This window comes from Euwallacea fornicatus, chromosome 39 (genome assembly GCF_040115645.1).
Source record: "Euwallacea fornicatus isolate EFF26 chromosome 39, ASM4011564v1, whole genome shotgun sequence".
Lineage (NCBI taxonomy): Eukaryota > Metazoa > Arthropoda > Insecta > Coleoptera > Curculionidae > Euwallacea > Euwallacea fornicatus.
The window spans coordinates 119,669-185,387 of NC_089579.1; the positions used below are offsets into that span (position 1 = coordinate 119,669).

General features: G+C 38.4%; 1 protein-coding gene across 1 annotated transcript; it reads right to left on the reverse strand.

Annotated features, from left to right (window-relative positions):
• Nucleotides 1–23,572: 23,572 nt before the first annotated feature.
• Nucleotides 23,573–24,436, reverse strand: LOC136349634 (uncharacterized). Its single transcript, XM_066301313.1, has one exon. It carries the CDS (start codon nt 24,434–24,436, stop codon nt 23,573–23,575), a length of 864 nt encoding a protein of 287 aa, XP_066157410.1.
• Nucleotides 24,437–65,719: the final 41,283 nt, after the last annotated feature.

Genomic DNA, 65,719 nt, shown 5'->3' on the forward strand with positions numbered 1-65,719 from the left:
TAGATGTTCGAAATGACCACCATTGACTTGCATACAAAGATTAATCCGACGCAAGAAATTAAAATGTACTCTATTCATCAATTCTTCGTCGTTCTTTAAAATGTTTACTGCACTTTGAATTCGTCCCCATAGTTCCTCTTCACTATTTATGGCCGTGAAGTATACCATGGACTTTCGAGTCCCCCATAAATAATAATCCATCGGAGTTAAATCCGGTGAGCGCGGTGGCCATGGTACCGGAGCATCATTTCCTCTACCTATCCACCTTCGTGGGTACTGTTGATTTAAATAGTTGCGCACATTTATAGTAAAATGTGGCGGAGCACCGTCGTGCATAAACCACATATCTTGCCGAAGTTGTAAAGGAAGATCTTCCAATAATTCTGGAATTGTATTTTGAATATGTTCCAAATAACTTCCACCACTTAATCGGGGCGTCAAAATGACAGGACCAATAATAAAATTGTCAATTATTCCTGCCCACACATTAATCTTAAATTCATGTTGATAATGTACCACCAACTGTAAGAATAGATATGTAGTACATTAAAATTATTGTTCAAGACATGCAGCGAACTTTAGGCTTTAAATATCTCAAGGAGGAAGCCCCGTAGAGATTTTTAAAAAGAGACCTTTTTTCCTTAAAATATGTAGGAAAACATAAGTTTAGTCATAAATAAATTTTATACTGGGTGATGAAAAAGTTATGCCCTTTTAAAGAGGGTTCATCGAGCGCTGACAGCGCCCTCTATATTGTGCATCGAAAATGTAAACGGATTCTGATTTCTTATCCCCAAAAACCGCCCGACACGACATTTTGTGTAGATAGCAGCATTACCAACCAAGAAATTAATTTTTTTGCTTTTTTTTGTTTTCACTTAGACGCCCTGTATTTCGAAAACCGTCCACTTTTGGACTAAGGTAAATTGGGTTAAATCGTCATGTTTTGACCTCAGAAATCTGTGGTAGAATTTTGTACAGACCTTTTAGAGATATCCTGTATAATAGTATGGGGCTCAATATCTGCGGCTGGTGTGGGAAATTTGGTTTTGATTGAAGGTGTAATGGATCATCGGAAGTATCTCCAAATTTCGCGTGATAATTCATTGCCTTTAGTTGAACGTTTGGGATTAGGAAACCAATGGATGTTCCAACAAGACAACGATCCCAAACATACCGCCCTGGTTGTCAAAGAATGGCTCCTTCACAACGTGCCCAGGCAACTTCATTCTCCTCCGCAGTCGCCAGACCTGAGCCCTATAGAACGCCTATGGGACGAATTAGAGCGAAGGGTGCGAAATTACGAAATTTCAGGGGAACAATCACTAAACAGAGCATTAACTTCGGCTTGGGGTGAAATTACCTCAGATGTCACGAGAAATTTGGTTTCATCCATGCCCAGAAGATTGCAAGCAGTTGTAGATGCAGAAGGTGGACCAACAAAATATTAATTTTTTGTCTTCTTTAAGTATAATCAAATTTATCTGCTGTATGGTCAGTTGCATGTAGCCTATCGACTCCGGAGTTATACTGCATATCCCCGAAGAGGTCATCTGCATTGAAAGAAAGTTGCAGCTTCGGGGGACGAGGGCGCTAAGGCCGATCATACCAAAAACAAGAACATGTTTCGATTATTCCTGATGATGTTAAAGGCCTGGCAGCATAAATCCACGAACTGATGGAACTTTTCGGTCGGTCTATCTCCACCGTTGATGACATAAGCCATGTCCGAAGTTAGGACGAAAGGAGCTCGATCCCTTGGAAAATTCAAGATCTAACTCTAGAATTCCTCTTGATCAGCATTGTACAAATGCCTCTTAAAATTTCCGAACATCTGGGCATCACCCAGAAACTTTCCAAAATCGATGTGAAACATATGACCTGAGGTTTTTAACATAATATTGTTGGAAATTGGATTGGAAATTTTGATTTTGATTTTTTTTCTTCCAACCTATTGATCGAAATTTTCAATTACCAATAATGATCATTTATGAGAGGATTTCAATATATTTAAAAATATTTTTTGGATCATGATTCTAACTATGAAATAATACGAATTTGCCAGGTGTACGTAGACTTATGTGACCGACTGTAAATTACAAAGTGATCGAGCGATCGATGTTATATCTGATAAAATGTATTGATCGATTGAGCGTATTAATGTGAGGCCTCATATCGATCTCGAAGTACGCAGCATTGATTCGTATCGAATCGAGGATCTACACAACTCGCATTTCGCTCTTTCCTTTGCCGACCGCCAGCGTGGTACAAGGGTTGAAATGGGTTCATGGCAGATCGTGTTGAAGACGCTTTGTGAGAGATTACAAGGTAATTATTACGGTAACTACTTAGAAACTGCTAACAAAATGCTATTCGTGCTAAATGTAGTAGGAATAAGCTCCTAATCCTAGGGTTAAGTAAGATTAAAAATGGTACATGTTTTCTATCCAAGCACCACTTGGACAGTACGTTTTTCACACTTTGAGGGTTAAATCATCCACCATGACCATCGCACTTTTACAACTTGACTTTGGAGGCATTACACGAAGTAGAAATTAATAATGTATTAATGGTTGGGATATGGGATATGGTTTCAAGTCTCATTACTTCCGTAGAAGTAATGAGACCATTGAAAACTTCGTTTTTTTGCTCGTCTCTTGCGATTTCGATATGTCTCTAGATTTTTCCGAACTTTTTTTGATTTTTAGAAAATTCGGGAAAGTCCAGCCGCAAAGCGCATTAAAAATCGTGTCTTCGACCGAAATAAAAATATCAGCATTAATGCTCTATTTGAGAGAGTCCATTATTGTTCAACTAAAATTACTGGTTTTTTGCTTTAAACAATTGTATTCTGCAGTGAATTACAAAAGAATTGGTGCACTCTATATCTTCTCTGAATTTTCTCTATCCCGTGTGGTCCAAAAATGTCAAATTTGCTTCCGTCCGTGGACAGCATTTCTTCCAATATCCCTCACGGTTATTTGGATAATTTTTTTTTTAATTTTCGTTTTTTATGCAAAATATATGGTTTACGGCGTGGAGTTTTGACGTTGTACCCACCAGAACGTAAAACTTTCCTGATGTTTTCAGGATGAGCATTTTTCCGAGCGGCTAACGCAACTTGAAGGGCCGTTCCGCGTTCTTGGGACGTTCTTCACTTGATTGATTACGCTTTTGGTTTTGCGCAGATTTAGTATTTTTGGACGGTCAATTTTGCCTCAAAAATTGCCCGTTTTTTTAAAATTTTTCCTTTAATAATTGATTGAGCAGTCGAACGACATTTTTTCAACCATGTGTGCAACTTTACTACAATTTTTCCGTTCCTTGTGAAATTTTATTCTTACCTGCTTTAAATAAAGCGAAAGGTCTTTACTTTTCCGTCTCTTTCTAACAACCGCGCTATGAATTTAAATCAGTTCAATGGTAAATATCGGAATAAACATTGTTGTTAAAAGTATGATAAGGAAAAAGCCTGAAATGTTGTTTTTTGTTTTTTTTTGCCAAAATGTATTTTAAACGAAGGCGTATGAATATTTCTGTGAGGAACATCTTAGGCATTTTAGTTTATAAAAGATAAATAAAATCTTTGTTATACACCCTAAACACTAAGACTACTTGCAATAAAATTACTGAGCGTTATTCTATCAGGGTCGACTTTTTATAAGGTCTATAAACACTTTTGTGATTCACTGTACATACATTTGATGGGGACTAGACCCTCTCTTCTGTTAAGCTACCTCGTATTTGTTAATTCAATAACTGGAATCAGGTACTTGTGTATTGATACAAGTCAAATCTAAAAATACAGTTAAAAGGGCAATTCGACAAAAACAAAATGATTAAAATACGAAATTTTAAAGTACATTCAGTGACTCGCATTAATATTCGGACATTATGGTATTTTTGGAAGTATTCGGTTTTCATCTAACTAACATTATTTATTGCGCAATCTTTGGTTGCAACAATGTTTCTGGTATACAGGGTGGCCCATCGAAAACAGTCCAGCAAAATTTACTGCTTTATATGTGAAAATTTGGAAAAAGCCTCGGACCCGTAACTTTTGTATTCGGGGGGACAAATTTCCACATTAATTCTATCGCTGTAACTGCAACCCCCTAGCGGGGGCGGCATTCGCCCTTATTTCTTCAAATGGAAAGGGGTATGTTGTGATACATCATTTGAATGGGCATTTAATTGTCTTTCAAATGGCGTTTCGTTTTTTACATTTGAGCTGCGCGTCGCCGAGAAATGTAATTTTCAACATTTTACTGGACTTCTAATTTTCAAATAGGTTTGTGAGTAACAATTTTTTGTAAACTAACAAATACCGGTGGAAAATTCGATTTTACCTTCAGTAAAGTAGTTGATGTGGGTAGTTCGTTATTGCTGTGCAATTCTTTTCTTTCGGTTCGATAAAAATGGCTTATTCTGTTGCGGAGAAAGTGGAAATTATTGAATTGTGTTTTATGAACAATCAATGCGCAAAAGTAACGGCAACTTTGTTTAATGGGAGGCATGCAGACAGACACATACATCATGGTTACATCCTACAATTAGTAGCAAAATTCCGGCAAACTGGTTCGGTGACAAATAAAAAACGGAATATTAAAAATCCGATGAGAAATGAGGCAGTACCAGTAGCTGTTCTGGGCCAAGTTAGTACGGACCCTACATTAAGTACCAGAAAACTTTCTGATGTAACAGGAGTTTCGAGGACCACTGTACAAAGAATTCTGAAACATAATAAATGGCACCCACATAAAATTCAACTTCTACAAGAATTCAATGAAGATGATGATGATGATGACCGCCGTTTACAATTTTGTGAAATAATGTCCGAAAAAATGATAAATAATCCCAACTACCTTTTTAACGTTTGCTTCTCAGACGAATGTACATTTTTTCTCAATGGCACAGTCAATCGACATAATTGTCGTTACTGGTCCGACACGAATCCAAGGATCTACCATGAGGTCCATACTCAACATCCCCAAAAATTAAACGTTTGGACTGGTATTTTTGGTGATCACATAATTGGACCATTTTTCTTACCGGGAAATTTAACCGGAGATACTTACTTAGACTTGTTGGAGAATGCCGTCAACCCAGCGCTGATCGAAATTATGGAAAACGACCAACGTTACCATGAAGAAAATCCGATATTTCAACAAGACGGAGCTCCTCCCCATTATGCAATACCTGTACGGCAGTTTCTGGATGAAACATTTCCTGATAGATTGATTGGGAGGAGGGGCGCTATCGAATGGCCCGCGAGATGACCCGATTTATCTCCTCTTGATTTCTTTTTGTGGGGACATTTGAAATCGAAAATTTATGCCACCCAGCCTGAATCCTTAGAAGATTTACGGAACCGCATCACTAATGAATGTCAATAGATTAAATCAGATATTCTTCAAAATGTCCGGGAACACTTTGAACAGTTGCTGTACTATTGTATGGAGGTGAACGGGGGACATTTTCAACACTTAAAAAGATAACATGTACCAGGTCTGTAAATATGAAACCGGAATTTACCTCGAAATATCCCTAGTGGTCAATATACGTAATATTATCGTGTTATTAGGGTACTATATCTCTTATTTACATCTGAGAATGATTTTCAAATCATAACAATACAGGTTCAATACTGCAGTACAGTTTACAATAGCTTTGAGTATGTCGAATTTTGTGCCTCCAAATTACGATTTGCAGACAGCATTGATCTTCTGTTAGCACTTGAAAAAAACGGCTGCAGATTCACATCGCATGCTTGTTGAAGCTTACGGTGAACATGCTCTTGGAACATCACAGTGCTATGAGTGGTTTAAAAAATTCAAAAGTGGCAATTTTGACGTCAAAAACGAAGAGCGTGGAAAACCATCGAAAAAGTTTGAAGACGGCGAGTTGCGAGCTTTGTTAGATGAGGACGATGCTCAAACGCAACAACAATTAACGAACCAATTAAATGCGACACGAGAAGCCATTTCTATTCATTTAAAATCTATGGGAAAGATTCAGAAGATAGGAAAATGGGTTCCACATGAACTCAACGAAAGGCAGCAAGAAAATCGAAAAACCACTTACCAATTGTTGCTTACCAGGTATAACAGAAAGTCATTTCTTCATCGAATTGTGACTGGTGACGAAAAATGGATCTATTTTGAGAATCCCAAACGTAAAAAATCATGGGTAACTCCTGGCGAGCCATCAGCATCGTCAGCAAGACCAAATCGGTATGGACGGAAAACAACGCTCTGTGTTTGGTGGGATCAAAAAGGAGCGATTTATTATGAGCTGCTAAAACCTGGAGAAACAGTTAATACTGAACGTTACCGACAACAAATGATGGACTTGAATCAAGCTCAGAAAGCGTCAAGAGTATCAAGAACGGCAATACAAGGTGATATTGCTTCATGATAATGCAACATCACACACTGTAAAACTGGTGAAGGAAACGATTGGGACGTTCCATTGGGAAGTACCATCGCATGCGGCTTATTCACCCGACTTAGCACCATCCGATTATCACTTATTTGCATCGATGGGACACGCTCTTGCAGAACAGCACTTCACCTCTTACGAAACAGTTCAAAAATGGCTCGATGGATGGTTTGCATCAAAAGAACGACAGTTCTTTTGGCGTGGCATCCACAAATTGCCGGAGAGATGGGAAAAATGTATATGGAACGATGGGAAATATTTCGAATAAAATATTTTTTATAATTTTTGCGCAGCTAAGTTATACTTTTTATTAAATGATTCCGGTTTCATACTTACAGACCTGGTACAACAAACGCCCTATATCGAGACATTTATACCCTGACGCTCACTTCATACCGGTATACCTGATACATGCCTCTTACTATAGCTGCAAGTACAATAAAAATTCACAGAGTATTTACAGGGTAGTGTGTAGCCACCATGTAAAAATTTGAGTGAATGTTACTAATTTTTTTTGTGATAATAAAAAAATAAATAAATACTCGATTTTTTTTTTTTTTTAAAGCTTTGAATTGTCAAAAAATAGTGATTTGATTTTAGTTGTTTGGATTTTTAGAAATAACCGAGGACGAATAAAATATCAAAAATATAGAACAAACAGTTAGAGCCATCTGGAGATGAGGCACTGTCGAATGAGATTACTACTACTGCCGCTATTAGGTGGCCTCGTACAGGAGAATTTCCTCTTGGACCGGGATATCTTCTGGGAGCTCAGAAGGAACGGCTAAAGCAGATACAGAGTCAGTCGAGGTATGGAAAGGCGCAGGTACGGTAAATTAATCGTAAATTCGACCCTTTCTATATTTTTATATGTACAGGGTCGTTCAAACTCGACGCCCCACCCATTTTATGCGAAAACAGTTGGGCTTAGCAAAATAATTTTTTCACCAGATTAAATAAAAGGACGTAAGCTACAATAAATGCTAAAAACGATGAAATGTGGAAAGCGACGATCGGCGTCGCGACGCCGACTACATGTTTTTTTTCAGAAACATACCCTTTTTTTTTCAAAAATGTGAACATTCATACATTCTAAACAAGTTTTGTATAAAAAGTTTTTTGAAATTTTTAATCATTTAACAGCTACAGGAGAAACAAATATTGACATATTAGGTAGTCTTAGGGATATACTTCGCTACTATACTTCTACAATGTAAACCGTTGCCTAGCAACACAAACGTGTACTTTTACGTGATCATTTTGACTGAATGTTCATTCTCATATTTGATAGTTAACAGTAGAAAGATACTTTTTTAATTTAATATTAGAATAATGGTTAGTCATCAAGAAAAAGTCGATATGTTATTAATTTATGGCGAGACTCAACGTAATTCAAGAGCAGCAGTTAGACTATATCGAGAAAGGTATCAAGATCGAGTGATTCCTGATCATAAAATGTTTCCTCGTTTAGAAACAAATTTAAGGAACAATTCAAATGTATTTTCATGCAGGAAATCAATGCCAATAGCAAAATCTGTTTCTAATGATTTTGTCCTAGCTCAGATCTTCCAATTTTTTGAAGGCAATCCTAGAGCGTCAATTAATACTGCAAGTCGACAATTAAATTTAAGTTATTCTACAATTCAACGCACTCTAAAGAAGAATCATTATATTCCCTATGAACTGAACAACCTGCAGCTTTTAAATGAAGAAAACCGTGCTAGAAGAATTGACTTTTTAAGTAACATGGTCATTATGGAAAACGATAACCATAGGATTTATAATCATATTTTATGGAGCCACAAGAGCAGATTTGTGAGCAATGGGCATCCAAACAGGCATAACGCAAGATACTGGGCCACTGAAAATCCTCATATAGTTAATCAAATTGAGAACCAAGGGCACTTTGGAATTAATGTCTGGTGTGGCATAATTGGTCAACGTTTAGTATGTCCGTATTTTTACGACTATAACTGTAATGGGCAAAATTTTCGAAACTTTCTGGAATTTGATCTGCAAGTATTATTAGAAGATAAATCTTTATTGCTCAGACAAAATATGTGGTTTCAAATGGATGGTGCACCATGCCATAATGCTGCAATAGTTACCCAATACCTAAATCAGATATTTCCTGATAGATGGATCGGTAGATCTGGCGCAGTTCCTTGGCCTGCGAAATCGCCGGATCTAAGTTGTTTAGATTTCTTCTTGTGGGGAACATTAAAAAACATTGTTTACAGTACTCCTACAAATAATGTAGAACATCTGAAACAAAAAATTCGAGATGCCTGTAATTCGATAGATCGCGGAACTCTTGAAAAAGTTACGTGTCAAGAAGTCAGAAAGCGTTTTGGATATTGTTTGCTAGTAGACGGCGGCAATTTTGAGCACATAAAGTACTATTTTTCTTGGAAATTCAACAAGATGCAATCATGATGTGTTGTGACATCTTCAAAATCTTGTCGAGCTACTTAATTTGACACTTTGTTTAACAAATTTGGTCCACTTTTGCCGAAGTTATCGAGCTTCAAAGTTTGAAAAGTCACAATAATTGTGTGTTTGAGAACATTTTATAGTTTATTTTTTTAACTTGTCACTTGTTTTATATCTTAAGATTTTGTGTTATTTTTTTCCTTTATTGATTTTGATAATTTTAACTGATAGTATTTTAAATAAATAAAAAATTCTTGACAATTTAAATGTTTGTGTTGCTAGGCAACGGTTTACATTGTAGAAGTATAGTAGCGAAGTATATCCCCAAGACTACCTAATATGTCAATATTTGTTTCTCCTGTAGCTTTTAAATGATTAGAAATTTCAAAAAACTTTTTATACAAAACTTGTTTAGAATGTATCAATGTTCACATTTTTGAAAAAAAAAGGGTATGTTTCTGAAAAAAAAACATGAAGTCGGCGTCGCGACGCCGAGCGTCGCTTTCCACATTTCAACGTTTTTACCATTTATTGTAGCTTACGTCCTTTTATTTAATCTGTTGAAAAAATTATTTTGCTAAGCCCAACTGTTTTCGCATAAAATGGGTGGGGCGTCGAGTTTGAATGACCCTGTACATTAATATTTCTCAATGATGGAAAATATTCATAATATTATTCCGACATATGCATGTGTCGGAAAAACACGAGGGTTGTTCAGCTTTTCCATTATTCTTAATATTAATATTTAGACACTAAACTAGCACAAGACACTAAGCACTAGACTATAATTAATTATATGATACCGACGAATTCACAGACCACTCTTGTCCTCTTGGTGGTTTACTCGTGACTCCGTCTGCAATGGAAGAGTTATCCCGATTGCGGTATCTTCACCCCTTTTTATATAAACAAATGGCCCTAAAGACTAAACATAAACATAGACACAGACATAAACACTATTATTCACAGACATATGCGTAGACCCTCCTGGATATTCACTAGTACACGTACTCACTCTAAGACGCATATCATTTTGCAAAAGATCTTAAATTTTTACAATTTCGTATGGGACGATCCATTTCTTATAGATTCATTTAGGATCATTTTTAAGGCAGCAGGATTCATGCTTAAAAAAACTTATTTTACATTCTGCGTAGACTTAAGATATTCCTTACACATTACTTACATAATTACGGTATTTTTTGTGGCAAACTTAATCGAAATAATATTAATTATCACCATCTCCGTAGTGTTCCCCGCCATGGTGAGTCTTCTCTCCTTGAACTTATTGATCACCAGTTCCACCACCTCCCTAGTATGTGACTCCAAAGTAGCTCCATCTATTGCGCAGATATCACCACCTTCTACTCGTCAACTTACCGTGCCATGCTTACGTCTACCATAGTCAAATCAATATTAGACTGACCCTGTTTGCTTCTAAATCTGCTTGGATTGGAGTGAGATCAACAGCGTTCATAAAAACTTCTAGCACTCTTCCGTTACCATTTTATACTTTTGCTGTAAATATTTTGTTTTTTGCAGTGAAATCTTCACCTATTAGTGTTTTGTTGATTGATTTTATGAATATATTCACTCTGTCGATCATCTCTTCCAGCTCCTAAAATTTCTCGTTTGGGGAAAAGTACGCCGAAGTCAATGTCATGCACCTCAGCTCCAACACATCGCCTCTTCCTGTGTAGGTTCTTTATGTCTATTCCACTATCCATCCAAATAAATGCAACCTCATTCGTGTTGATCACCAGCCCTCTCATGTTTTAAATGTGGTTATTTGGTTCTTGCCCTAGCACGACGTCTATCCTCCTCTCCTGATCATGTGGAAGAGTAGGTCCGCCGCGTTCTTTTTCTTATTGATATTGATCTGTAGAGTTGAGATCAACTTCCTGTTTAACTCTATCGTCGACACCCGTAATATTGTACTAATAACCTCCTCCCTAGTCGTTATCCCATCAATTCTTTTTATGTGTACTGTTTTGTTTTTCCCATGTTTTCCTGTCTTCATTCTTTCGTTTCTTAGTCCTACTCTCAGTATATTCTCCGTCCCCAGTTTTGTTCGGTAGGGTGAGCAGGACATCTCCGTTCCTAGTCCCCCCTCCCTATAATCGCACTGGATTTACTCAGCTCGATGATTTATCTACCTTTCTCCAAAATGTCGCTGTATGAAGCCTCCTCGCTCCTCTTAACAATGACTACCTCATCCTCAGTTTTCCGTCTCGATTTTTATTTTCTGTCTCTCTTCGATGCCTTTTTGGTGGACTTGGCTCTTTCAGATAAAAATATGTTAATGTTTATTTCTCTTTCCCTTACAGCAAGTTCAGCCAGCTTCCGCAGTGGCCACAGCTCCACTTCTGACAGTAATGGAATGATTTCCCTGGTTCTGTCTTCTGGTTGTACTGCTAAGTATTCCATTGCCTTCAATCTATTGTGCGTATCTGAAACTTCAATAATCGTGTAAAATAGATATTTCGTTCTTGTAATGCTCTTTCCATCCTTTTTCAGATTTCAAGTGTAAGTGAGAAGGGAGATTTTTCCGTCATTTCGCTCCATGTTAGTCTCCATTATTTTCCTTTTAATCTGTAACGTGCTGCGCGAGAGTTCTATTGAGAAGGCTCAGGGAAACTCATCATCTCCTCGTCTCTACCACTCTGATCAGATCGTTGTCTGACTGTTGTGCTAGTTCTGCGCTTGGGCCCTCATCTTCTTGCCTTTTGCTCAGTTATTCCATTCCTGGATGAGTTCGTGTAGTCGTACATCTTTTTCGATTACTTTGCTGCTTTCCTGTGACTTCATTATCATTTTCCCGTCTCCCTTCTTCGGGAAGCTACTCCTTTGGCTCTCCATTCCTTCTTCTAGATTTCGCTACTTAGCCGTACACTTTGCTCTCTTTCCATTAGTTAGAACAGGAGAACTGGCTTGGGTTCCTGTCAAAGTTTCTTGTTTTGTTGCAGGCGCTGCTTTGCAATGGACGGCGAGACCTCCTCCATCACCTCCCCCGCCGTGTCATGAGGCTTCGAGTGTTCCTGAGAAGGTAGGTTTTTCGTATTAATATTGCATATGTTGTCATGTTTGTTTTTTTCGTTTCGTGTCTCGTTTAGTGAGTTATCTCTCACTCCGCCCTTTCGGCAAGGTTACATCTCCCAACAGCTATGCCGCCGTCGGCATGGCTTTCGAGGTCTTTGGAAACCCTCGGCCCTCTGACTGCTACAAAGTGGAGATACCTCAGTAGAGTGGTTATTTGCTCCCAACTCTGAAAAACTTTCACGTGATGTATTCATAGCCTAGGTAATGTCACTTAAACTGCCCAAAGTCGAGTTTAAAGAGTTATCTTCAGAATTTTCGTCTATTACAAGTTTGCTAAATACCACTGGTATAGATCATTTCCATACCTGTCGATTTTGTCTTACACATATTTGGAGTTATGCATATATGCAGCTTTTTAGCATTGTGGGCAATCGGTAATAAATAATAAAAATAAGTCTTTCCAGAAATTATTCCTATTTAATGGAAATATAATGGTTTTTGAAACCCTGGATAAAACATTTGTGGAAAGAATCTATGTATAAAAGCTTTCTTCACATATTGGGGACTATGGTATGAACTATGTAACTAACGTGTGTAGTAGCATAAGAGGGCCGTTGGTCGTTTAAGGTCACCCTATAATACTCTCTAAAAGGTACCACCCAACATCGAAGGGTTAGAGCTTGTGAGAAGAGTGGGAAGCATAGGTGATCATGTTAGCATTAATGTTATTTTTCATCGTGAATATTTCCTATTGACATGTCAGTATCGTGGTTGTTGAGTAGTAGTAAAACAGGAGCTTTTGTGATAGATAGCTGGGTAAATTAAAAAAACATACAGCTATTTTACAAAGATTTCTGTCATCCAACCCGTCTTATGATCTAATTCTCAACCTTGCACATAAGTATCATCAGTTAAGTAACATTGCACATTGGATTGCGGGAACAAGAAACTGGACTTCCGTAACAGCACAGTGTAACTGAAGAAGCACTTTCTGAACATGTTGTCTGATCAACCTGTTTGCTCTCTCTTTTGACAATAATGATTGGGGGGGTTTCTGCACAATGTGCATACAGTATCATCTTATCTCAAAATCTCGTTTGATGGCAACCGTAATGTTTTCTAATCGTTCCGTAGATTTTCATAGAATTACTTTACGTTTGTTTTACTAACTACACGTGTAAGACTAGTTGCTCCTGAGGACATTATAGATAATCCAAGATGTACATATACAGGGTGTTTCCTAACTACGTGTAAAAAATTTAAAGGCGTAATCCTCCACTGATTTCGAGTCATAAATGTCTAATAAACATATGTCCGCAAATGCCTCGTTTCCAAGATACAGGGTGTTGACTGAAAAACGTTGAAAGAGGTTTTTAAAGGTTTGGTGGTTGGGAGCTTGGTGGTTTGGAAACCTTTCCATGTAAATTCCAAACACTTACCATCAGCAAGGCCGTAAACAAAAACCGTATTGGCCATTTCTTGATTAGTGTAATTGAGCATTTGAAAAATTTTCAAAACTGAGGTGTAACCTGATTTTTGGGACACAGAACTAAATTCTTTCACTTTAGAGAGTGAAACACCAAAATAACACTGACTATCTTGTTTATAGTAGTGGAAGTAGCAAAAAACACTAACAATAAACAAGTTAGTAAATACCACCAAACCTTTAGAAACCCTTAAAACCTTTTTCAACGTCTTTCAGTCAACACCCTGTATCTTGGAAACGAGGCATTTGCGGACATACGTTTATTAGACTTTTTTGACACAAAATCAGTGGAGGATTACGCCTTTAACTTTTTTACACGTAGTTAGGAAACACCCTGTATACATACATCTATTAAACCATATAACAAATTTAAACCAGTCTGATAATTAGTATTCCAATTTTCGGAAATTTAAATTACGCGCTTGCGCGTTGGCGAATATGTACATAGGTAAATTTTCTTCTTTCCATAATTGTTTACACATTTTCTTAACGGAAGTTTTTAGTTTCTATTCTCTGTTGACTTGGAAATATTTTCTTTGGGATTTGCCGAACGGAAACATTAATTTCATCTGTAGCCTGGACCTCGTTATTTCACATATGGAAACGTCATCTAATACAAGAACAACTACGGTTTTCTTTTATACTTCGTCAAGCGCTAACTCTGTCAGTTATTCGTTGTTTGTGGGGAGACCTTTCTAACACTCGTTAAATCTTAATGCTAAAATACTTTGAATTTCTTTTCGAACTATTGAAAGTTTTGAGCTTTGAGAATATTCGGACAAGTGAAAGTAGCCAATGCGCATGTCCAGTTAGTCCCTAAGTAGCACCTAACTATAAAATTACAAATAAATGTTTATAACGAATACAGTTCTAGTCTATTCCATTTTATAGTGTACGATTCACTTCTTCACCTGCAGACCTTTATAATAGATATTTAAATGGTACCTCAAAACTAAACAACGATATGTTTTGGGCCTTATTTTAAAAATGCATTAAAAACAATTAAATTGCAACATGGTTGAAATATGTTTGTTAAAAAATTTTAGTGGAAACGCAATAAGGAGAGGTATTTGCCAACGAAGTCGTAAGCTTTCCATGCGTTGTAAAGGTCTCTACATATGCACGTTCTCCCATTAGACCCTTGTCCAAATATTACAAAATTCTCATGGAGCATTTTACAATGTAAAATATGGCTATAAGTTCATATGAATATAGCTTCACAAACGGGACGGTTTCGAGGTATCAATATAATTAAATTTTACATTTCCATTATAAGCTATACATACACTTAATGAGAAACGGTTATAGATGGGTATAGGACATGTTGGTATTACTTGAAAGGGTATTAAATAGTGATGCAAATGAATACATAAAAAGGTATACATTCCATTTCAAATAAGCAAGATATTCTAAATCGCAAGTGAGTAATCAATATTTTTGCTCACCCTGTATATAAAATTTCAAGAGAACTATTTTCAACTTGAAGAAGTATCTGTTGTTAAGACGTACCGGTCAAAACCGGTTAAAAAAACGATAATTAATTAATTCATTTCACGTAGAAAAATGTTTTTTCCTGACCCTTGCATTTTTCCATTTCTCTAATTTGCTCAAAAATGATCTGTTTTAGACTTATTGAGTGTTATACAAACTTCTACTATTTTTTTCTTCTAATTTCAAATATTTAAAAAAATACAAGGTGTTAGATTAAAAAAAAACGTAAGTTTGCATTAAATCTTTTTTTTGCGCACCCCGTATAAATGACAATATTTTCAAAATGTGCCTTATAAGGTCATACATATACAGTAGTGGAAATAATTATAGCAACTTTTAACAATTAATTTATTTGCGAACTCAAATACATAACTTTATGAATAAAAATGAATTTTTTTTTAGTAACCTTTGTTTTTTATAATTTCATGGCATCTATTGGGCATAGATTTAACTAAATTTAAAATTACAGTGTTGCCAATATCTTTCCAAGCTTTTTCTATTTCGTTGTACAAAGCTTTTAGATTAGAATGATTTTTAGATCTAACTTTTCTATCTACAATCTCCCATAGGTTTTCTATAAGATTTATGTCCGGGCTTTGGGATGGCCAATCCAATAGGAAAATTTTTTCTTCACGAAACCAAGCTGTTTAATAACGCGATTTACAGTCGCTCAAAAAAGTATTCGTACAGCGGGAAAGAAATTCTGTGACCCATAATTTTCGACTGATTTTGTTCAAAATTTGTTTAATGAAAAATCAATCCTGAACTCAGTTTAGGTGTTCGAGCAAGTTTTGAAAATTAAATTTTTAGAATGCTTTTCATGGTCTTAAAAAAAACTCCATTTCGAAAACTTCTTGTGCGGTGGAAATTTTTCAGTAGGATTTTAATGATCCTGTAGAGGGGATTTTTCTACGTACAGTTAGGTGCAGAACTGAGTCAATACTTAGAAAATTCGTATTAATGGTGGCATAAACAAAATATCTAAAAAGTATTCAAAGGAAGGCTTTTATTTTCAAAAAGTACATTAACATTAAAATTAAAACCATACAAAACATTTGCCGAAAATAAATCATCAAATAATCCTAAATAACATTGGTTCAGTTTTTCTCCACTAATATTAACATTGAACACTTTGGTCGACATTGACACTAATATTTGGTCCAGAGACCTTTAGCTTTTTTAGCAGCTAGTAGACGTCTTGGCATGCTTTTTGTTAGTGTTTCACAGAAATCAGGTGGAATTTGGTCCCATACTTCTTCTATTCTCTCCCATAAAACTTTAAGTGAAGATGGTGGCGAATCGTAGTCGTTGACCAGATGATGTTTCACGTAAGCCCATAGATTATCAATGGGATTTAGGTCGGGAGTTTGTGCCGGCCACTGCAAAACCTGAAATTTTTGGGTACCCAACCATTCCTTCACAGATTTTGCGGTATGCTTGGGGTCGTTGTCTTGTTGGAAAATTACTTTGCTAGTGGGATAAGGCATATTATTAACAGTATCTATTAGGTGATCATTTAAAATGGCTTTATAGATGTGCTGGTTCATTATCCCATCTATTTTCTTCAATGGTCCAACCCCATATCCCGACATACAGCCCCAAGCTTTAGTATTTCCTCCCCCATGTTTCACCGTCAGAATGAAATCTTTTAGTTTCATGGATTCTCCCTCTCGTTTCCAGCTCCAATGTCGACCATCTGTTAACTTTAGTTTCATCAGACCAAATAACCTTCATCCAATCCTTCTCGGTCCATACCTCATATCTTTTTACAAAATCTAGTCGTGTCCTAATATTCTTCTTAGAAAGTAGGAGTTTCTTCTTCTTCTCCACAGCAACAAATTTGGACTGATGTAAAGCTCGTTGGACTGTCCATTTGCTCACCGATTTCCCAGTATCCCCTCGCAGCAACACGGCTGCTTTGGAGGGCGAAGAGGCTTCACCACTGACCAAATATCTAATTACTCTTCTAGTATCTTGCGCAGACATCTTTTTTGGTTGGCCACCTTTATTTATTTTTAAGGAAATTTTGCACTTATTTTTTACCTTTTGTACTGTGGATTGACTTATATTTCATTGAAATGCGATTTCCCGTGTGGATCTTCCATCAATCAGTGATTTTTCAATTAATTTTCTTTGAAACTTTTAAATCGGCTTCATTGTTTAAAGATTTTGAATTATGATGTTTATTAACGGAGGATATGCGATTAAATGGTTCGTACTCGTCTATATTAGCTGCACACTGCATTTTATTCATCTCTGGACCAAATATTAGTGTCAATGTCGACCAAAGTGTTCAATGTTAATATTAGTGGAGCAAAACTGAACCAATGTTATTTAGGATTATTTGATGTACCCCATTTATTTTCGGCAAATGTTTTGTATGGTTTTAATGTTAATTTTAATGTACTTTTTGAAAATAAAAGCCTTCCTTTGAATACTTTTTAGATATTTTGTTTATGCCACCATTAATACGAATTTTCTAAGTATTGACTCAGTTCTGCACCTAACTGTATGTCCCAAGGTGCAAACTAATTTTGAACCTTTTTAAAAAAAGTTGCTAAAATTTTTTCCACTACTGTAAGTGTAAAAACAATTTTTCATCAAAACCATTAATAAAGCTGTACTCGTCCGTGGCGCTCTTATTAGGCCACCCTGTATAGCTTAAAATGGAATGTGCGAAAAAGCTTTTTGTTTTCATCGTCATTTAGCGTTATTTTTATGTTTACAGAGATGATCCGGCCCTTGATTCACGAACGACAGCTTAGTGACTGATGTGAGAGACCCGAAGGATTTCCTGAAGATTGTAGATGTTGGTACTCAATTCGATGAGTCCCATACTTATATTGCAACGATAAATTACCAATAAAGGAAAATTATTTGCTGGTAGTTTTATTGATTAATATCTTATTTTTAAAGGAGAGAAAACTTCTTTTCACAAGTGTTCTGGGGAAGTGTATTTTATTTGAAGTAAACTTGCAAGTGCCGAAAAGACGATCAGTATGACCACAATGTATTCGATTCAAGGATTGGAAAGTTGAAAAACAGCAGACAGTTGAAACTAGCGAAGACTACATGGTTGGTGTCATTCCAGAAGTGTTAATGGAATGCGAGGTGAACTGAGTAGCTTTGCAGAAGTTGACACTTGGAGTGAACGAAGAAATATCTCAATCCCGAAGTTGGCTTGGTTGGAAGAAATGTGGATAGCTGAAGAAAACTAAGGAGCAGCAGAAAATCAGTTATATTTTAAACATTTGACGTATCGATGAAGAAGCCTATTTTGAACTACATCGCAGCCCTTTTAATCCGAATACCACATTGCCAAGCCCGATTCGAGCCCTCGAAGGATTCGGATTCACGAACGCAGAATAAAAATGCATATTGTTGAGGCATGCGTTGATCCGATCTTAACAATATATACATAAAGTTTAAAACTAGCACTCCTAAAAGTGAAATATCAAGTACGTGTGTATGTACGTACTTACATATACCCAAATAAATATCTAAGTAACATTTACTTTTTGTCTGACGTGCTAGTAAGAGAGCTTGTTGTTTGGGCCTTGATTTTATGTTTAAATGCGGCTTCTTGCTCTTGGACCAGCAATTCCTGCAGAAAAATGATTCGATGTTAAGAATTTGTGTTGCCCAAGCAATATCAGTGTTGAACGCTGACACTCCATCAGTATCTTTCATTAAAAGCAAAATTTTCAAAACATCGTCAGTGTCACTATCAGAACAGAAATCATCGTCAGTTTCTTGAATGATATCAATCTCAGTCAGTTCATCGCTCAGTGCTTTGTCATATACCACCCATCATTTCTTCCCTTCTTATCGCTTCTCGTTAGGTTTTGCTTAATCTTTTTTCCTAAATTCGTAACCTCTTCCAGTTCGATGTCTATTTCTGTGGGATTGATCTCGGTGTTTTGTCTGGCTAATGGAATTTCATCTTCCTCGTCATCGTCACAAGCATTTGCTTCACGTGGTAATATCTTACTCCATGATTTTTGTATCAACTTAACACTCGTATGTATCCACGTTTCGTTTAAACTGGAAAGAAGGTCTTTCAAATTCACACTTTTTAGTCATTTTGTCATATCACCATCAGAGTGGACATATTTTTCAGCAACTTTTGCGATAGAACAATTTTATTACCTGCATAACATGTTAGTCCAATGGTTATGTCAACGGTGTACAATTTGGAGGAAGACTAAGTATACAAACTTCATTATCGTTGCTGGACAACTGAATGGGATGCCCAGGTGCCTCGTCCAAGAATGAAATTGCGTCTGGACTAAGGTGGAGTTCCTTCGTTTTACGTCTAATTCATTGTGAAACCACTCGGTAAAAATACCTCTGGTTAGCCAAGCTGTCCGTTGCTTTCTATAACAAATGGGAACTTGGACGTTTCTGATCATTCGCGCTCTTACTTAGGACTAACAATTTTAAGTCGTGGGATTCAGAAGCATTGGAACAGAGCATAAGAGTGATCAGTTCTTTGCTTAATTTTCGTCTGGTGGCAAATTTTTCGTTGAGTGCATTAAGGTTTTGGTTAGGAAGAGCTTCCAGAAAACTCCGTTTTCATCAGCAGTTTAAATTTGATCTGAAAACAGGTTTTTCAACATTATCAATTGTGCAAGCTCTTCGAGATGGGCGGATTTCTTTTTAAAAACCCCTGAAAGCATGTTCGATCAGGACGATCATTGGCGAAAGGATTTTCTATTTTCTGAACATCGACTACATGCTGAACGCTATCTAAAATATGTGCTTTAGTTAACCTGCTTTGAAAATCCTGCCTGTGCCATTGACGGTATCCATTCTTTAAATCGTTTTCTTTTACACCAAGTGTTGAAGGCAGTCCCATTTTTCTCAACTTGATCCCCTTTCTTTTCTAACTGTTGTAATCATGTAAACGGTACTCTGTATGTTTTAGTAATACAGGTAACCCTCCTATAACATGGTAGATAAGATCCTAGAAAATGTCGTGTTGTGTGAAACCGTGTTGTATGAGACCCAGAGTCAGCACATAAAGGGGGGGGGGGGGGGGGGGGTAACGTTCCGAAAACTTATTAAAAACAAATATATATACAGGGTGTCTCTAAAAGGTCTGTACAAAATTCTACCACAGATTTCTGAGGTCAAAACATGACGATTTAACCCAATTTACCTTAGTCCAAAAGGGGACGGTTTTCGAAATACAGGGCGTCAAAACGAAAACAAAAAAAAGCAAAAAAATTAATTTCTTGGTTGGTAATGCTGCTATCTACACAAAATGTCGTGTCGGGTGGTTTTTGAGGATGAGAAATCAGAATCCGTTTACATTTTCGATGCACAATATAGAGGGCGCTGTCAGCGCTCGATGAACCCTCTTTAAAAGGGCATAACTTTTTCATCACCCAGTATGAAATTTATTTATGACTAAACTTGTGTTTTCCTACATATTTTAAGGAAAAAAGGTCTCTCTTTAAAAATCTCTACGGGGCTTCCTCCTTGAGATATTTAAAGCCTAAAGTTCGCTGCATGTCTTGAACAATAATTTTAATGTACTACATATCTATTCTCACAGTTGGTGGTACATTATCAACATGAATTTAAGATTAATGTGTGGGCAGGAATAATTGACAATTTTATTATTGGTCCTGTCATTTTGACGCCCTGATTAAGTGGTGAAAGTTATTTGGAACATATTCAAAATATAATTCCAGAATTATTGGAAGATCTTCCTTTACAACTTCGGCAAGATATGTGGTTTATGCACGACGGTGCTCCGCCACATTTTACTATAAATGTGCGCAACTATTTAAATCAACAGTACCCACGAAGGTGGATAGGTAGAGGAAATGATGATCCGGTACCATGGCCACCGCGCTCACCGGATTTAACTCCGATGGATTATTATTTATGGGGGACTCGAAAGTCCATGGTATACTTCACGGCCATAAATAGTGAAGAGGAAGTATGGGGACGAATTCAAAATGCAGTAAACATTTTAAAGAACGACGAAGAATTGATGAATAAAGTACATTTTAATTTCTTGCGTCGGATTAATATTTGTATGCAAGTCAATGGTGGTTATTTCGAACATCTACTAAAAGTATAATTTTTTCGTGTTTATGGTTGGTATCTATGTTTTCAAGTAATTTCTAACCTATTTTTAAGTTTTGATTTTTTTCGATCCAACTGTAAGAATAGATATGTAGTACATTAAAATTATTGTTCAAGACATGCAGCGAACTTTAAGCTTCAAATATCTCAAGAAGAAAGCCTCGTAGAGATTTTTAACAAGAGACCTTTTTCCTTAAAAATGTAGGAAAACACAAGTTTAGTCATAAATAAATTTTATACCGGGTGATGAAAAAGTTTTGCCCTTTTAAAGAGGGTTCATCGAGCGCTGACAGCGCCCTCTACATTGTGCATCGAAAATGTAAACGGATTCTGATTTCTCATCCCCAAAAACCGCCCGATACGACATTTTGTGTAGATAGCAGCATTACCAACCAAGAAATTAATTTTTTTGCTTTTTTTTTGTTTTCGCTTTGACGCCCTGTATTTCGAAAACCGTCCCCTTTTGGACTAAGGTAAATTGGGTTAAATCGTCATGTTTTGACCTCAGAAATCTGTGGTAGAATTTTGTACAGACCTTTTAGAGACACCCACTATAAGAGCATATGCTTTCGACATCCAGTTCTCTTCTGCTGGGCATTATTTTTAATTTTTTAGCACTTTATTTCATACATGACCTCGTCACTGTGATATCGTAAGCATACCAACTTCAATTTTGGTGTATTATGCCAAGTCGTCAACAATGCAAAGTTATTATCAGTAGGTGGAATGACGATAACAGAAACGAATCTAAATTTTTCCTCCGAATTATGTAGGTTGTAGTGGCACCTGCACTTTTTAAAGATATTTCATAACGGTTTTGTTTAAATTTATGGTCTCGTAGCTGATAACGTTTACCCCCCCGTGTGTCTCCACCTTGGCGTGGTGGGGGGGCTTGAGCGCTCTCTGATACCAGAGGCCTGGTCCGGAGCCTCGACGTCGGCCTGGTCCCACCGACAATAGCCGGGGCATGCCGGCAGGCGGACTGGCAGGGAGCTGACTAAGAGAGACACAGGAGTGGGCACCGCGGCTCCCCATGGGGGAGGTTTTGCCGCTCTCCCTCCCCGTGGGCAAGGGGCCGCAACGTCAGAGGAGATGTCATCCCCCCTGAGGTCATGCCTAACGGTGGTTCCAGGGGGGATCCAGGAAGAAGAGAGGAGGGTTTTAGTGGGTAGGCGTCCCGCTCAGGGACGAATCCCACATAACCCGGTTGGTGAAGCTTCAGACCGGGTACCTTTTGAAGGTTTCCCTCCTCTATAAAAAAAAAAAAAAAAAAAAAAAGTTAATAACGTCTTTAGACTATTATTAATTGCTATTTTTGTGCAAAAGTACTAAGCGGGAAAGAATTATTAGGTGTATACCTATGATTCCGCGTTTTTTACCCATTTTCAACTGCTTGAAACTGTATAAATTTATTAACAATGTTTTATTAAAAATAATTTCCATCGTTAATGACTACATTTTCCCAGAGATTAGGCAGTTTATGGAGTCCATCGTAAAAAAAATTCGTCGGTTTTGAAGCGATCCATTCATCAAGCCATTCTTGGACCTCTTGGCGATTCTGGAAGCGCTGCTCTGCCAAACCGTGAGCCATAGAACGGAAAAGGTAATAATCCGACGGGGCGATATCTGGCGAGTATGGCGGGTGCGGTAAGACTTCCCATTTGAAATCCTTCAAGGTGTTCTTGACTGGTTGAGCGACATGAGGCCTTGCGTTGTCATGAAGCAGTATGACTTTGTCGTGTCGATCCACCCATTCTGGTCTCTTTACTGTGAGTTGATTACGCAACTGCACTAGTCGTTGGACGTGACGATTGGTAGTGACTGTTTCTCCAGGTTGGAGGAGCTCGTAATACAGTATGCTGCGTTGGTCCCACCAAATGCAGAGCAATACCTTCTTCCCGTGGATATTTGGCTTTGCGGTCGAAGTTGTTGGCTCACCCGGGCTCACCCATGATTTTTTCCTCTTTGGATTGTCGAAGTAAAGCCATTTTTCATCTCCGGTCACGATACGATGTAGAAAAGACTTTCTTTGAAAACGTTCAAGCAAGATCTGACACGTCGTTTTTCGTTGCTCTTTGTTCCTTTCCGTCAATTCATAAGGCATCCATTTTCCTTCCTTTTGAATTTTTCCCATAGCGTGAAGACGAACCGAAAGCGTTTTCTGCGTGACGTTAAGGGAAGATGCGAGCTCTTCTTGCGTTTGCGCGGCCTCTTCGTCCAACTAAGCCTGCAGTTCTTCGTCTTCAAATTTTTTCGATGGTTTACCATGCTCCTTGTCGTTGAGGTCGAAATCACCTGATTTGAAGCGCTGAAACCGTTGTTGGCAAGTTCTTATAGATGCAGCATCATTGCCATAAGCCTCAACGAGCATTTGGTGAGCGGCAGTGGCGTTTTTCTTAAGATGGAAAAGGAAGAGCAAAGCTTCCCGCAAATGATGTTTATTCGGCACAAAATTGGACATATTTAAACCATAATTGAAAAGTTTTAAAAGGTCATATAGCAATTATCATATATGTCGGAACATGGCCAGGCTTTCCACAAGAGAAACATGAAACTCTCTTATTCACATTTAAGTCGAATCTTTCATGGACTTTGTTCGATACGTTTCCTTTCCGACAATGTACCGCTTTGTGACCGATCAAGCCACAAGAAATGTGATCCTGGGAAATGTGATCGGCTATTTTTCTTTGATGGGGTTGGAGCAAACGCTCGACTCTTGGGGCTGATGTGTGGATCTGCACGAACTAACGCGGGACGCTTAGCAGTTGTACCCCTCAGAGCCACACAGAATTCCTGCAGATTCTTAGGCATATCTGCCTGCAAACGTTTACTTCCTGCCTCGGATCTATTAGCTACTACATGGCAGGCAAATAAAGTCGCTAAGGCCTCGTCACTTTCTCGGGTTTTTATCAAATGCAACGCCAAACGCAATACATGCAATCCCTCATCCAATAAAGTTGCATCGGAGGGGCAGTTTTGTTGTCCATTTACAGCTTCATTGAACAACTCCAACAGGTCCGTCGGTTTGGAAAACGAAGACAAAAATTCCAGTCTTATCTGGCCCCAGTGTTTTCCCAAAGGTCGACATCTGATTAGCCAATCTGCGGCTTCTCCTTTCAGAGCGTTGGATAAACTGGTTGCCAATCTTATACCAGATAATTTATGAACATTCACAAACTCATCTGTCAAGCAACACCAGCCTTCCGGGTCTGCCATAGGTGATTTCGGATCAAAATTGGGTAGTTTTACTTCAGAGATTACCTCTGATGGACCCGTGTTACATGGTAATTCTAACATCTTCTTCAACAAAACCTCTAGTTGACCTTTCGGTAAGTTGATACTGGCCTCCGTAGTGTCCTCGTTGATTTCGCTATTGTCGCGATTCGGCACGGTAAATCCCACTTCTGATGTCAGAATAGGAGAAGCAGAATTGCTTCCAGAAGCCATGAGTCTCAAGTTAAACACTAGGAATAGTCACTCAATACCACCACTTCAGCACATCTACGACTCATAGATTCCAATAATGTCATAAGGGTTGATTCTGGTATGGAATTCCAAACTCGAACAATGACGTCAAAGAGCTGGTCACAATTTTTGTGGGTTTTTCTGTCTTACTTTCCGGTCAATGATTTCCCAGAGATTCTCGATGGGGTTTAAATCTGGGCTCTGGGCAGGCCATTTCATTACACGAATGCTACGGTCTGCAAAAAATTGTTTTATTACCTTAGCAGTATGCTTAGGGTAGTTGTCGTGTTGAAATTCCCACGACAATGTCAAATTTTCTTCAGCGAATGGCACCATTGCGTCTCTTATGATACGTAAATGTTGAAATCGGTCCATTATCCCATCAATTTTAATCAGTGGACCCACTCCAGTTCCCGAAAAACATCCCCACACCATCACATTTCCTCCTCCATGTTTTATGGCGCCACGAGTGTATTTGGGATCAAACTTCTTGTTAACAGGACGACGTACCCAGCAAATACCATCACTTGAATGCAAGTTAAACTTGCTTTCGTCCTAAAAAGCACTGTTTTCCATTTTGCCACTGTCCAATTAATATGCTCTTCAGCGAATTTCAGTCGGAGTCGTCATTTTTCGCAGAAATAAATGGTTTTTTGGCCGGTTTTCTTCCAAATAGTTTGCGTTCTGTTAGACGTCTTCGAACAGTACTAACAGAAACATCATCAAGCTCCAACTTTTTTTTTATGTCCATTACAGAACGAAACGGATCTTCCCGGGACGCACTTTCAATTTTTTGGTCCATTCTTTGGCTGGTTTTTCTTGATCGTCCAGATTTTGGTTTATTCACAACAGTTCCTCGACTTCAAAAATGTTTGATTCTACGAGAGACAATGCTTCGATTCAGTTGCAATTGGTATGCAATAGTTATTTGTTTCATTCCCGACTGCCACTGAGAAATAATAAAATTTCGGATATCTACTGACAAACTGCGACCAGAAGGCATTATGTACCGCTAAATTAAATAAAAATAACCGGGATACTGATTCAGAAATTCACTTGTCACTAATAGAGAGTTTTTTTTCTTTTTTTTTTCGTTTTTTTTCGTTTTTTTCCTTTTTTTCGTTTTTTTTCCTTTTTTTTTTCGTTTTTTTTTCCTTTTTTTTTTCGTTTTTTTTTTCTTTTTTTTTTTCGTTTTTTTTCTTTTTTTTATTACTTGTAGAGATACAATCTGTCACAATAAAGATAAAAATAAATTGGCCATTCAATGTCTATGCTGGCAATTACAAATTGTAGTACTAAGTGGTGTAGTAAAAGGACCAACATTTCAGTCCCTTACTTGGTTGAATCTATGTGGCAAATCTAGAGGGTTGAATTTCTTCAACCTGGTTGTATACCATATATATATTATATATATATATGGTTTGTATGTTGCTGTGTCCAGTAAATTTATGGCTAAGTGATTTGGGTGGTGATCTAATCTTCGCACGTAGTTATTTGAGTAGCTCTCTATTTCTTCTCGGACTGTTTTGATTGAGAGGTCGGAGTGAATTGTATTGTTGCTAACATACCATGGTGCATTAACAAGCATCCATAACGCCTTAGATTGAAAACGTTGTAAAATTTCGATATTAGAGTTGCTGGCAGTTCCCCATAGCTGGATACCATAGGTCCACACGGGCTTGACGATGGTTTTACAAATTAGCACTTTGTTCTCTAGTGATACTTGAGAGCGGTATCCCAGTAGCCAGGTAAGTTTTTTTGTTTTGAGATTTAGTTAAGTTCTTTTGGTCTTGATGTGCTTCTTCCAGGTTAGCCTCCTATCGAGGTGCATTCCTAGGTATTTCACTGATTCTGCCTGGGGAATTTCCACGTTGTTTATCTTCACTGGCGGGCAGGTATTTCTTCTTAAGCTGAAGGTGATGTGGGTGGACTTGTTTTCATTCATCTTTATCTTCCACTTAGCCCGGATTCTAGTTGTGAAAAATAGTCTTGTGTGAGGTCAGTAGCAGTTTGCGGATCAGGACTGCTAACCAGAAACGCAATATCGTCTGCAAATGTTGATAACATAGCATGTTGGCTGTGTACTGTATCTACTGTATATAGGGTGTACAAGAATGGACCCAGGACTGAACCTTGGGGAACCCCTGCATGTAGATCATATAAGGTCGACCAGGCGTCTTCGACTTGGACATAAAATTTGCAATTATTCAAGTAGGAGTTAAGTATGTTAAAGTATTTTGGTATGGATTTCTTGATCTTGTATACCAGGCCCTTGTGCCACACTTTATCAAATGCCTGCTTAATATCTAACAAGATACCTGAGCAATATTCCTTATTTTGAAGTGCCTCGTAAATTTTGTGTTTCACTCTATGGACTTGTTCTATGGTTGCATGTCCTTCCCTGAATCCGAATTGGTGATTGGGAATGATATTGATCTCCTGGTTCTCAGTTAGATCCTCTTTGATTCTGCGAAGCAGTAGCCTTTCAAATGACTTCGACAGCACTGGCAAGAGACTAATGGGGCGATAAGAGGTAACTTCTTCGGTTGGTTTTCCCGGTTTCAGAATTGTTATAATTTGTGCTATTTTCCATTGAGTAGGGTAGTAACTGGTCCTAAGGATGTAGTTAAATAATTCACATATATAAATAATCGCTTTTCTTTTGAGGTTTTTCAGCATTTTAGTGGTTATCCAGTCGTAACCTGAAGCTTTTTTGCAGTTTAATTTATTGAAGGTTGTTTTTATTTCCGATGGCCTAACGTGTATTCGGCATATGAATACATAGCATCCTCTAGTATATAATGATACTTAAATCTATCCATTTTGTCCTTAATCCTATAAAGTGGACCAGTTCCGTAAGCAGAGAAACAACCCCAAACCATAATATTTTCTCCTCCGTGTTTAATGGTAGTTTTTACGTACTTTGGATTAAGTCTTTGGCCATTTGGGCGTCCTACCCATTGAGCTCCATCACTTCCATAGATACAAAACTTGGATTCATCGGAAAATAATACTTTCTTCCACTGTTGAGGAGTCCAATCTCGGTGGTAGGTGGTGAACAACATCCTGGCCTCTCTATTTTTTAGTGAAAGATGTGGTTTTTTGGCAGGTTTCCTTCTTTTTAAACCACGTTCTGGTAATCGACGTTGAACTGTTCTGGAAGAACACTAACTTCTCCTGCTTGTGCAATAATCTGGCGAGCTGACATTTCAGGATTTTTTCTAGGTCTAACTTCTCTGTCGTTTTTCCTTTCCGACCACCTCGTTTTAAATTCGTTACGTCACCACGGTCAGTGAATCCCCTGATAGTTTTTGATGCAACATCTTTTTTTATGCCAAAAACTTCCGATATAAGTTTTTGCGATTTCCCACTCTTATGTTCACTAATAATTTTTTGTTTTAGATCAACTGGATAGTGAATACCACGGGGCATAATCGTAGATATTAGTTGTTTAAAATACCACAGGAAAGTCAGAAATGCAACAAATTTAAACATTGGTTGCTCTTATTTTGTCGCAAAAATTTTAGATCAAAACAATTTTTTTATTCCTAATAACAATTTAAACTATTTATAGCAAATGCATTTTACACTAACTACCTTGAGCTGAATATTTATGATAAAATATTTCATAATTTTTTAGAGAACTTAAATTTAGAAGAATATTTCAAAAGTTGCTCTAATTTTTCCCGATACTGTATGTATATCATTCATAAGAAGACTGCCCATTTTCTAAGAACCTATAATTTTTATTTGTTGCTTTACTTATGACTCATACTGTATATTTGGACTTATTCTTTCCCATTCTTTTTTTTTTATATATGTAGGATCGATAGGTTTTCGATTCTACTAGAATTTAAGATGTTAATGAAATCACAGGTCAGAAATAATCGTAAGTGTCGTTTATTAGTATGTACATGTATTTACAAGTGTGTCAGGCAGAGGTTCGCGGAAGAGAGTCCCAAAAAGCCTCCCTCATCCCCTTTATCCCACGCTCTTATTCGCCTCCTTCAGGACAAGTGCCCAGGGTGGCGAACCATAGGCGTACCATTGATTAGCCATCGCACATCATACCCAACCACTACAGTCAGTAGAAACGACGACCCTTGTCGCTGACACTGCTGGAAGGTACCGTCCGTCGTCTTGGCGCCACACGCTCAATGGTCGTCAAGTGGTTGACGCTCACCATGGGCGCACCACAAGGGTAGATTGTTCTAAGTCCTCCCCCTAACTCCTTAATCCTAACTTACAACTAATATCTACAACCCTACATATATATATGTAGTATCGGGATTTAATGGGATATCAAACTCCAATACTAGAGTAGATATGGGATGGTGGTTATATCTACCAAAGAAATCACAGCTCAAGAAATAAAGCTATAAGTGTGCGTTTATTAACGGAAAAAAAGGAACAAAAGAAAGAAGAGCAAGCGGACCGAGCCCTGTCTTATCTCAGCTCGTCGGTTTTTTTGGGACTGCCCGGGTCAGCCTCTTCTTTTACTAACTAACTTACTGCTACTTGGGTTCTCACCCCGCTTGGTCACATCTGGGTACCAGATGCCCAAGGATGATCACTATAATTGCCTTATCATAATGGTTTAAGTATGGGACGCGGCATTGCGAACGGAAAGGACGAATACAGAAATCTAGGAACTGTCGATGGTCAATTGAATTATGGCCCGGTTTCGTGATCCTACATATATAATTTATGTTGCCATCTGTCACAATTAAATTTAGGACATTAATCAACTTTGATAATCAACCTAATCTAAATAATAGTAAGGTGACTAGCATCCTAGACCCCTAATTGGTTGAATCTATATGGTAAATCCAGCGGGTTATGCCTTTTTAGTCTGTTGGAGTAAGTGTTAGAATCCAGGAGATTAACTGCTAGGTGGTTCCTGTGGCCATCAAGACGAAGTAAGTATTTCTCTAAATAGTTCTTGATTTCTTCTCGGACTGTATTTATTTTGAGATCATTATGAATGGTGTAATTGCTAACATACCATGGCGTGTTCGTGAGCATGCGTAGGGTTTTAGATTGGAAACGTTGTAGAATATCTATGTTTGATCCGCTGGCAGTGCTCCAAAGCTGGATGCCGTACGTCCATATGGGTTTGATGATTGTTTTGTAAATTAATATTTTGTTGTTTAACGATAGTTGCGAGCGATATCCCAGGAGCCAGGTAAGGTTTTTGATTTTCAAATTTAATTGTGTCCTTTTAGCTTGGATGTGTTTTTTCCAAGTTAGTCTTCGATCGAGATGCATTCCCAGATATTTTACTGTTTCGGTTTGCGGAATATCCTGTTTATATATTTTTATTGGTGGGCAATTATCTCTTCTTAGAGTGAATGTGATGTGAATGGACTTGGCTTGATTTACACTAATTTTCCACTTGTTTAACCATAGTTCCATTTGAAGAAGGTATTCTTGACAGATTCTGGAGGCTACTTCCGGGTCTTGGTCACTTACTAGGAAAGCTGTATCGTCGGCGAAAGTTGATAGTAAGCCTTTATCGTCTTGTATCGCCTTCCCATTCTTGAAGAATAATTTATCTCAGTTCTGATTTTGAGGAAATTTGATTTTTTCTAATGTTTCTTTTCCAAATGGCCTGTAAATGCTCAATGGGATTTAAGTCTGCCGATTGTGGAGGCGTTTGAAGCAATTTTGGAACGTTCCAAATTAACCATTCTTTATTGAGCAGAACCGCACGTTTCGGGTCGTTGTCGTGTTGAAATCTATAGACCCTGGGCATACCTAATTTTTCGGTACTTTGCTTGACGTTTCTTTTCAAAATTTCGTTGTAACCGTGTTTGTCCATAGTATTTTCAATAAAGTCAACAGGTCCAACTCCTCTTGATGACATACACCCCCAAATCATTAAAGATCCACCACCATATTTAACAGTTGGAAGTGTATTGCGTGGATTATTGTCTTCATTGGCCTTTCTCCACATTCTATGGATTCCATCGGACCCAAAAAGATTGATTTTGTTTTCATAGGACCAAATGACACTATTCCAAAGCCCTTCATCTTTGTCTATAAGCTTTTTAGCGAATAGAAGACGTTTACGGCGGTTTACCTTATTGACATAGGGTCTTTTCCTGGGTACTCTACCATGATATCCGTTTTTCCACAGTACTCGACGAATTGTTTAAAGACATACAAGCTTTCCTGTTATATCTTGAAGGATCAGAAGAATTGTTGGTACACTAATTTTAGGATTTTTCTTAATTTCTTTAATAATTATCCTTTCTTCTCTTTCGCTTAATTTCCTTTGTCTCGGTTTTTTGGGTAAATTTTTAATGGATCCTTGAGTTTTAAATTTATTAACAATATATTGAATTGTTGAGTGCGATTTGTTGGTCATTTCACCAATTTTTCTCAAACTATAGCCTCTTAAAGCCATATTTATGATAGAATTTTTTAAATCTGTACTTAACTGCACACGTTTCGACATTTTCCAAATGACTAATAAGAGAAACATCAAATTTGTAAGTGTATTTTTATTCATCGTAAATATATCCAAAGGAATTCTTAAAAAAAAACTGTTTACTAACATTTAGCTCCCTTTCTAATCAACTGTACGAACAGAAGTGTTGCACGTAGTAAATACATTTTTGTAAATTTAATTAATTATCTATGGTAGATTAGAAGATAAAAATTCATGAACATTATATAATTGTTCACAACATATTTATTGATCACAATAATGAAATAAATATTGCTAAAAATAAATTTAAAAGCATTCAGAGAGTCTTTTACATTAAAAATGCAGGTGTACGAATAGAACTGTTGTATACTATACAGGGTGAGTCGGGAGGATCGTGCCAAACTTCAGGAGCGTGTTGTACATGAAAAATAAATGTAAAAAAACTCAAATGTTGTTATCCGATTTTCGTTTGTTTACAAGTTATAGCGTAAATAAAATTAAAACATAAAGGTTGAGCAACATTTAGACGAAACGTTTCCTGGACGTTGGATTGGTCGTGGTGGCCCTATTAGTTGGCCTCCAAGGTCTCCAGACCTCACACCACTAGACTATTGACACATAGCTGTGCCAGTAAAACGACACCAAATCATGACTGAACCACCTCCATGTTTAACAGTAAGCAGGAGACGCTCCTCTGTTGCCCCTTCACCTAGTGATCTATGAACAACCACAAGCCTTCGTGAACTGGGAAATTCAAATTTCGACACATCTATCCATAACAATTTGTTCTAGTCTTCCATCGTTCAACGTTGGTGTTCCCGGGCCCATTGAAGTCACTTGGTGTATTTCGATTGGGTAAGAAGGGTTGCTTCATAACTATTCGACCACGAAGACCATATTCTTGTAGGCGACGTTCTACCGTAGAAACACTAACTGGCTTTGACCACGTAACACTTATTTCTGGAGCAATTTACGTCTGTTCCTCCTTATAATCAATGCTGCAGGATAATCATATGCAGATATAGTCGCTGTTGGTTTTTCAGTCTGTTCTTTGTTTACAAAACTATGAGCTTTTGGATTTTTTTGCAATGTAGGGAACGGTGGAGTGAACTAAATGCAATTCTCTGGCAATTTTACGGTTGCTTTTGCCACTCTTGTGATACGCCACTATAAGAGCACATGTTTTCGACATCCAGTTCTCTTCTGCTGGGCATTATTTTTAAATTTTTTAGCACTTTATTTCATACATGACCTCGTCACTGTGATATCGTAAGCATACCAACTTCAATTTTGGTGTGTTATGCCAAGTCGTCAACAATGCAAAGTTATTATCAGTAGGTGAAATGACAATAACAGAAACGAATATCAATTTTTCCTCCGAATTATGTAGGTTGCAGTTGCACCTGCACTTTTTAAAGATATTTCATAACGGTTTTGTTTAAATTTATGGTCTCGTAGCTGATAACGTTTACCCCCCCGTGTGTCTCCACCTTGGCGTGGTGGGGGGGCTTGAGCGCTCTCTGATACCAGAGGCCTGGTCCGGAGCCTCGACGTCGGCCTGGTCCCACCGACAATAGCCGGGGCATGCCGGCAGGCGGACTGGCAGGGAGCTGACTAAGAGAGACACAGGAGTGGGCACCGCGGCTCCCCATGGGGGAGGTTTTGCCGCTTTCCCTCCCCGTGGGCAAGGGGCCGCAACGCCGGAGGAGATGTCATCCCCCTGAGGTCATGCCTAACGGTGGTTCCAGGGGGGATCCAGGAAGAAGAGAGGAGGGTTTTAGTGGGTAGGCGTCCCGCTCAGGGACGAATCCCACATAACCCGGTTGGTGAAGCTTCAGACCGGGTACCTTTTGAAGGTTTCCCTCCTCTATAAAAAAAAAAAAAAAAAAAAGTTAATAACGTCTTTAGACTATTATTAATTGCTATATTTTCGTGCAAAAATACTGAGCGGGAAAGAATTATTAGGTGTATACCTATGACTCCGCGTTTTTTACCCATTTCCAACTGCTTGAAACTGTATAAATTTATTAGCAATGTTTTATTAAAAATAATTTCCATCGTTAATGACTTCATTTTCCCAGAGATTAGGCCATGAAAAATAAATGTAAAAAAACTCAAATGTTATTCGATTTTCGTTTGTTTACAAGTTATAGCGTAAATAAAATTAAAACATATAATAAAATTAAAAATTTTTATAAATTTCATAAGAAATTCCATAAATTAATACGTTGGATTGGTCGTGGTGGCCCTATTAGTTGGCCTCCAAGGTCTCCAGACCTGACACCACTAGACTATTGTTTGTGGGGTTGGTTTAAAACTGAAGTGTACAGAGTAAAAGTGGACACTCAAGATGCGCTAATTCAACGCGTTAGAAATGCTGCAGCTGCTATTAAAGAAAGACATGAAACAATCAGGAGCGCAACGAATGCTCTTCATAGACGAAGCCGAAAATGTTTAGAAGTTGATGGCGATATTTTTGAACATTTACTATGATATCAAAACGTTAATTTATGGAATTTCTTATGAAATTTTTTAATTTTTTTAAATTTTATGTTTTAATTTTATTTACGCTACAACTTGTAAACAAACGAAAATCGGATAACAACATTTGAGTTTTGTTACATTTATTTTTCATGTACAACACGCTCCTGAAGTTTGGCACGATCCTCCCGACTCACCCTGTATATCGACACTTTTTTTAAGAATGCCATCTGGGTGTCGGACAACAGTGCGCATGGGGCCATATCCAAGGGTTCTTCATGACCGGAAAATACGTTACTTGTCAAAAGAAACTTTACAAGTTTAACTATTGCCGTGACCTGCAATACTTCAAAAAAAGCGACTTGTATAGGTCTTTACCCGATGGCTGCGATTCATGGCCTCCGGCGCCACCGCAGCCAATAACCGTAAGGGCACTTGGTGGTTGTGCGCCCCTGACTGAAGCTCCTCGGGTGTAGTACGTAAGGGATAATCGAGGTAATTTTGCGCTCTTTTTTCATCTCTTCGTCTTAGATCGTCTTGGATATCGGTGTCGGATATGTGATCAAAATCATACTTCCTAACCTGCTCAACCAAGCAATCTCCCTCTTCATACTTACACCAACGTATTCTGTCATTATTAAAATATGTGAAATTCAATACGGTCCACTTTCGTAAACCAAATTGTTGGGTTCGTGGTTTCGTTTATGAAAGGAACCTTAACAGAATCATTTTTAAATATTTGATAGTTGTCAATAATGAGAACATAATGCTCGCTGTTTGGTTCTCAAGTTTGAAATCGAAAAGGACCAAAGTAGGATTTGTTTACATAACGAATTATGTTTGGTTACCGCTAAAAAAGTATTCTGGCAAACGTTGCAAAATGTCAGTAGTGAGGAGGAGTGTCCACTTTCAAAATATACGAGATTTTTTGAACCATTTATGAATATACATAAAAAAAAACAAAACACTATTCAATCATATTTTACACATTAAAAACATGTTTTTTATGTCTTGTTAGAATAAAAGCTTATATGCACAGAAATGGTGTGACGTATTCCGCTGATGATCAAAATTTTTTCCTTACTTTCTTATCCAATGTAGGAAAAACTAGCGTGTCACATGATACATCTATGTCCGATCATAATGTAAGCGCACTTGAACCCGCAATGATGTATAAAGGAAACTGCAGTTCAACATATTGACATTACAGGATATGAAGAACAAAGGCGCACTCCTTTGATCACTATACGTAGGACCAAACATTTATTATGGACTTTCAAAGTGGACAGTGCGCACTACCGAGACGGTCCTCACTACCGAGACGGTCCCCACTACCGAGACGATCCCCACTACCGAGACGGTCCCCACTACCGAGACGATCCCCACTACCGAGACGGTCCCCACTACCGAAACGATCCCCACTACCGAGACGGTCCCCACTACCGAGACGATCCCCACTACAGAGACGATCCCCACTACCGAGACGATCCCCACTACCGAGACGGTGTCCTCTACCGTTGTTAGGATTTGCGACTTATTGTTCTATCATGGACTATAGTTACGTTATTTACCAGATTGAAAATGCTCAAAGTGAGTTTAAGAAATTGATGTCACGCCCATGGACAACCCCAGCCTTTGCGTGATACTGGTGGAATTCCCAGCGCTTAACACCCATCTTCAGTTGAGGGAAGTTACTTTATGATTGGGATTTTCAGCGCTATTCTTTGTCGGACAAAATTACGAACTTACGTTAAAAGTACCACCAAACGAACACAATGGCTGGGCTCCCATAAAAGCCCAGCGACCAAGCTTCTAAGCGCTACGCTTTAACGCGACAAGGTAGCCTAGAAGCCGCTAATGGGTCTTATTGGAAGTACATCTATGGGTGATGTACCTCCGTATCAGTACTTAAGGAGGGTGCAAAACTGAAGGTGCTCTCTTCTTTTTCCCTCTTACCTCATCACGGACGCGCGTGCGCTAGACTGTTCAACCTTCTTTAAATAACGCATCTCTCGGTATTGTATAGTTGTTAAAGTAACGAATAAATCTTTGTTAAATTAAGAAGGTTTAGTCTCTCTTATACGCGAGAACAGTGTCTCTGAGACTGCGAACTCAGAGTGGTCCTTCCTAAACGATCAGTCCAGTCAACGATCTCCGTAAGTTCACGGTTATTGTACCGAAAGGAGTGAAACGACCCAAACACGTACACGTTTAAAGTTAAGGACCTAATAATCGTGACGGTGTTCTTTACCGTAACGGTGTCCTTTACCGTGACGGTGCCCACGACCTAGACGGTGTCATTTACCGTGATGGTGCCCACTACCTAGACGGTGCCCACTACCGAGACGGTGTCCTTTACCGTGACGGTGCCCACTACCGAGACGGTGTCCTCTACCGAGATTGTGTCCTCTACCGAGACGGTGTCCTCTACCGTGACGGTGCCCACTACCCAGACGGTGTCCTCTACCGAGACGGTGTCCTCTACCGTGACGGTGCCCACTACCCAGACGGTGCCCACTACCCAGACGGTGTCCTCTACCGAGACGGTGTCCTCTACCGTGACGGTGCCCACTACCCAGACGGTGTCCTCTACCGAGACGGTGTCCTCTACCGTGACGGTGCCCACTACCTAGACGGTGCCCACTACCCAGACGGTGTGCTCTACCGTGACGGTGTCCATTACCGAGACGGTGTACTCTACCGTGAAGATGACCACTACCGACACAGTGCCCACTACCAAAACGGTGCCCACTACCAGTGACGTTACTTTAATAGACGACTTCGCTGTTCGGATGAAAGAGGTTGTATACCCTATACTTACTACTTTGGTGGGTTTATTGAAAGTACTATTTAATTCCTGGTAGGCATGAATGGAAGAAACTATACCAGGAACAAATCTAAAATATCAACATAGGCATCGAATTTAAGAGCAGACATAACGCATAACTGTCCTGTGAATTGAGTAGACTGGACAACATGTAGTTTTTACTTTCTATGTAACACGTATTTCTATACAAACCAAAGCTGTTGATTGATCTCAAAAGGAACTGTCGTTTAGTCACTCAGGTATCAGATTTGTTCACAAAGCTTAAAAGGGAAAGAACATACAGGGTGGCGCATCAAAATCGAAACTAAGGCACTTGAAACTTTATTTTCGAAAAATGTTCGGACATGTAAACTTTATATTCGATGAGGACACATTATGAACGTATACTCGTTCCGTTCACATCAGCTCTCTTGTCGGGGTAAGTTAAACCCTTAAAATTCTGGAATGGAAAAATGGAAAGTAGGATTAAGTAGTACCTGGGTTGAAAGTCGTTCTATTTTCGTTATAAAAATCCCCAATTTGACTGACTTTGATTTAGAAGTTTTCGAGAAATTTGATCAAAAGTTTTATCATCTGATAAAAATTAATGACGTAAAATTGGCAACAATTGAGGTAAAAATAACAGAAATCAGGTACTTTCGCCTGGTTTTTCAAAAGAATTCTGATAATTTTATCTATTTGAAAGAGTCAAACACACCTCCATAAGAAATTCATTTGAAGTACCGAATTATTCAACGAGTAATGGATTATTTATTTACTTATGCAAGATCATTAAAAAGTATGCATCCAATATTACCTACGTACTAATCAATTGATTGATAATTGACCACCAGATTCTTAACAGTAATACAGATTTTGCTCAAGTCACTTTCTCACATTTTGGAACATTTGAGGATTTATTTGACGGCCTCCATTCAATATTCTTCGGCGAAGATCTTCTAAACAGTTCAGTTGAGTTGCATAGATTTTGCTCTCTATCACGTGTAGTTATGGATTTTATGGAACTAGTGGAAGAATAATAAATGGAGGTGTCGTCAAGAATGCAGATTTTTAATAATTTATCAACAACAGTTTCTTTAAAATTGCCTCAACCAGTCGATAACCCAGGAATTGAAAAGAAATTACCCTATGTGTCTATAGGAGATGAAGCCTTTTCTCTTATGACAAATTTCGTGATGCAGTATAGGCAAACCTACAGAATTGGCAATGATGAAAAGTGCTACAATTAACAACTTTCTCGTGAAAGACGTGTAGTAGAAAATGCATTCGGGAGGATGGCAAAGAGATCAGAGTTTTGCTAAAACCGATAACTACAAAAGTAGATACAGTTGATGATATTGTTTAGGCATGTTATGTTTTACACAATTTTCTTAACAACTATCTACAAACTACAATACTACATTACAATAACTAAAAGAGCATTGGCATTCACAGTAGGCATGAATAGAGGTCAACGTTATGAGTTCATCCACTGCGCTAGTAGGCTGCCTCAACTCTACTCGGCCGCCAAAGTATGAGACAAGTATACAGCATGTTCACCCTCCCCAGACTCCCACCACAGCCAAGCAAATCTTAATCGCGGGTCAATTGGCTTGAAGCGTCTCAGTCTCCTTATAGGTGGTTCGTTTCTTTTTTTTTCCTGGGGGGGCGACCCTGGGGATAAAAAATCTTGTCGGTAAGACGTTACCGGTGCCCGTGCACCAGCCTGTGTGGGGTTTTAACCCCCTAAAAACCCCATAATTTATGAAGTTATCGAGCCCGTGTCCGAACAACCTCGATCGCGGTTTTGGGTCGCTTTTGTTTTTGTCCTGAGGTATGATGAGAAGCAAGAGGGACCATCGCTTCTTACTCTACCTTCTTTCTGGATCTTTTATACCTTTTTTGAGGATTTGATATTTAATCTTTTATATCACTCCTGGATCTTTAGCAAGAAATATCCCGCCGACAGGGAATCTTCCTGCCCTTTTTTTATTATTTTTCCCTGAATGATTTTTTTCCTCGTCGGCTCTTTTATCTTTGTTTTTGGCGTGTTTTACAACGATGATTTCAAAGTATCCGAATTGCTTTCGGGCCTTTTACCTTCATCCTTGTAGGGATACCTTTTTGGCTTTTTTTTGTATTTTTCTTTTATATTATCTTGCTAGGGTGAATCCATGTTTTTGCGCCCATTTTCCAGCAGCTGGTGTCGTGGTCTTTTGTGTGGAATGGCATCCTTCTGGTGGTAGTTCGTTGCCCTCCTGATCAGCTCGTTTGGATATTCCTCCGTGGTTTGAAACGTCTTGATGGCATGGCTTTTAGTGACTTCCGTCATCGACCTGTAGTTGAGATCTCGTCTGATGATCTCGTTCAGAACCGTTCTCAGTGCAATGTTTTCCACTGCCTATAGACTTTATAGGTACGACTTGGCTGCATAACTCCATGCTGTTGATGCGTACGTTAGCTGTGGAGATGGCTCGTTGACCAGGTTGGTCACTAACATGTTGGTATGATTCTCCATTCAGTTTCTTTGCTTAAGTGAAAACCTGAGTATTTCGTCGCGCACCCAAGGGATGTTGAGGTCCTTAGGTATGGTCTTGCTGCTTACGAACCATGGGCTCTTGGTGATGATTCTTAGTGTTTTGGATTGAAGTCGCTGTAGTACTTCGATGTTAAAATTGCTGGCACTACCCCATAGTTGAATTCCATAAATCCAGACTGATTTGATAGTAATTTTGTATAGCAAGATTCTGTTTTCCAGACTGAACTGCGATTTATAGCCCAACAACATTTTTTTAATTTTTAGGTTCAACTCCTCTCTTTTTGCTAGGATATGTTTTCTCCAGGTCATACGACGATCGAGATGCATTCCCAGGTATTTCGCCGTTTCCTGTTGATGAATAGGGACTCCGTCTAATGTGACTGGTGGGCAAGTGTTTCTCTTCAGTGTGCAGGTAACATTTACAGACTTCTGGTGGTTCATCGCTATCCTCCATTTATGTAGTCAGTCCTCAAAGTCACTTAGCTCCTCTTGCATGATGGCTGCAGCCTGCGAGCAATCACTGTCCCCAGCCATCAGAGCGATATCATCGGCGAAAGTTGAAATTAGAACCTCTTGGTTATTTGGGATGTCAGCAGTATTCAAGTTGTATAGAGTCGGTGCAATAGCTGATCCTTGAGGAACTCCTGCTCCAATGCTTAGGAGATTTGATAGTTCCTCTCCCACTCTCACTTCAAACAATCTATTACTCAAGTATGACCTTAGGACGAGGTAGTACTGAGGTAGATTAGATTTGATTTTCTATAGATGTCCCTCATGCCAAACTTTATCGAAAGCCTGCTTTACATCCAGATAGACTCCACAACAATATAGTCCACTTTACAGGCGTTCATTTGTCTTGTTTACCACTCTGTGTGTTTGCTCTATTGTAGAATTTTCATCGCGAAAACGACACTGGTGATGGGGGTTTGGTTAAGTCTGTGGATAACAAGTTTCACTCTTTTTAACAAAGGTTTTCAAACTCTTTGGAGAATGTTAGGAGTAGACTAATAGGTCGGTATGAGAACGCTATTTCTGGTAGCTTTCCTGGTTAGGGAATCATCACTGCTTGAGCCACTTTTCACTGTGATGGGAAGCAGACTGTAGGGACTATAGAGTTAAATAAAGTGATGATGTGTACTATGGCCGTTCTTTTAAGGTATATGAGAGTCTTCTTAGTTACTAAGTCATAACCAGGACACTTCCTAGGTTTTAGGCTATTTATCAGACTGCTAACCTCAGGTGGTGAAAATGGTTTCGTCGGCTTGCTCATTGGGACCGGACATTGGAGGAAGCTCTTGACTTTAGTCTACACAATTTTTTACATCGTACAAGTTCTACGTATTATGGGCGGCAAAAGTGGTCGACCATGCTAAGATTCAAAATCGCGTGACGTGTATTCCGAGCGAAGGAACATTATCAGCTTACAAAATTGATCTACAACAGAAACGTTGTGTTCAGCGAATAAATTTAGAATTTTGCATCTAATTCCAAATTCGCAAGGATGTCTTCAGGCTAAAAGCATTTCAAATAAATTAATTCGGCAAGTCTGCAAAGTTTTAGCACTGTTGCCAGTTTTTCTTTAAAAAAACACATTTTTGGCACTCTCAGGTAATTCTTTAACAAAATAAATATGGGCCTTATTCTTTTGTTAATCTTTAATTTGTGTAACGAGCTTTACAGCTTTACTTTACTTCACTTAAATCGCCTCTAACGGTATCACAATAACATCCAAATTTAAAAGTCCAATTTCTCGTAAAACTCTCACAATCTTTACGTTCTCACTTTGACTCTTTCCAATCACTTACTTAGAAATCGAGCGATTTCTATGCCGCAAAAGTTCTTCTATATACAGAGGATAACACAGACGGTGTTTGTCGCAATACTTACGTGACAAGAAAAAAAAATCAAAAATTTTTTTTTTTTTGGAAATACAATACGATTGAGAGAAAATAGACTTAAAATTTATATAATTAAATGACAAAATTTAAAAAACCAAAAACAATCCTAGTGACCCTTCCCCCTCCCGACCTTCGCCGTTCATGATGTTTTGCAGCCTCCGACCCATTGAACCCACAACGTTTTGACACAATGGTAAACCTCCAAATGAATTAGAAATTTGGTTGCAATATGCCGCCGCACCTTCTATAGTACGGTCATTATTATTGTGCTACCTTTGAACCATTATGGTCCATAAATTCTCAACGAGTTTTAGGTCTGGTGAACATGCAGGCCAGGGAAGATTATTTATATCTGGATGCTCGTGATAATAGTCCTTCAAGATGTATCCTGCGGTTTTCGTAAACATAACCAACGGCAGGAATTTCTGCCACAGGATCCAGAGTACGAGTAGAAAGAAGCATAACTTCGTTGAGCATCCGAACGTACGTGATAGAGTTCGCCCTTGGTTCAGAACTTGCCAGTTTTCCGTGACCCGCAGAAGACATCCACCTATAGAGGTTAACCTGTGTATTTTGTCAGAAATTCTGTTCGGTACTGTAGCATTCTGTTTCTCTTTATCATTGAAACACCCTCAACTTCTCGCCTCTATTTTTTTCCCAAATCCCCACCGATACAGATCGCTACATCTATACATTACAGATACAATATAGCGTTCATCATACCGAGTGTTGTGAGGTCGCCAAAAGTGTAGCCTATCATTTTCGCTCTTCAAATGAGTGTTTTCTTCAGCAAAAATACTATTTGCCCAATCGAAATTGAAATATTCTTGGGTGAATGCTAAGCGGGCCTGTTTATGTTGCTCTGCCAGAGCAAGTGTCGTCACTGGTCACCGATTATGAAGACCCTCTTTATGAAGAGTCCTTCGGATGGTGCCCATACTTACATCCCAATGTACAGCATATTGGGATATTCGTCGAAAACCGTATTCCCGGAAGTCTGCAGTAGTTGCTGCCGCTGGTCATCCGATAATGTGAGGGATCGTGTGATGGGGTCGAGGGTCCATGTGACCCTCGACCCCATGACGGGTGATCCAGAGACGGATGGTCTGCCTCTGAAACGAGATCAAATCAAACTTAATAGGCACAAACATTTTAGTAAATCTCCTGAAGTTTGGATTTCCTAACAGCGATCTTTCCTATATGAAGTTAAAATTATTGCTAGAAGTAACTGAATATAAACAAAAAAAATCCCCAAAAACCTCGATTAAAAAAAGAGAATATACTTGCATACTGTAGTATTCAATTCACGACTAATTTCGGTAATATTGCGCCAGTGTTCGTGCAGAAGCACTATAGTGTTTTTTTCGTATTATCGCGCAGATTTGGGGTCATCATGGTTTAACGATGAACTGGAAAAATCCCAAAAAATAAAATTGTCTCGTTGAGTTGGCCCAGTAATACATATTTCTGTGCAAAATATTCATGGATGAACAGAAAAAAAGATTTAACAAAAAATAATCCGGGTTAAGTGTCCCGAATCCGGGGAAAAGTTACCCGACCATAGTGCGACAAGCAATTTTGATTTCAAACTGGTTGGTCACTTTTGCAGGCGATAGTAGATCAACTCTAGTAACTCTGATGTGGAAGACATTACGTCTAGAACTATTTTTTAGGTGATAAACGCACTAGTGGAGAATGAACGTCATTGGATATATCCAGGCAAGAAACTCTAATTCGCGAAGCAAATGTAGTACTAATTTTTTTTAAATAATAAATGTTTATTACAATCTGTCATTACAGGACATTTAGTAATATTTGACGAATTACATATACTAATTAGATTACATATTTGCATAGAAAGTTCGACAATTCAAGCTCCCAATAATTCCATCTCAAAATCTATCCGGAGCTTCGAGAGGGTTGATCTTCTTAGTCTGTTGGTGTATTGTGACGAATCTAACAGATTGAGGGCAAGATGATTGGGATGATGGTTAAGTCGGTCCAGATATTTGTTGCTATATTTGGTGATCTCTTCACCAACAGTAGGGACTTCAAGGTCTGTGTTAAGGGTGTCGTTGGTCACATACCATGGAGCTCTGGTCAGCATTCTAAGGGTCTTTGATTGGAAGCGCTGAATGATGTTTATGTTTGATTGGCTAGCTGTATCCCACACCTGCACGCCACATGTCCAAATAGGTTGGATAAAGGATTTGTAAACGTGTGACCTGTGGTTGAGGTTTAGTTCAAATCGACAACCCAAGAGCCCAGATAATGTTTTTAGTACTATATTCATTTGCGTTCTTTTTGCTTTGATGTGGTCATTCCATGTTAGCCTCCTGTCTAGATGGACATCTAGGTCCTTTGTTGAATCTTGTTGTGGGAGAGGGACTTCAAGCAGTTTCACAGGAGGGCAACTCCCCCTACGCAAGATGAAGGTTACTTGGCTTGATTTGCTTTGGTTTACGCGTATTCTCCATTTTCCTAGCCACTCTGCCAGTTGCTCCAGGTATTGTTGGGTGATTAAGGACGCAGCTTCTGAGTAGCACGAAAGAGATACAAAAAATATAGTAAAGCTCCGCTAATCCGGATGAACTAAAGTCGGTGCGATTTGAATTTCGAAGTCATACTAAATTAATATGTAGCGAAAGGGGAAATGATGACAAATTTGTATGTGGTTTAAGCATATGTAATAGGTTTAGTCGAAAAATTGTATAATGATATCATTTAAACATAATTTAAAACATTCAGAAATTTTTGTTTGGCGAACATATTCCTATCCAACTTCTATTGCGCGTTGGCGAAGCATTTTAAGGGTGATCATGCTGTTTATTTCGATGATGTCTTCCTTCGCCCTTTAAAGATACGTAGAGAAACATTTAACGGCCTCTCATACTTTATTCTTGTTACATCTATGAAAACTTCATCGTCAGAATAACCGCCCGCGACGTCGCTAACGTGATCCAATTGTAAATGGTCATCTTCAATGATCCATTCACGTCTTTCTGATTCTTCTGGATTGTCATTGTCACGGTTAATTTTCAGCAACATGTTACAGGTTTCAGCAAATTCCTCTCGATTTTTATTAATTTTTTTTTTTTTTGAGTTGCGAACGCAATATTGTCTTCCCAATCCTCTCTGTTTTTGTAATTTAATGTGACTTCATTGGGGTGTGGTTCATTCATTAAATTGCAAAATATCTTTTTCCAACATTTTTGTATCGCCTCAGATGACAGTTTGTTCCAGAAATTATTCCAAAAAAAACGTATCTTTTGAATTAATACTCTTCGAAAATTATTTCGAAATATTAATTTTTTTTGGGCCTACTATGCCTCCTATAGCTTTTACATAGTCGTACAATTTAAGATTAGACTCAGCGCGCAGGACAACGGCCTGGTCCTTAGCTGGGAAAACAGATTTCGGTATAGTCTTTGTTACTGTTGAATATGACAGACTGTTATTGGAATTTAGTCCATTAGCTTGGGAATCAGTTGAAGATAGATTAGCAGTGGGAGTTACTTGGGTTTTTTGGGAGTCTTCGTAGTCAAAAACATCCCTTTCAGGGTCATGCATTTTGTTGGAGGTCTTGATAGATCACGAAACTAACTAACATTTCCACTCATAACGGTCAAGCCAAACGACAAACGGACAAAACGGATAGTAATTTCCCATATCAACCCATCTATTCCTCATGAAAAGTTGAAACTGCGTTGAAAAACTTCGGCCTAAATTTAGCATCTCCCATCTCGTTTTTGAAAGTAGGAATCCCTGGTGATAAATTTTCACCCATTTTGAGTTTTCGTAGGCAAGTATAGGTACACTAATGGATAAAACTAAGGAAACTTTTCAATATAAACATATATTTTTATAAAAGTATTTAATTAACAAATAACAAAAGTTTTTAACATAATAATGTGTTGAATATCTCCAAGAAGAAAGGAACAAACAAAAAGCGAAAATAGGTTGGACAAAACTAAAGAAACTACTTCAAAAACAACAAATATTTGAACATATCACAATAAAAAAAACAAAATAAATTAATAATGGGTAGAATGTCCCTTATTTGCAATGACTTCTGCGCATCTTTTTGGCGTTGATTCAAGAAGGGTGTCGATTTTCAACATATCCATGTCCCTCCATACTTCTTGAATGGCTTGCTTTAAATCTGCTTTATTTGAGATATTTTTTTTCCGAACCTGAACTTTTAATTGAATCCATAAGTTTTCAATTGGATTCAGATCCGGACTTCGCGCTGGCCAGTCCAAAACAGAAATCTTTGCTTCTTTAAGCCAGGAAGTAACTATTGCCGCTTTGTGTTTCGGGTCGTCGTCATGCTGGAATGTCCAAGAAACGGGTAGGTTTTCGTCACAAAACAGTTCCGTTGTATTTTTAAGAATGTCCAGATAAAGAAATCTGTCCATTCTTTCATCAATAAAATAAATTGGACCCATTTTAAAACCCGAAAAACATCCCCAGAGAAGAACTGAACCTCCACCATGTTTTATGGTGGGTAGTGTATACTTTGGGTCATATCTTCTGCCTACTGGTCGCCTTATCCATGAAATCCCATCAGATCCAAATAAATTGACTTTTGTCTCATCGCTAAATAAAACTTTTTTCTAAAATGTCTGATCACAATGTAAATACTTCTGTGCAAATGCAAGTCGGGCCTTTCTGTTTTTTGAAGAAATAAAGGGGGTTTTAGCTGGTCGTCTGCTTACTATGCCAACTTCATTACATCGTCTTATAACTTAGATTGTCTACACCCAATTCGTTTAAAATTCCTCTTGCAGACAAATTCGGTTGTTTCATGGCTATACGTTTTATCCGTCTGTCTAGATTTTTGTTGGTTTTTCTTGGTCTACCACAACCACGTCTGCAAATAACCACGTTTCCTCGAGTCTTGTATCTACTTAAAACTTTGGATAGCACAGATTTATGAATAGAAGAATGTTTTGCAATATCAGCTTGCTTTGTTCCATTTTGAAAAGCTTCAATAATTTTTGATTTTAAATCTTGAGATAAATACCTTCCAGTAGGCATTCTCAAAATATCATAGCAAACACTGTAGCACTCAAACGCTGTGGTGAATATATTTTTTTATTTTTTTTATTTTTTTTATTTTAAGTTGAAATCTGTCACAATAACACAACAAGGACATTCATCAACTGGATTTATGTAGTATCGAAGCTTTTAGGGGTGGCTGTCTTTACAGTCAGGCCTGTGATTTATTGAACCTGTCAGTTAGCTCCAACGGGTTGAATCTACGCAATCTTGAGGAATATGTTGAAGAATCCAAGAGGTTCATGGCCAGATGATTGGGATGGGTGTCTAGGCGGGATAGATATCTAGCGGAACGGCTCTGGATCACTTCTCTGACAGTTTCCACGTTGAGGTCGTCATGTAACGTGGCGTTTCTGACATACCATGGAGCTCCTGCTAGCGTGCGTAGAGTTTTTGATTGGAACCGTTGAATAATGTCCACGTTTGAATTGCTGGCTGTTCCCCAGAGTTCAATTCCATATGTCCAGATAGGTCGGATTATACATTTGTAAACAAGGACTTTGCTGTTTAGGCTCAACTGGGAGTGAAATCCTATTAGCCAGGCCAGGCTTCTAGTGGTGATGTTAAGTTGGGATCTTTTGGCCAGAATATGTTTTTTCCAGGTCAGTCTACGGTCTAGGTGGATGCCCAGGTATTTTACGTTATCCGCTTGGGGGATCTGTTGATTAAAGATTGTCACTTGTGAGCATGAACCTTGCCCTAGAGAAAACGTGACGTGGACCGACTTTGTTTGATTTACTCGGATTTTCCATTTAGTTAGCCATTTTTCTAGTTCATGCAGGTAATTCTGTGTGCTCTGGGTTGCAATCTGTGGGTCTTCATCACACGTTAGATGAGCTGTATCGTCGGCAAAAGTTGCTAACATGCCCTCATTGCTTTGTACCGCATCCGCTGTATGTAGAGAATACAGGAATGGTCCCAAGACAGAACCCTGTGGAACTCCGGCCTCGATGTCACAGAAACGAGAGTCACAGTCACCAACCCTCACATAAAACTGGCGGCTATTTAAGTAGGATTTTATTATTAAGAAGAATTTTGGTGCGAGCTTCTTTATTTTATATAGCAACCCCGTGTGCCATACTTTGTCGAAGGCTTGACTAACATCAAGGAACACACCAGAGCAGACAAGTTTTAGCTGAAGGGCTTCCTGGATTTTGTGAGATACCCGATGAACCTGTTCGATCGTAGAGTGCCTCCCTCGAAACCCGAATTGATGATCTGGGATGATCTCTTCGGGCAACTCATTTTTGACTCTTTTTAGAAGTGGTGAATATGAATATATTTTGCAAAATAGAATTCAACTGATAATGCGTTTTGCCAAAAAGGTTCTTTAGATTTGTCCCAATAAATAAACAAATAATGAAAAATTATTCTTATCACTGAGAATTAAAAAAACGTATATGGTACGTATTAAATAAATATTTCCTCAGAAGTAAATAAGATACGCAGAAGTGATGTACAGGGTGAAATTAAATTTATTTTTATATATTTGAAAAGTTTCCTTAGTTTTGTCCATCAGTGTATATTATGCCTCAAACGGAAAACTTCGAACTGCAAACGTCTATACTCTTAAACCATGAGGAAACTGAATACAGAGTTTTTCTGCCAAGTGCTAAAATGGAATGTTTCCTATGTAAACAGGCTGGACATAAAGCGATTAACTGTTCCAGTCCCCCTTCAACTTCAAGAACTCCAAAAAATATGCAGTTACTTAAGACCTCACAGTCAGTTCCCGATAAAGACTCACTAAACTATGTTCCCAGTTGAAAAGGTTACTTTCGGATACTACACTCTCCTCCTCTGAGCTACATCAATCATCGGCTCCGGACACAGGTGTTATGCCACCGCCAAGCCAAAACCCTTTGTGTGATACTAAGACTTGACCAATCAAGAAAAAACGTAGGAGAGACTCACCATCTTTGGATGCCATCTTGAAAAACACTTTGGAAATAGTAATAGCTAGATACCAAGAAAACCCGGATAGATTCGAACTTTCTTTGGAAAATTCCATTAAAAACACTTTTGTTTGTGACGGTAAACCACTTTTGGGTGAAAAACCGTATTTGCGCAGTGTTTTTGCTTAAAAAAGTATATCTTAATCAAGTCGCTAATTACAGTCATTTCCGAGAGAAACGGTTCTAAAGCAAATGCAGAAAAATGTAATTTTTTTAATGAATATTCTCTAAATTTTAATTTGTTAATGTCAAAAAATGCAATAGAAAATTACTTAAGTAACTGTTCAAAATGTCTACCATTTACACGCGCACAAAGGTTAATGCGACGAATAAGATCGTGTCACAACGAAAAAAAAGTGTATTCTGCGCATTACTTCGTCATTACCCTGAAGATCATTTACTGTATTTTGAATTCGTTGCCAGAGTTCTTCTTGAATAGTAACAGGTGTTTGTTACCCCACGAACATAAGATGTCCCCTCGAAAAGAAATCTAACGGATTTAAATCCGGAGAACGTGGTGGCCAATGTACGAGAGCGTCATTACCTCTACCAATCCATTTATTTGGACTTCGCTGATTCAAATAATTCCTGACTACTAATGCGAAATGAGGTAGAGCGCCATCATGCATAAACCACATTCTTTCTCTTTGTTGCAGAGGAATATCTTCCAGCAAACCTGGTAGTGTATTTTGTAGATGTCGTAAATAAATTTCTCCGGTTAATCGCTGAGGAAGAATAACTGGACCAATGATAACATTATGAAGTATTCCAGCTCAAAAGTTAATTCCAAATTCCTCTTGAAAATGCACTGTTCTGATGGCATGTGGGTTTTCGTCCGCATACACATGTTCGTTATGACAGTTGGTAATTCCCTCCCTTGTGAAACCACCTTCGTCAGAAAACAAAACATTTCTTCCAAAATTAACATCAGCTTCCCTTTGAAACATGACAAACTGGCAGAAATGTAAGCGAGATTCCAGATCCTGCGGTAGAAGATCTTGTACTGGTGTTTTGTGGTATGGGTATAGCAATTGCTCTGTAAGCACTTGACGAACAACACCTTTAGAGAGTGCTAGTTCTCTCCCGATTTGTCTAATGCTGAGTTCTGGGTCTTCTCCCACACATTCTAGGATTTGTTCTTCAACCTCAGGAGCTCATACACAACGCTGTTGTCCAATCCGCAGTTTGAGGTGTGAAGTGGCCAGTCTCCCTAAGGCTTTTGTCTACAGCGGCAAAAGTTGAATGACTTGACACTCTACAATGAGGTAATCTTTCAGAATAAGCTCGAACGCTTTCTCAACCATTCCCTTGACAGAATCCAAATACCAATACCATATCAGTGTGTTCTGCATTGGTATAGCACACCACTATAATGTAAATAAAAATGGAAATTTATTTTTACCACCAAACTTAAAAGCACAAAATGAAAAGTCTTACGAAAATACTTTATCACTTTATTGAAGATCAATTCCACAGATACAACAATAATAACCCTTTCTTAACAACTAAAAATAGACGAAGAGGTTGAGACTGGAAAAGGTATGCATTTTTTGCATTTATTTTAGAAGAGTTTCTCTCGAAAATGGTTGTAGTTAGCGACTTGATATATATTTTTTTGCGAGGAGGTGGAAACCTTCTAAAGACACCTGACCCAGGATGTAGTTAAGACCAGGCAGTGTCAGGCAGTCCGGAAAGGCCGAACTCGCTCGCCTACCCACTAAAACCACCTCCCCTCTTCCGCCCCGGAAGCGCCGTTAAGCATTTCTTCGGGGCACCCCGGTACTCTGGACCAGGTACGGACTCGCTCGTTCTGCACCCCACTCTTCTGTCTTTCATTCCCCCTTTTGATTTTAGCTCACTCACTATTTTTTCTATCATTCTCTCAAACGCACCCCACTTGGCTCTGCTTGTCACCAACTATCGCCCTATCGTGTTTTGGTTCAGGGCGAGTCCCCCCGCCCTGGGCTCCGCACGAAATTCCTCCCACTCCGGAGTGTCCTCCCTTTCATCGCAGAACCAGCACTCCGCATTCCTCTCCGCGCGTATTCGCCTCAGATACTTCCCGAAAACGCCGTGTCCGGTGAATACCTAAGACAGCGCGTACCTACTTTTCGTCCATTCGCACTCGCACCTCCTCACGCTGGGCACAAAGCTTGTCCCCAACCGTCGTACCTATCCCACTCTTCCTCCCACCCTCTCATCACCCATTCTCTCGCTTCCCTCTTTCTCCCCTGTGCTTCCCCTCTCTACCAAGTCATGCATCTCTCGCCAATCCTCATTCTTGCCGGCGGTATCTTGGCCAGGGCCAGCACTGCCACTGTCGGGGCCGTCTTGTAAGCCCAAGTCACCCTGAGTGCGAGAAGGCAATTCGCCCTCTCCAGGATGGTTTGGTACTTTCCATATGCCAGCTCCGCCTTCCAGATGGGAACCGCGTACAACATGGCTAGTGATTTGATTGTGTTATACCTTTTCATGCAAAAACACCGCACAAATACGTTTTTTCACCCAAAAGTGATGTGATCGAAGAAGCTGTTGTACCTCTCCAGGACGCTGTTGTAACTTAGTGGTATCTGCTTCCGCAGCTGGTTCAATTTTAGTTTACACCGAAGGACCACTCTCCATTTTTTCTTTTTCAGACCCAGAGAAACTGGATTTAAGCACTCGTCTTTGGTTGTTTTAATGCTTTATCGCAAAAGTAATATCACTAGTGGTTCCATGCAATAGAGGTTGTAGGAGACGGTACTTAGCTAATGGTTTAAAAATAATTAGCCATTGGTGGTCCCAAGAACAACTAGTTTTGTAGGGTTGCAAGAGGTAGTAATTGACTCCCTTGATCATGAACTCACACCCTGCTTGTATATGCACTGTTAACGATGATGGTACACTGTCCGTGCCCTGAGCGATGCGCGGATTGGTTGCAGATGATTCTTCTGAGAAAGCACTGGTGGGACTGAACCTTTCTTCCTTTTTCTCGTTCCCCTTTGTCGCCAGATCTCGGTCACCCCAGCAGGAGGGGGTTGAACCGTGGTCCAACAAAGAGGTTGGAAAATTCCATAGTCGTTCAGTCCAATTTATGTCCTCCTATTTATTTTAGGGACCATAAATTTGGGTTACATGGGAGCTCTTTGTTGGTCTCTGATTTACGGTTACCATATGTAGTTCTTGCAACCCCAGATGTTGGACCTTGGACAATGGCCCATGTGCGTCCGATATTGTACGAGTTTAAGACTTCTCGGGAAATTTCGGATACTTTTATTATCTAGTAGTGAACTCTACGCCACTACCCTTTGAATGTTAGAATACCGCGAGAACCTTGGTTCCCAGGGTATTAGCCCTTAAAATCCTTTATTGCAGAACTCGGGAATTCCCAGAAAAGTCTGAACTCTTTTCAGACAAGTGGTTTTCCGTTACAAACAAAAAAGCTTTAAGGACCTAAACAGGTACCTAATGCGCATGCGGCGCCCTCTACGATTAACATAAATCTTGATTGTAGGTATGAATTCCTCATGCCGAAAAACCCCCTTAAAGTAAATTTAATGAGTTTTCCTCCTGCCGTTTGATAATTATGACTAAAAATTAAATTTTACATTTCAACGTTGCCACCCTGTAGCTCGATTATTATCAATTTTTGGACTAAAGCAAATATGGATAATGGTTACATTTTGATCTCAGCTATCCAATAATTTTTGGCTGTGTGGTATGAGTGTGGAGAGAATGATAAGTGTACTCGCTTATCATTATCCAAGTTTCCAACGCCGCGTTCTGTGCTATTATAGTGGATTGTGATTTCTCCTCTTTCCTGCAGGTCATTTTCCATGATGGTGCTTATATGAAGTTCAGTTGATGGAAGGACAAAATACTTGTTTATGTTGAAAATTGATGAGTATTGAGGTCGACTGCTGGACGGTAGAAATTCTTCATGGTATGAATAGTTTCTTTTTTCGTGTCGTATCTTCGCTTGTGCCGTAAACTGTCAAGTACCATATCCAGAACTATTCCGTTTCCTTGTTCATCTTCTGGCTCATTTCCTATAATCTTTCGTTCATACTTAGATGTTCACCTATATAGTAATTAGTATACGTGACAGTTCACTCTAAACAAATTCACAGCTTCACGGTGGGTGCCAATTTATTAACTGCTTTTATTTCCCACTGTGTCGTAATATTATTAAAACACGAATATGCAGAAATGAGTGATAATCTCGACGTTGATATGGTAAATCTATAAATAGACCTATTGAAGAAGTAATCATGGCACCAAAATATAGTTATGGGTTCTCGATTACTTCTAGTTATCCCTGCGGTAGTTAGTAACCAAACGAATGCATAAATTTCGGTTTTGTCAACTTCGGCCCACTGTTTGTTCCCCCCTTTGTTTTTTAATTGAATTTTTCAGTGTCGACTACTCCCCTCTGTTTCGTGTACTTCAACACTACTCTAATGATATCAGGAGATAAAAGTAATTTGAAAAAGTATAAAATATCTCGGTTTTTGTCAATGTTAGTGGGAACACCCAGTGATACAGGAATTGTGTTGGTTGGCCTGTTTGTTGATGAGGAAAACCTTCGTGGGTACCCTGTCTAGTGTTCTGCATCTCTCACAGATCCCCTTCTGTCTCATCTCTGTCTTATGACCGGACTTAGCCCTCCATCTATCTCCTCTTGCTCAATTTTAAATTTCCATTCTTCAGAAGGTCTTTTAGCTGTTTTACGCCTTTTCACAAATTTTTCTCCTGCTTCCTTCACCCTATGGTTCTTCTCCTCCCGACAACTTCCCCTGCGGGTTTCTGCCACCTCTTTTGCATCACCTAGTGACACACCTTCTGCTGCTTTTTAATGCTGCTTGCTCTTTTTCCAGTAATTTTGGCAAGAGACTGGCTGGGGGTTCCACTATGCTCTCTTTTTTCGTTTCAAGGGCTTCGCTACAGCTGCCAGCGAGGCCTGCTTCATCACTATGTCCGCCTTTCCCTGCGACTCCAAACATTTCTGAGAAGGTAATTTTCCTTTTTTCTTCACATGCGTCGCCATGTTTTATTTTCAACTTTTCTCTCGGCTTTAATCTGTTTCCTCTCTCTCTCTCTCTCTCTCTCTCTCTCTCTCTCTCTCTCTCTCTCTCTCTCTCTCTCTTTCTATTTTTCTTTCTCTATCTCTATCTCTTCCTCTTCCTCTTCCTCTTCCTCTTCCTCTTCCTCTTCCTCTTCCTCTTCCTCTTCCTCTTCCCCTTCCCCTTCCCCTTCCTCTTCCTCTTCCTCTTTCTCTTTCTCTTTCTCTTTCTCTGTGCCTTTCCGATAAAGTTGAATATGCCACTAGCTACGCTACCACCAGCATACGGTAATATGTTTAACTTTCAAGTGAAAAACAGGACTAACCTAGTTTCTCAGAAAATGACGGAACTACCCAAAAATTAAAAGAAGCTTCTCTCAAACATCCCGCTAATTGTTGTTTTGGTTCAATTGCAGGTTTTTAAGACGTGTCATTTTTTTAATGATTTTCTACTCTTATCAGTACATTATAAAATTTCGTTTAGTTATCTTAAATTATTCGTAAAATTTTACTTCGTCCTCCGTTAGTTCTGGGAAAATGTACTAATTTCTTTTTCAGTTGGTCTACTTTTCCATGCGGTATGTTCCCATATTTTCTTTTTTGCTTTCATATCTTTTTTCGCTCCTTCCATACCTTCTAACCGTGTTGGCGTAACGGTCAAATCGGTAATGCTGCAATTGAAGAACATTCTTCCCAACAGAATTTTAGAAAGATATTCTCTAAAAGCCCGACAATATAAAGATACATGACACGCGGCTACCGAGCTCGTGTTAGGCTGATCTCGACACATACGCGACGGAACTGGAACGGTTCTCGTTTGTCACTTGTCTCGAACCCGATTCGTACCCGTATTCCATATGTGTGTTTAGACCGTTAAATGGTACATATTACATGAATCGGCTTATAGTGATTTTCTTTACAGCAGTTACATTCGGACGACTATATGGTGTGGCAATGCGGAATAATTACACGTGAGCTAAAATACAACACTTGTTAAATTTCTCACAAGTACAAGAGTTGAAATTAGGGTTATAATAATATACTGGGGTGTTTCGCGCAGACGTAAGAGGAGAATCTTTGAATGGAAAATGCGTTGTGTCCAATTTTATGTCCTTAAGTGTTAAAGCTGAGGGTGAATACCCATAGACGTACCCCGCTATTACGTCAAGCGTAGCACCTAGATGAATAGCTCGATAGGTCTTTTATTGGATTGCTGAAAATATAAGGGATGGGCAGAATGTAAATTACACTTGAATTCTAGATCCGACAAAGAAAATTATCGCAAATCTCTTGCAGAAAAGGCCTTCATCTGTGGACAATCAATACCAGACTCTACGCATTCCAGGCACGATACCACATAAATGGTGACGTCCATAAGCATAATCTAACACACGTTACAACTATTTAGACCATCGTGGATGAAATAGAAGAACGTTTAACTTCTTTCTTAATGCACCGTAAAGGATTAACACATTTACCCCATTATTACTCTTACTTTATTTCACCATATTCCAATTTCTCTACAAGGCGTAAGTAAGTATTTTTAGATGTGGTTTTTCTGAAGGCTTCGAACCATTTTGAACCTAGCCTTGACGGCGCACTCCTGCCTTTCTTAAGCATTATTTTTGTGTAAGCTGTTGCCAAACAACCTCCAAATTGCAGTTTATTTCGCTTTAGGTTAATAACCTGTTTTGGTTTTGTTCTCAACTAAACACATGCAAATTGCCAAACAAAAATAACTTCATTCATTCTTTTCGCACGGAAATCACAAAAATACAGGTATTGTTACTAAATTGGGATTACATATCAACAAATATACAGGGTGTTCGATTTATCATGCACCTGCGATTTTCTCGAAAACTAAGAATTTAATAAAAAAATGTTTCAAATAAAGGTTGTTTGGGATAAAGGAGCGCTTCTTTTGACATTTTTTTCCAAAAAAACTGTCATTTAGAAGGCCTTTTCAAGGTCATTTGCATTTTTTCTAATGGAAACCCTAGATTTTTTTGACAAAAATGGATACACCACTAAGAACTGAAAAACGTTTGTTTGAAAAAGTTTTCGATTGAAGGCTTTTTTAGATAGTTTATTCAAAGAAATAATCGAAAATTACGTAAAGCATGGAACAACAACATAAAAGTTTTCTAATCCAATAAATGTTCAAAATTTTACTTATTAACGTTCACAAGTTTACAAATTTGAACATTTTATTTATTTACTAAACTTATCAATGAAATTTTATATTATCGGTTGTTTTTTATTGAAACAATTTGTTTAAAAAAAACCTGTAAGGCAATTTGTAAACTTGTGAACGTTAATAAATAAAATTTTGAACATTTATTGGATTAGAAAACTTTTATGTTGTTGTTCCATGCTTTACGTAATTTTCGATTATTTCTTTGAATAAACTATCTAAAAAAGCCTTGAATTGAAAACTTTTTCAAACAAACGTTTTTCAGGTCTTAGTGATGTGTCCATTTTTGTCAAAAAAATCTAGGTTTCCATTAGAAAAAATGCGAATGACCTTGAAAAGGCCTTCTAAATGACAGTTTTTTTGGAAAAAAAAATGTCAAAAGAAGCGCTCCTTTATCCCAAACAAACTTTATTTGAAACATTTTTTTATTAAATTCTTAGTTTTCGAGAAAATCGCATGTGCATGATAAATCGAACACCCTGTATACGAGTCAATGTTTATTTGAATAAAAATAAAAATAAACAATATAATTCCTTCTTAAATAAGAAGAGGCTATCGGCCTACGTGGCCTTTCTGCCCATGTTGGTATTTACAAGTGTTATAATGATAGTAATCGTAGTCTCAAAAACAGTATCACCCACAACAATCACCCCAAAACCACCAGCACCAATCGCACCCAGTAGAACAACCAACATCCAACCCTCACAGCACCGAACAAAAGTGTAAGCATATCAGGCACATCAAACATCCCACATCTAGTCTATGTCTTGGTAGTGTTCAATCAGAGTTGTGCCCGGTGTGAGGTAACGTGAGTTTCTAGTCTGATGGTCAATGCACAGTCCAACAACGATTTATTTATTTATTTATTTTTTATTTTAATCATGTTACAATCTGTCACATATTAATTACAAGGACATTCAGCAACTTTTATATATGAACTTACAAAGAACAAAACAAAATATAAATGATTGAAGGGTGACCGACATCTCGGTCCTCCTCCCATTAGGTGCCGAACCTGTCGCTAAGTTCCAGTGGGTTGAATCTGTTCAATTCACTGGAATATCGAGAGGAGTCTAAGGGATTCAGCGCAAGGTGGTTGGGATGATTGTTTAGCCGGATCATGTACCTTCTGGCCTGTCTCCGGATTTCCTCTCTCACGGTTACCATTTTGAGGTCGTTATGCAAAGTAAGGTTGCTCACGTACCAGGGGGCTCCCGCTAGCATGCGCAGAGTCTTTGACTGGAATCGCTGCAGGATCTCTATATTCGAGTTGCTAGCGGTTCCCCAAAGCTGGACACCATAAGTCCAAACTGGCTTGACAATAGTCCAACAACGATGACCCAGTTTTTCTCTTTGTCTTTCCACTTTTTTTGTATTTTTAATGGTCTGTCTGAAATTTTTGTCATGTTAGTTTTTTCATAAAGCGCTTCATTGGAAGGGTTGCACAGTGGATTATCCGTGTGACGAATCTTTGTAATTAGTCTTAAAGTTATTTGCTCTGTAGTTTGTATGTATTTTTTTGTTTTGTTAGTTGCGTTTGCCATAATTATGTTACCGTAGTCCAGTAGTGGCCTACAAATGGATTTATATATCTTGGATGCTGTGTTAGTGCTGATTCCTTTGTCCTTGTAAGTCAGCACTTTAAAGTGTTTTGCTCTTTTGGTCATTTCTGCTCTCATGTTTTGTAAGTGTTTTGTAAATTTCATTTTAGGGTCTAAAGTGATACCCAGATACTTAACGAACTTACTTGGTTTGGTGATGTTTCCGTCGGCAGTAATTGTAGGTGAGCTAAGTCCTTGTACTAGAGAGATCTTGAAAATCCCCTGGACAATGGTGCTAATCAGTGGGTCCTGCTTCCGCGGCTGGTTCTGGGGTATTTTTGTTGTGTTCCGAAGGACCGCTCTCGGTTTTTGTCAGGCCGAGAGAAAACTGAATTGTACTCAATTGAAAGATTTAATTACTTTATCTTTATTTATGTACTAAGTTCTTAAATTAACACACGGTTGATGGTGCCTCACTTCTCTGGGGTTGCAACACTGAAATTCTTCCTTCTTCAAGTGCGGTCACCTGCTGGTATATATGTCGTTCAGCGTCTCTTCTTCCCGTCAACCTCTTTTTCCCCCGCTCCACCCTTAGTTCGGGTGTTACTCAAGGATAACTTAAGATTTATTCCTTGTTGACATCTGGTATGTTTTGGTTCACTTGATTGCAACCACCAGATGTTGGCTATCACCTATCGCCCGTTGGAGTTGAGTATTTTGGAAGATTCCTTTATTGTGGGCAATAAATCAAACAGTCCGAGTACTTGAGTCACGTTAAGCGCTTTACCCGACCTTATGATTTGTCTTTCTGTACCCTTGTTACACAAATTAGGAATTTTCCCCAACGTCTGAATTGAATTCAGATAGTCCTATTTTATGATTTGAGAGTAGAAGCTGGTTCTTTTTTGAATTAGGTGTTAATCTCCATTTGTAGAACCACTTCATAGTTTCGTCTGTAAGGGATTGAAGTCTTCATGTCGCTTTCACGGTTGTCTTGTCGTGCACAATAAGTGCGGTATCGTCTGCGTATTGTAAGATGTATGCCGCACTGTCAATATTACCTTTGTCTAGTCGATTGTGATTGTAAATGTCGTGGCAATATACAGGGTGTCCTCGAATTACGTGGCCAAAATAATACCGCAGATTGTTTGAGTGAAAATAAGTCGATTTAACTAAACTTCCCTCAGTCCAAAAGTTGATAATTATAGAGCTACAGGGTGTTAAAGGTGAAAAAAAAATCACATTTTCTTTAATATCTTTCGATTTCTTTGAGTTAATTTCACGAAATTTCATATTTGAGGGTGTTTTAGGATACGAAATTCAAATTTATTAACGATTTAGTTGTTTCTTCTAGGGGGCGCCACAAGCGACCATTAGGACACATTTAAATCTCTGTAACTTTTTCGTGCCACGGTGTATATTATTTTGGTATTTAAAAACCTTTTTCCCTACCTTTTATACTTAGAAAAGGTATACTTTATTGACGTCGCTAGAAGCAACGGTTTTGGAGAAAAATGCATCTAAGCCTGATGATGCATGCAAATTACCTTAAAATTATTTTCTGTTAAAAAAAATTAAGTTTTTCAAAAATAATTATCAGTAAAGGTATAACAATAAGTTTTCAAAATCAGATATTATTAAATAGAAAACAAAAATAATAATTAACAAAGAAACAACAACAAGAGAGAATAACACTTACTAATTAATTAAATTAACTTATGTAAATTACAGGAACAAGAAGCGAAACTGACAAGAAAAACTGAGGGCTAAATAAAAAAACTGACATTTGAGAAACAAATTCAAGTGCTAAAATGTCAATTAAAAACATAGCCAACTGAGTTATTTACTTAAAAGCGCCAACGCAAATATGCAGCGCATTAGAATTATGCGTTTTTCTCCAAAACCGTTGCTTCTAGCAAAGTCAATAAAGTATACCTTTTCTAAGTATAAAAGGTAGGGAAAAAGGTTTTTAAATACCAAAATAATATACACCGTGGCACGAAAAAGTTACAGAGATTTAAATGTGTCCTAATGGTCGCTTGTGGCGCCCCCTAGAAGAAACAACTAAATCGTTAATAAATTTGAATTTCGTATCCTAAAACACCCTCAAATATGAAATTTCGTGAAATTAACTCAAAGAAATCGAAAGATATTAAAGAAAATGTGATTTTTTTTTTCAACTTTAACACCCTGTAGCTCCATAATTATCAACTTTTGGACTGAGGGAAGTTTAGTTAAATCGACTTATTTTCACTCAAACAATCTGCGGTATTATTTTGGCCACGTAATTAGAGGACACCCTGTATGTTATACAGAAGTGCAGACAGTGGAGAGCCCTGAGGGAGACCTTGTTCAAGAGAGACAGAGGATGATAATGCGTCGTTAACACGTATTTCTATCTGTCTGTCCAAGAGTAGATTTTTAATGCTGTGTATTAAATAATGTGACGTACCTAGTTGGTAAAGTCGGAAAAGCATGCCCTTATGCCACACACTGTCGAAGGCTTTGTTGATGTCCATCAGAAGAGTTGCCGTTCGCCCGCTCGTTAAGTGCGTGGCTTGTATGTTGCTGGTCAGGATGAACAAGGGATGAATAGTTGAGTTTCCATTTTTAAAGCCACACTGATATAACTTGGAATTTATCTCTCAGTTAAATGCTCCAGTCTCTTCTTAATGATTTGTTCAAAAAGTTTCCTCATCACCGGTAGTAGAGTAATTGGTCTATAGTTTTGTGTTTGTATTTTAATATTTTTTAACAATTTGTGAAATGAAGTGCGATCTAAGTTAAAAAAAAAAAAAAAAGTACTTTGTTGACCGCGTGACGTAACTCGTCATAAAATACCGCACGCCCAACGTAGGGTTAATACTATTTCATAAAGCTAGTCGATTTCTTCCAGCAATTTCAATTTAACAGCATTTCGCATTGAAGTTGGCGACACATTCAAATTTTGACTAATTTGGTGTCAAGAAGTTGTATTATTTTTATTTTTATTTTTTTTAAATGAAACGATAGCGCACGGCAAACCTGGCTGCTGAACCACACCCCTACACAAACATGTTAAATAATTCCGATATCGAAGCAAGCTTATGAGATTTGATTCCTTGTTCCCTGGTAAGGGAATCATCAAATCGAAGACAACAAAGTAAGAATGGGAATCGTGCAAGGCTCATCGTAGCTCGAAATATTTCCTTCCCTGTTCCACCTGTAGACCACGTCGATTTTAGGTCCTCGTGACCAGATTTGAATAGGCCTTGCTAGTAAAGTAGTCCTAAAAATGCCCTCAGTTCGACTACTGTAGTCTCCTGCAGAAAGGTTGCCTTGAACTTTCTTCGCGAAGCCTTACATCTTTTAAAAGTACCATATCTCACTTGCATCTGATTTATCTTTTGGTTGGCAGCATTGCAAATGATCTCTAGAATGTTTTCATTTATAAGTAAGTTCCACGCTGCTCCTGGTGAGTTGGCTGGAGTAGATTTTGCAATTCCAATCAATCCCGATGAAGTTTTCATGATGTTATGAGCCAATGCCCTTCCACGGGTGGACGGAAGCTTCGACCATTTCATTCCATCTTTGCCGGGCCATGCAACAAAGTCTGATAGAGGAATATCTTCGTTAGAATCAGATTCATCATTATAGGATAACTCACTTTGAGAGTCACGGTCACTAAGGATTTTACGATCTACTTCCGAATCGCTTTGATCAGCAGTTTGTAAAATTCGCCTAATTTCATCTTTTTCACCGTCAACAGCTTCAAATGAACTAACACTTGCACCACTGTCATTGGTTTCTGGCTTCCTACCCCAACCATCATCAGGTTCATCAACAAATTCATCGTCCACGTCCTCCCAGAAAGTATCGCTTTCTAGCAGAGTTTCTAACTGATTGTCTGGTATACACTTATTCATTTTTCTTGTATATTATGTTCACAAAATATTTGTTGGAAATGGGGTATGATGCGAAATAGCTTCAGTCCGTTCTGTACTTAGATTATTTTTTTTTATTATGGAATAACGATAACAAAACTAAATTTACGTGACTAAGGCGTACCACTTACATCGGTTTGTTACACTAAAATGCCTTCTTACCAACTGACTAAAAAATACACAAATAACCAATCAATAGAAAATTGACTGGTCCGCATTTCCTTGATAGCAACGTCTGCGCGCTTACCATACGCGAAAGTGTTGGTGGAACGTCCCAGAAGCGTTTCTGCCAACAATGTTTGCAATAAATAATTTTTATGTAAATTATAATAATAAAATATAATAATTTGTGCGTAAATGACACAAAACTTATCAACATAAAATAGCAAAAATGCAAATAAATATCACACAAGAGCTACCGATGGGTCGCATTGGCCCAGTAGTATGAATTTCTCGAAAACCAACCAGTATGCTACAATGTCTTGATCAGGGCTGAAAATTACGCACATTCTAGACAAAGTCACGAAATCTGAGCCAAATCGTGCAAACCGGGCAGGGATATGAGCAATTACAATTGGTCTCTGGGTCAATCTGACCCCGTCAGTAGTAGTTACGGGTTAAGGTATCGATAATGCTCAATTATGGTCGAATGCGACCTTTCTACTGATGAATTTGAGTTACTATTCTTCAAAGTGGTATAGTGTAATTCTATTTTGCAAAGTTTACAAAAGTCTTCTACATCAAAATTTTTAAGTTCCGATCCCCTCTCACATGTGATTTTGAGAGGTAATCTGTGATGTGTGAGAAAATTTGATAATCCTTCAAGAACCGAGATGCCTGTTAAACTATCCAATAAATACGCTTGCCCATATCTAGAAAAGGCATCTATTATTGTTAAAAATGCTTTGTTTTCAATTTTGAAGGTATCTACAATAGTGGTCAAAATTATAGCAACTTTTCCTGAATAATTATAAAGAGTAATAAAACTTCAACAAATTACAAAAGAATTCTTCAATAATTAATATTTTGCATAAACCCTCGCTGCTGAACAACTTCTGCACATCTTCGTGGTATTGAATTTATTAAATTGTTGATGTAATTGTTATCAATACTCTTTCAGGCTTCTTGAAGTGCCTGAAATAGATCCTGTAAATCGGAATATGTATTATTCCGAATTTTATCATCCGCATATTCCCGCAAATTTTCTATGGGATTCAGATCGGGAGGGTGCGACGGCCAAGCAAGAACTTCTATCCTTTCCCCTCTAAACCATTCTGAAACAAGTTTCGATTTATGTTTGGGGTCATTATCTTGTTGGAACATGCTTCTTGGCGGCATGGTTGCTTCAAGATATGGTTGTAAATGATTCTTGAGGATATTTCGGTACATGAACTGATCCATGCGACTTTCCATTTTGTGAAGCGGACCCATACCAAACCAAGAGAAACAACCCCAAAACCATAATCGAACCTCCTCCATGTTTTACGGTTGGTAAAACAAACTTTTTTTGCAACCTTGCGCCATTGGGCCAACACTTTTAAATAAGTTCAATTTGGACTCATCGCTGAAAACTACCAATTTTCACTGTTCAGATGACCAGTGCTGGTAATTCTGCGCGAACTAAAGTCGGGCTTCCACGTTCTTCTTAGACAGCGATGGTTTTTTCGCTGGTCGCCTACCAAATAATCCATTTTTCACTAATCTTCTTTTTATGATCTTGGAAGTGGTACGAGCTGGGCCCGTTCCCTCTAAAAGTGATTTTGTATGAGTGGATGATAGAAATGATTTTTTTGACACATTTGAATTATCTATTTATCAGTTCTTTTTGTAGTTTTCCTCCCTGAATTTTTTGCAGCTGCTTCCCTTCCTGTTTGTCTGAATTTGAAAATAATCCGAGATGCAATTGACTTATGCACACCCGAACTCTTTACAATTTCGCTTTGCCGTTCGCCACTTTTATACCGCTCAATGATAATTTTCCTGATCTGTAATGAGATTGTTTTACCTCGACCCATAATGAAAATCGTCGATTTAATTTTGAATATAAAACGTCTTTAAACGCACAAGTGTGTAAATCAAGTGAAATTTTAAAATTCCATATTTTTGTTCGGTATTGAAAAAATATCTTTCGATAGTTTTTTTATGGAAATTTTTGATATTTTATTTGGATGCATTTTGAACATCAACGGTTGTGGTAGATAAATAATATAAAAACGTATATTGGGTTTAGCTGAATAGATACATTTTATTTAAATTTTTTTAAAGTTGCTATAATTATGACCACTACTGTATAATTATATTACAAATTATTTTTATTATTTTTTATTTTTCTTTTTATAAGCGCACATATTTCAAAATCCTTTGAAAATACAGTAGTGCTTGGTTTGAATATATTGCACAGATGAGTACCAAAGGAATCCGCTTTTTCGTCGTTTTTTCCAGCCCATCCTGTGTCTGATCTAATGGGGGGGTTATGCTGCTGGGGGCGATTCAAGTATCTCGTTGCTCTCCAGAGAGAGTAATTAGTCCGTTCTGTGGGTGTTAGATTTTGGAGCCGATCTTGCAAAATCGCATTTTTTCAGTCCAGCTTGAGGGTTTTCCTTAGCTTGTTCAGTATCCTTTTGTCGTTAGGGAAGTGAGAATCTTGCCATTTTCTTCTGGCTTTCCTTTTTTCTTGAACTAGTGCCAGCATTTCCTTGGGATAGCAAATACTACCGTGGTTTTGTCGTTCATCGTTCACATGTGTGGCTCTGGTGACTGATCCAACCACGGTTTAATCTTGGGTTGCATTCTTTTAGATATTTTTCATTATGTTCACTAACATGTCTTTTACAATTTTTTTCGTTAAAAATGATGACAGTTTCGTTCCAAGTAAGACACAAATTTTTGTCTTTAAGCTAAAAGAAAAAGTGTTTCATTGTCCATTGTTAATTAAAAACTCGACATTCTTTGTCCACCTTCACCTTCTTTGATAACATTTTTAATGAAACAAAATTAAGAGATAAGGAAATTTTAGGTACATAAAAAACATGCTAGCACAAACCCATGCATTATGCTCATGGAGTGAGTTTGATATTTCAATGGATTGAAACCGATAGATTTGTTAGCAATACACTAAATATCCGAGTTTTGTGACTTCTGGTAACCCCCCAATAATGGTAGATTTTAGAATTTGATAAATTAATGAAACACTACTTGAAAATGTCCTATATACTTTCGTATGGCGTTAGTATTTAATATAGTGAATATTTGTGAATTATTTTCGTTTACGCAGCCGTTATTACGTCTAACACTCAGTTGAATCTAATAGTCGTGACGTAATGCAGTTATACTTATTTTTGTTCTCAAGATAAATCTTCAAAAAGACCCCATTATATATTTTGGTGATTGAGTAGCGTGGGATTCACCTGCCGAAATCTCGACATCCTTTATCCACCTTCATCTTCTTTGATGACATTTTTAATGAAACAAAATTAAGAAGTAAGGAAATTAAAAGTAAGTAAAAAGCATTCTGGCGCAAACTCATATACAGGGTGTTCTCAAAGTCGAGTCATTTATCTTAACAGCTGGCAGAACTCGTAAAGAGAAGTCGGTTTACCAAAAATTATCTATATAAAAGTTGCAGAATAAGAGAGTTAAGTAATATTAGATTGTAAGCTCCAAGTCGCAATATAAATTAGAAATTATGCCATGCTCACTGCTAAAAGGCATTCTGTTCTACCAAAAACTCTTCAAAATTGTCACCATTTCTTCGGTTAATGCGGACTTACTCAACGTACCCATGAGCAACTACATGTATCAAAAATAAAATCCCGATGTCCACGAATAGCATCACAGCATTTTCAATGCGGTGTTGTAGTTCTTCCACATTATTTACTTCTACATCGTGTAGAATACGCTAGTCAGAAGTCGGAGTGATTCTCGCATGTTGCTGGGTTCTCCCCGCAACATCCTAGAATCACTCCGACCGCAGGTACGGTACGCATGGGCGTAACATCAGGGTACGTCACCTTTCATTCCCCCCCCGTTCTTCCTATTCTACTCTAACTAATACTATCTATTCTAACACACAGATTTTCCCTGCGTGCATCTCGACTTGATCAGACAGTATTGATTGTTTGGAAAATTAAGCGTTCTGACTAGCGGATCCTACATTCGGCCATTCTGCCTAGCAATCCGCCTCGGATTCGTTATCATTTTCGACCCAAGGTTTCATGTACTCGGCACAGGTGGAGGTGCGTCCCGGTCCTTCGTGGGCGCCCACTTTCATGACGTCGTACCTCTCATTGGGCAGGACCTTGATGACCTCATAGGGACCAAGAAATTTTTTACACAATTTCAGCCCGATCCCTGACTGTGTTCTTTTTATGGCCACTAAGTTCTTCATCTTATACTTAGTCGCTTTTCTCCGCCTTAAATTATATTGCCGTTTTTGTTTAACCAACACTATCGGGCTAGCGAAATCAGAATAACTAGGTTTTATGATATCCTCGTCCAACCATTCCTGTACTTATCGCTCAACCTCCCTTTTCTCAACGAGTGAGAGTCTTCTTGGGTTTTGATATACTGGCTCTTCGTCCTTCAATACAATCTTCATCTGAACGTTGACGTTCTTTACTTTCTCCGGTGCGTAACGTTCTACTAGGTCCCTTACTTTGTTCTTGCATTCTACGTCCGATATATGGTCAACTTGCGGGTTTTCTTGCTCCAACTCATCGACAATTTTTCATTTCCATCAAGAAAGTTTCCTCTCCCCTCTTGTTTATGACCACACCTTCCTCTCTGAAGCTTACGTCTGCCCATTTTAGCAGGTCATTACCCACGATGGCTTTGAAGTTTCAGGCACTTGTTGGTATTACATGGAACGTCAACAAGATGTTCTCGTCGCCAATCCTTGCTTCCCTCTGGAAGGACCCTCTGGCCTTCACCCTATTGGAACCTAGCCCTTTTATAACTATTCCATTCCCTGTTAACGGAATATGTCCCAAATAGTTGTCATACGCGTCGCTCCTTATTGCGCTTATGTCGCTACCTGTATCTACTAGCGCTGTCAGTTCTATATTGTCAATCTGCATTTTAACTGCATTATTAGGTACAACCTCCATCAAGCAAACATTGGTAGTCGTACCATTCTTATCATTGTCATTCGTCTTCGTTGGGCACTTGGCTGATACGTGTCCGAAGCTATTGCAACTGTAACATCTGACCCCTCGGGCTCTATCTGGGCAACCGTTGGATTTATGTCCCTTGAGCCCGCAATTGAAACAGCTGGTAGCTTTCCCCTTTCGGTCGTACTCTTCCTTCTTGACTTCTCTTTTCTCGTACTTCCGTTCCGGTAATCTGGATCTTTCCGAGCTGGACATCGGCTTTTTTGTTCTGATCTGCTCATACAA

Excerpts from the sequence above, each read along its gene's own strand:
- LOC136349634 (XM_066301313.1), bottom strand. The coding sequence starts at position 24,436 with ATGGCTTCTGGAAGCAATTCTGCTTCTCCTATTCTGACATCAGAAGTG.